The 72089-nt window shown below is 39.5% G+C and overlaps 2 protein-coding genes across 3 annotated transcripts; both read right to left on the reverse strand.

Moving 5' to 3' along the window:
• Positions 1 to 798: 798 nt before the first annotated feature.
• Positions 799 to 14690, reverse strand: tbx5a (T-box transcription factor 5a). Its single transcript, XM_079480514.1, has 9 exons — positions 14432 to 14690; positions 13511 to 13665; positions 12975 to 13069; positions 11726 to 11845; positions 10277 to 10424; positions 8090 to 8242; positions 5493 to 5584; positions 4282 to 4511; positions 799 to 3175 (listed from the first exon to the last, which is right to left on the reverse strand). The coding sequence occupies exons 2-9, from the start codon at positions 13652 to 13654 to the stop codon at positions 2589 to 2591; spliced, it is 1569 nt and encodes a 522-aa protein (XP_079336640.1). The 5' UTR covers positions 13655 to 13665; positions 14432 to 14690; the 3' UTR covers positions 799 to 2588.
• Positions 14691 to 26031: 11341 nt separating this feature from the next.
• Positions 26032 to 32935, reverse strand: tbx3a (T-box transcription factor 3a). Of its 2 annotated transcripts, none has more exons than XM_079448561.1 (7): positions 31947 to 32935; positions 30881 to 31148; positions 30415 to 30561; positions 29786 to 29862; positions 29437 to 29594; positions 28465 to 29087; positions 26032 to 27813 (listed from the first exon to the last, which is right to left on the reverse strand). In XM_079448561.1, the coding sequence occupies exons 1-7, from the start codon at positions 32357 to 32359 to the stop codon at positions 27394 to 27396; spliced, it is 2106 nt and encodes a 701-aa protein (XP_079304687.1). In that variant the 5' UTR covers positions 32360 to 32935; the 3' UTR covers positions 26032 to 27393. The 2 variants fall into 2 exon arrangements, with proteins under 2 accessions (XP_079304687.1, XP_079304686.1); XM_079448560.1 differs by having other exon boundaries at positions 29437 to 29597.
• Between the last annotated feature and the right edge of the window lie 39154 nt (positions 32936 to 72089).

Genomic DNA, 72089 nt, shown 5'->3' on the forward strand with positions numbered 1-72089 from the left:
AGCAGCGGGGACGAGGCAGGAGGCTACAGGGTTAATGAAGTCCTGAGTCCCAGCCAGAGATTGTACTGGATGTGGAGGAGCAGGTTCTCCAGAGGCCCCATCAGTCAGATCAAAGGTGTCTGCTGGGAAGGTCACTGGATTTACCCAAAGACCTGTCCTGAGACTCAGACACAGACAGAGAGAGAGTGTGTGTGTGTGTGTGTGTGTGTGTGTGTGTGTGTGTGTGTGTGTTAGATAAAGAACAAACTGAACAACACTTGAATAAACGTGTGTTTTCACTGCATTATTACAGACTTGATGCATGTTTCAGGGATTTGAATGTTAATCTTAAGAGAATCATTTCAGATGATGCTTGTGAAGAACACAGAAACTATAGACACGTCTGAGAAATGAATGTTGTTTAACCCACTGCATGAATCTGCCTGTTGTGTGATGGTCATCTGATATAATTTCCATTTCTGCCCTCCTCATGACTAACTTAAAAAATATTTGCTGACCTTTTTATCCTTTAGTTTAGTAAAGTCAACACACAAGTTTACTGGAGTGATAGATGTGTTTGTAAGCAGCGGTTAAAGTGTGTGTGTGTGTCCCGTTTCCTCACATGATTTACAGCCACTCCACAGAAATCATCATCATCATCATCATCTGGATCTGCACATGAACTGCATTCAACATAATTCACTCCTCACGTATATAAAGAGACTAATGTTGAACTTTAAGATAAAGTTTGTTTCGTTCTGATGACGTTCATTCTCTTCAGTTGGTGACGTGTTGAGAGAAATCTGAAGAGTCAAAGTTCATCTCCATCAGACTTCGACTTTATTACGGTCAGGAACATTTCTTTAAATAAACTCACAATTCAAGGAAGGATGTTTTACATTTATTCTGTTTTCTATGTACATTTCTTTTATGCACAAGTATCTCACGCTCATAGTTTTTGACAGAAAAATCAAGAATCTCAAACCAGATCAATTTACTTTTTAGTTAAAAATGCATTTTAACCTAAAATGCAGCTAAATGACAAAAATGCTAAACTAAAAAATGACAAAATAAGGCAGAATAAAAGAAGATATTTTATAATACAAGGAAAATAAATACTATTAACATAAGAAATCTGGTGACTGTGAGTGTTGAAAAAGAAACATTTCCATAAGAACGTCATGTTTTAAGAGGTTTAGCGTCAGGGACCTGATGTATAAACGTTGCGTAAATAACCACACACACACACGCGCACGCGCACGCACGCACACACGCACACACATGTATATTGGGATTTATAAAAATAAACTCTGTGTAAATATGCACACACTGTACGCACACTCTTGACTGTCTGAACGCACGTTTTAATGATGAAATCTACACAATGACTTATACACGACGCCTCTGTCAACTGTGAGAACTGACAAAGATGGTTTTCCTGTTAGCAGAAATGAAACTCAGGTGTGTGTGTTTGTGTTCTGAGACAGACGCTGCGTCCCAATTCACCTACTTCTACTATGCACTTAAAGTATGTAGTGTATATAAATATACGTTTATACATTTTAGTGTGTAGCAAAACAATATGCACGCACTGGGACAGCCTAACAGGAAGTGGCCGTTGTTGCCAGGACAACATTGTGGCCATTAACTGTCACTCACATCAAAACACAGCTCTTCTTTCCATTTAAGTGTTTATTCATTCATTGTTTCATATGTAATGTTCACTCTATAGTTATATTTATTTAGTGACACATCAGTTATGTTATTTTATCAATGTAAACTCGCAGTGAGTTGTGGGTAATATCAGCCGTTAGTCTGCATCATTCTGAATTTAGCTTTTCCACCGGAAGTAATAAACCATCCAGGAATCTTTGAAATACTCTTTTCAACATACTAGGGTTTGGGACGTACTAATTCATCGAATACTATTTAGGACGGATAGTGTGTGAATTGGGACGCAGCAAAAGACTCTCGAGGACTGTGGATGTATTAGATGATGTGACATTGCGTTCTCGAGATCTAGCTTATAGAGTGACACTATCACATGAGCAGTCTGGATGAATGTGTCGTCTATTTGCTGTTTATGTTGATTTTCTTTGACTGATATTTCAGTGTCATGAATCCACTGGTCATACAGATACATAAAGAGATTGAGTACAAAAATAAACTTGTTGCGTTTCCCTGAACATAAACTAGTAAGTGCATGAATGAGAGTCACCAGATAAATTTCTCTCCTGTGGTTTGTAAAAGTTTCATTGACTCTTATAGAAAGCAGAACAATCAGTCAGAAGATCCAAAAACGTCATCACCTCATACCTACAAATCATCAATCACACATGAGAAAAGTCTCTCGAAAGTCTTTCTTTCCCTTGATTACATCTTCCTCTTCTGTTAGAAGTCAGTAAGTGTTTGCATCTCTATGCATTGATGTACAGTTTCATACAAGAGGAGAGTGTGTGTGTGTGTGTGTGTGTGTGTGTGTGTGTGTGTGTGTTTCTCTCTCTCTCGCCTCAGTCGCTCTCATACAGAGAAGAGCTGAGAGTGTTCCGTCACGCTGATGTTCAGACACATAAACACACAGGACAGATGCTGGAGTGATCCAGATGCAGTTAGCTTCCCTCGTTCCATTCGGGCATGATGCTGACGCTGTGGACGGCGTGATACTGATGCGGCGAGAGGGTGCGAGGGATGCTGTGAGCGTACAGATACTCGTTCCCCTGCAGGCCGGCGCTCGGAGACTGAATCCCGGCGCTCGGGCTGCACTGACGCCCCAGAGGCTGATGGGGGACGGGGCCCTGGTACATAGCGTGAGTGTCGGTCAGCTGCGGAGAGGCGTGACCTGCCACGCCGCTTAATCTGGACACCAGGGGTCCCGAGTTAAAATGAGCCGAGAAGTGCTGGTAGGGCAGCCGCTCCATCTGCTGGATGGCCGACACTGAGCAGCTGCCATACGGTGATACTCCCGCCCAGGTGTTACAGCTGATGTCTTCCAGGCTCGGCGGCGGCTCGGTAGCTTGAGAAGCGCTGGCGTACATGCAGGCCTGCCGCTGACCGGACTCTGTCCTGTAGGGGGCGCTGGAGAGACCCAGAGGCTGAGGGTAACTCACTGGCCGATAGTAGTGGTCGTCCTCGCTGGATGAACTTTCCACATAGGTTTTCTTGTACGAGTGATCTCCTGCGTGACTGTTGTCCTCAACTGCACATACACACAGTGATATATAGAAATGAATGAAATGGCAACTCACAGATGGTCATCATCAACACATTTCCTGTTGCTCAACCGGCAGAGAGATGCTTTAGCAGTGTATTGGGACGCCCTCTTCTAATGAACACATTTGAGTACTTGAGTCATTTCAGTGAGCACAAATCTTAATGCTACGGTTTAAGATGATATTCTAGAGAATTATGTGTTTGTAATTTTACTGCAGCATTTTGGACAGAGCCCTTTCCTATTCCAATATGACAATGCACAAATCAAGATTGAAAAAGAAATGATTGATTCAGTTTAGTGTTGAAGAACATGCAGCTCAGATCTCAAAGACAGAAACCCATCAATGACTTGGAAGGGTATTTTGCTGTTGTACAAGAATCAAACATGGTGTAGCATTCATATTTGTTTTGAGTGGAATGACTGGAATAGATAAACATGTTTTTTAAGCAACACAATTGGCGTTTTTCCACAAAATACTGCTCAAATAGCATAGAGTTTGGGATATTTTACAGCAAAGAGCAGACAACATGGTTTGCTCGGCGGTTCACGATGGTATGTTAATGTAGCATTGCGTTAAGTGTCTCAATAGCTATATTACCGTACCATGCAGTCATATTCAGTGGAAAAGTGCCATATGTAGTTTTTCGACCTCAACATAATGTCTCTAAAAAGGATTTCAGTTGTAGACCTGGATGAATTCTATACGAGGAATCTTATAGCGGCTACAAGCACACTGTTGGGGTCCGTACACATAGCACTGCCCATCCCCTGCCTGTGGAAGAGTGCCAAATGGTTTCCAAACAATTGTTCTGCATTCGCCGGTTCCATCACCTTAGTAAACAAATTCAAGGTGTTGCGGTGCCCACGGGAAAGCTTATACAGCGACAGTATATAAGACACTAGTAACAGGCAATTGCGCATATCAACCACATGGGGAACCCGTGAGCTAAAGTTCTAAAGTGTTGCTTTAATAGAGGGGGGCTTCCCAATACATTTGTCTACATATGGTGCATTCAAGCTTTTTATTAGTACACTAAGTCACTTTGGATAAAATCATCTGCAGACTGTGTAAATATAGTAACGGCACAGACCTTTTCTCTTGACGCAGTGATAATCTTGTCCATGTTCGTGAGGCAGTGGATAAGAGCTGGACTGAGGCAGCAGGTCTTGAGATGTACTTGTGACTCCGTTCTCACAGCTGTACTGCGAGCTCATGGCACTCGGGGCTGAAAGACTCTGAACATCTCCACTGAAGGGACTCTGACTGCTGCCCACCCGCTGACGGACGGTACTGCGAGGGACCACCGGATATTCCTTAGTGCTTAAGAGAAGAAGAAATAGGGATTTACTTGACATTAATTTGCACGGCGTCTCTCACTCAGAGATCTGGCAACTAACCGCTCTCGGTTAGAATGAACTCATTAAACAATGGAAAAGCGCTTCACATGGACTTGAGCATACTTCAGTCACTAGTTCAGTCCAAACTTAACTCAAACCAGAGCTCATTCATCGCCACTCTTCAAAATAAAAGTGCTCTCAACAATGCCATAGGAGAACCATTTCTTTCTTACCTTAGCTTTAAAAGAATCTCAAATCTAAACTCAAGAACATTTGTGGATCTTCTAAGGCATTGTGAAGCATCTTTATTAATTTACAGTACATTTCTGAAGCGATTCTAATAAATCTGTACAAAAGCTTTTAACGATCCGTGTCTTGAGTTACTTGAGACAAACATGTCTGCTACATGAATAACTGCGAGTACAGTCTGCTGAATAAAGAAATGAAGAAAAGAGCTTCCAAAATATCCCACTGGCTTAAAAAGTCTTCAGGTCATTATATCTGGAAAGTCGATTGAACGTTGATCCCGAGAGGCTCTTACGAGAGACATTAGTCAATTCCTTCTCTGCTCATTTAAAAGTAACAACAGACGGAGTCGAGCGGCGGCATGGAAAATGCCTTGCCATTTTTTCCTCATCTATCACAAGTTCTGTCATTTCAGAGTGGACAACGCCTGCGCTGGCTGCCGCGAGCCCTAAAACCAGATTTTCTGCTTTGAAAATGTGTTTTTCCACACATTACATGGCAGTCATCTGGAGAAAATAAGAACATGTCTGATGGTATAGGGTCACAGCAGTTCTTCTGTTTTCTATCTGTGTTTAGTGATAGTCGGAGAGCTAATCTGAGCGCTGACCCCTCCGGCTGACCCCGGCTCCTGTCAGTCATGTGATCACATTTACAGCGCCGTTATCTTGAAGATACAAACATCAGCTGTTAAGATTTTTCCTCACAGGTTCATATTTACCTTTGCATTCTTGACATGCGATGTAGCTCCATGTCGTCACTTCCCCGGAAGCCCTTAGCAAACGGATTGTTCTCAATCTTCAGCTGCGTGATCTGTGAAACGCACACAAACATGTTTAAATACTGCAGCAGTAGATTTGGCTTTAGCAGTAAAGTGTTCATGGATTGTGTGGTATTAACTGTAACCCACTTCAGATGAGTTGTTTTATCAATGAATGTTAGATAAATGTGATCTGCTGTGTGTGAATATTGACAGATAATCAGCAGCTGATGGAGAGATGATGCGTCTGTCCTGAAGCTGAAGGTCTGATCTTCATCATCAGTTCACAACTGTCAGTGTTAACACAAGCCCGCCTTCTGGATTTAGGCTATAGACGCACTCTTTTCTATTTTGTTTTAATGTTTTACTTGCATCACAAAATCTTTCGAATAAAGAAATAAGGTTTATGGCCTGTGGGAGAACCATGAATAAGAAATCGTGTCAGTGTCTTTACACATGCAACTGCGTGTTTGTAGACTCTTAAAGGTTTATTCTTGAACTCCGTCTGGCAGATTTTGGCTGTTGTGGTGAACCTGGTCTTCCAGCTGTCTTAAACGCAAATTGACTCGATTTGTTCATGTCAATTTAATGTCATTTTAAAAAATAATTTCACAAAGTAATGTCTTATTTGAAAAGCTCTTTCAGTATCTGGAGCAGCGACTTGTGTTTTTATGTTAATGAATGTAAGTCAATCATTTACACCCACAACATGCACAGAATTAATCTGCTCTCATTTAACTTTCTTTATCAAGCAGGTTTTCGTGGTTCTTGTCCAATAATGTAATTGATTTCAGGCAGGTTTCAGCATTCGGTCTTTTGTAAACTGTGCCACGATCGCTATTAAAGAATCTTGACTGTTTTACGGCGCATCAATAAACACAAGAGCCAAAAACATAAAAACAGACCCGTCAGACGTTCTTTCGTTATGAATTATCCTTTTGTTATTTTTTATAACAGTTCATTGTTGTTTATCTCTCAAACGTGTATTTTCTATCGTAGTATGAGGTTTTATCATGAATATATTCAAGCATAAATGAGTAAATGACGGCAACCCGTGGCTTTTTAACGTTAGTTAAAGTTGGTGAAAATTCTTTTGTTGAATTTAAAGGTAAATAAATGTGCACGTGATTATTTTCCTGCTTTTAGCAGCAGACGAAAGAGCACAAACAGTTTCTTCTCATGCTATTTTTTTTAATTCAATTCATGTGCACGTGTTTCAGCATTTAGCCTAATAAAAATAATGATTTAAAAAATGTGTTTGCTTAAATCAGTTTATAGAAACGAGAAATCAAACAGAGAATTTAAAACAATCTAATGTTGACTTCAATTGAAACAGTGAAGAGAAAGTAAACGATTCCGCCTCAACTCTCATCGTCGATACGATACAACACAAAACCCTCCAAATAAACTAAAAAAAACATCTGTTACATGTATATTCAAATCTCTTATCAAACAGATATGCAGAAGATCCAAACACGAGTCTGAGATGAACAACACTACACCCGACAGTCATGTCGTTGTGTTCTCTTTAGTCTCGTCTGTACCTGGTTGTACAATTTGTATTATTTGGTTTTAATAGTTACGTGTGTCATTTTCAGTACTTTGGTAAGTCACACTAACTAACTAACAACAAACAAAATAAATCCGATATAAGCTATTACTATGTAATATAGTATGATATTATTTATTAAAGAAAAGTTGTCAAATGTGTAGCCACATAGGCTGTATTTATTTTGCACATGTTCTGCCCTTTGCGGGTTTATGTCGAAACCGTTTAGGTGCCTAAAATTATGCGTATAAATGAATAAGTATTTGTGTCAGTATTTTTTGGAAGAGATCTTTTCCGTTCCCCCTTTTTGTCATAACTGTCGTCATGTGCGCAAAAATGTGATATTAAATGACTTTGTATATTAGTTAAATATTATACTTATTAAGCGGGCTGCACACACTAATAATAATAAATCAAAGTTTTTGTCCTTATTTGCTAGTGTTGAACTTTTGAGTTTATAACTTGCAGTTTGACCAAAAAAGCTCTCGAAAGTTATTCAGACTGGAGATAATGTGCATCAAAGTTTGATTTAATCCACTATGATTTTAATCTTTGACATGAACTTACTTTTATCATTCTATTTTCACATAATGTTTTTACATTGCAGGATGATTTCATGTGAGGGTTTTCACAGGCAGAGTCACGAATATTCACTGTGTGTTTAACTTTTCTACCCGTACATACAGAACACTGAAAATAATCATTCTCTAGAATTGTAAAAATAACATGTAGGCTACTGTCCTTCTGTGGCTGTCCTTATTAAAAATAAGAAATTGATAACAGTCTAATAATAATAAACTGTTACCATAAACAACATTTTGGATGTCCTGGTGAAATAATTGTTCATTTTTCATCGAGTAAATCTTTTATTGATCTCATGTGTTTAGAGTTTAACCTAAATGTTTTAATCGTCCTGTCACACACCTCCAATACTCGGTTTAGTTTACTTTTATGTTAATGTAATTGAAATAAACACATCAGCAATAATATGAAATACAATCAAACTTACCTTATGATTTTGGTAAGACGTGACGGCAATAAACGCAGTTTCTGGGAACACGTGTGTGCAGAAAGCCGTGTTTTTAGACCCAAAGCCGTTATTTTCATCCGCCTTCACGATGTGAATCCTCGGCTGATATTTATGCATTGAATTCAGAATAATCTGCAAGACATATAAGCATGTAAACTAAAATCCTTATTTCATGCAAGTAAAAAAAATCGAGGCATTTTTACGTGGCTATAAAATGTCATCTTTTTATAAAGGTTAGTCAAGATTTTAAAATGAGTTATTTTAAGTGACTTACAATGTGCCTATTACTTTATTTTACAGAATATATGAACAAATAAATAAAGTTTGACATAAAGTGCTGTCAGTGATGTATAAATGATAAAGAGTTTTTATGTGATGATCTATGTGTTTGCTCTCCTATGCCATGTTTGTATTATTTATATCTCTTTAAACTGGCACAGTTGAAGCACGTTTAATGGACTTTTTAATGAATCCAAACTGGTTGTGTCCCTCTAAAACTGGCAAGTTCTTTTCTCTCTGTATGCAGTAGTCTAAATAAATAAATAAACTTGTAATTTTGTCCCACACAGCTTTTCAAGTCAAAGGTGCTGTAATGGACTTTGCTCTTGCCAGGTGTGTTCATCCACACAATCTCATTTTGGTCTCACATGTGTCTCCAAACAGCAGCAGAGTTTCTGCTTTGATCAGTGACTTGACTTCAGTTCCTCTCAACTGTTCATGGTTTAACAAAAACACTGAGACATGAAAGCAGCACACCAGTTTTTCCTGCCCGCTGCTTTAAACACAGAACAGTGCTTATACAATACACATAAACATGATTCATTATTAATGGTTCGGGGTCAAATTCATTTTTAATATGTATGATTTCATAATTCTGTGATGTGTATGGCTTTATCAGATCAAACGTAATGTGAATATTTCTGTGAGGAGACACGGGTGTTTTTCAGTGGGTTTGTGTTGGGACCACCCAGCAGGAGTTCAGTATTCGTGGGTGCCCGTTGCTCCATTTTCCCCGGGCGTGCTACGATAGTGTTTAATGATAGTGAGAGATCACCGAATGCTGCCCCCCGTCTCTTTCATGTTCCTGACATCACAGAGATTGTGAAACGCTGCAGATGAACAGCCTTTGTATACCTCTGTCCATCACTCATCTCACACGGCCGTTCAATATAAACAGTGTGAACGCAGTTATCCAAACTCTGCCGCTTTCACTCACATATTTCTACGTGGCTGAAAGAAGCACAGAATGAGAGTGTGTGCGTGTGTCTATTGAGTAATGACACGAAAAATGATCAAAGCAGCCAAAGTCTTTGTTTGCTCTTACTCTACGTGCACGCTTTGCAAAGCGGAGGAAAGTTCTGTTGGGACATCGTCTTCATCTCGTGACTCGAGGCCGATTCTAGAATTCTGAAGTATGGTCAGGTTTTATTATAGCTTCTAGCATTGCATGTTCAGTTCTCTTTCTGAGACCAGTAATTATAAATAAGTCTGAATTTATTTCAAGCACCTGGAACAACAAGGCAGTGGATTGTTATTTTGGTGGAGAAGCTGTGCTTCATTTATAAATCCCAGGGTGCTCTTTCAGCACAAAAGGGGGGCACGCCAAGAACCACTGCAACCAATCAAAAATGCATTCTGGCCAGAAATTTACAACACGGCTCACATTCCAGCTGGGCTCCAGTTTCATTCTACCAGCAGAGGTTTGGCAGAGAAACTTCACATCCAAACACTGACAGAGCGTTTGCCGAGCGTGTTTCAAAGCATCAAAATATGAATACGAGAGGAATCTGCTGTGGCCTTCGCTTTATACAAACAGTCGCTCATAGACCGAGCGAGATCCTTGACATTGACCCGCTGCATGCGTATCATCCAGTAAGACTTTATTATAATGAAACATCACCGTGCTCACTGAGTGTTAACAAACACAGTTTATGATGTGAATTAAGTGTGTTCACTGAGGTTGTCTACTGTTGGTTTGATGTCATTAGAGGTGTTTCCTTATTACGCTCTTCTGCTGTTTGTCAGTAACACCTCACAGACTTCTGTTCATTCAAAGCAATTCACAGAAATCAAATCTAGACAAAGATTTTTTTCTTATTTGTTAAAGTTATTTGTTTTCAGGAGAAAGAATGAAAGGGAATAAGTGAAAATAGGTTCTTCACTCACATGGCCGAATGGATCGAGGTGGTTATTAGTCAGTTTGAGCTTCTGGAAAGACACCAGTTGTCTCATCCAGTGAGCGCCGGTGGCCGGAGAGTCCGGATGGACGTACAGTCGTCCAGGCATCGCTGGTTCTGCTTTACCTGTTACAGACCTGAAGGCAAAATACAACACACGCACGTTTATCTTTTGTGTCATAAACATAAACACAGAAACAAACACATTCAGTTTGGTTGAATATTATACATCTCTGTTCTCTGCTTGATCTATAGTTAAGTACTTCTTTATATTTATTAAGACAATTAAGATATTTTGTACCCTGAACATACGTTAAACAAACAAAGTGTTCTCTTGCTTTGCTGCAGTGTTTCTTTCAAAAGAAATCAATCAATAGAGTCATTAGTTTCACATCATCTGTGATCTCGTCTCTCAATAGCCTTCTACATCCAAATAATGCACATCAGAATTCAACATGTTTGACCTTAAGCTTTTTAAAGTATAAGAAGTATGTGACCAGCATCTCAAATGTTTCACACATCATTTCTGATGGATGTTGTAGATTTTCCAGAGCCAAAAATTAAGAGTTCAAAATAAAAAAGGATTAACAAGGTATAATAGGATTGGAAAATTGTATAACAAAAGTTTATTCAATTATTTAGAATTTTCATCATTTATTTGGACAGAATATGACTAACTGTAAATCTTTAGCAAAATGTTACCTAATAATAAGTACATTTATTGTTTTGTTTTGGCAAGTAAAATGTTGAAATTGTCCAGCCGGTCTAGCTGCAGAACAGTGGAAGATAAAAATGTGAATATTAAATTTTCTACTAAACTAATATTGAAATTGTTCGATTGTCTATGAATTTACATTTTTCCTTAAAAATAAAAGTTATATAATGAATTACTGTGTTTTGTAGACTGACTGTTCCTGAAATTGTTTCTCATTAGGACCCCAGAAGAAGGTAAAAACATCTTGAAACTGAAGAGTTTACATTTGAACTCTTAATGTTCATCTGGATCTGATAGAATATTTATTTGCTTTATTCCGTGCAGCTGGCTGAGAACTCTACATGAAATATGTATAGACATTTTAAGGTGAGTTATATATTTACTTATTACACTATATGTGAGAGAACTTTTTAGAAACAATGCGTTAAAACAGCTTAAACCCTTAAACTGTCCTACAATGTGATGAACTAAAGGACTGGACTGTTTTAACCCATTTGTGATGCTGTGAAAGTCGTAATATTCAGATACGGGTAATGCGGGAGTTTAATTTAATAAGGCAACCAAAAGTAAAAAAACACACCGGTTTTGATTTTGGTTTTCTTTAAGGGCGATATATTCTTCTTGTGGAACTAAAAGTTTTAGTTAAATTAATTTCAAAGTCTCCCAAAGTCCATCAGTGTCAATAAATTTCCCCATTAATGACGTTTTTGTCGTCTTACGAACCATTTGTTATCGGCGAATTTGTAGCGATGGTCGTCCGCTGGCACGACATCCATCAGCAGAATGTATTTAGTTTTCGGGTTCAACCCGGTGACCTTCACTTTAAAGCTCGGGAACATTCTCCTGTAGAGAGAAGTGCCAAACAATTACTGCACCAGAAATGCGTATAAAGACTAAACGTGTGTACGGCAAACATTCATATCATTCATCTGTGTGTTATGATCGATACTGTACTCATGAGACATGACTGGTCTTAACGTAATCTTTCATTGTAAACATTATAATACCACAAGTAAAGCACATAATTAATAAAGAATGGCAAAATACATAGATGTAATGGATTAAAACTCCTGTGAATGAATCGTTTTTATGAAGAGCCACGTGCAGGCCTGTATTAAACTACAAACGCGATTCATATTCAAATTAAAGTGAAACGACATTTAAACACAACGAGCAGTCGAGAATAAAATAGGTTAAACAGCGCGTTTCTCGTAGAGTCGATGGACAAAACGTCACTGTTATAAATAATAAAATCCAAGAAGTCAGCAGAGTCACTGAGACATCAATACAGCTGAAATAAACGGCGTTTCGCTTATTTGACGTCCTTTCAGCTCCTACAGAACCGCATTGATTTCTATAAGAGTTCTTTCAACAGTAAACAATCGTTTTAACAGAAGAATAAAAACCTACAGCAGCACCATGTTAAAACACGACACTGTTAGACTGTAATATGATTAAAAAGAAGGGTGTTAGATGACAGCATTCAACATATTGTAAAATACATAAATGAAATATGAATGTCCAGTAGTTCATTGCAACTTGAGCTAAAACGACCGAGTATACTAAATAAGAATTTATCCATCGATAATAAAAGCATCAGAAATTGCTCATAACTAAAATAATTGTTTAATCAAATGTATTGCAATAGAAACACAATTCTGGTGACAAACGCTAAAAAGGTTCAGTATTAGCAGATTTATCTTCTCAACAATTACAATCGTGCGTGTAAAACGAATTAAATCACTCAATTTGCAAAACGATTATTTTAAATGATTAAGTGCATGAAATAATAATATTACGAGAGGGAGAATTTAATATGTAATTTAAATGAAAATGGGAAGAATGTTTAAAGCATTGAAATTGCTTCACACTGTGTGTGTGTGTGTGTGTGTGTGTGTGTGTGTGTGTGTGTAGCATTCATCACGTAAGTGTAGCTTGTAGATGAAGTGAAAATAAAAGTGTTGTTTCTTACCTTCCTGCTTTAGTTATGATCATTTCTGTCCCAACTTCATGAAACTTTGCCCACAACTCTCGCTCGTGCAGGTAAACTTTGATTCCCTCCATTCCCTTTCAAAAACACACGCAGAGGAAAATGAAGGAAACGAAACATGTGTTTAAAGCATTAACCATCACACACTGAAAGTTACTTCTGAACAAAAACAATATCACAAACTTGATCAATCCTGAGCGATAATACCTGCACTACACGATCTTTTTTAACATAAAATGTGTCTAAATGAGCTGAAATACATCAAATTGAACAGGAACTAAAATAGTTTTGTTATAAAACAGTGTATTTGTTGCGCTAAAAAGATTTTGTGAAATTCTTTTTTTTCTTTGCATTAGTCAAAGAACACATGAACACGTGTAATTTATGAATATTAAAGCTAATATAAAAAATCTTCTCTTCTTGGATTGTCATTGTTTTTTCTGGCGGGTCTCAGAATGGTAATAAATGAAGTGTCGTGTAGAATAACTGGACACGCACGAGTTTATAGTGGATGTTACCTGTTGAATGTATGTTGTCTGTGATGACGGAGATTTGCTGGAGGCTGCATTCTGTTTCTCTGATTTTCCGTCGTTTTGTTGATCTTTTGGATCGGTGTCAGTGGGAGAATTTTGGAGCCGAAACGAGTCTTCACTGTCCGCCATGTCAGAAGATCCTAAGAAACATTCAACCGTGACACAAAAAAAATCATAATTCTTCAGCATTCACACACAAACATTTCTGTTTCATTTCCATGTTTTCTCTGTTTATGTGCAGAATAGTTTTTAAACAAGCAATGACGCACTCATACGGGCCTGTACCAAACAGGCTTACATTTATTATTTTTATTTGGTAAAATATATTTTCACATAACTTGCCATTTTCTGAAACTCACGCGCTTGCTCTCTCTCTCTCCCTCTCTCTCTCTCTCTCTCACACACACACACAACACATGTACAGATTCATATGTACACAAGCACGTATTCTAGAAAATAATGGTTTGGTTCGTCCCAATCATGGACAAACCCAAGAGAAAGTTAAAGTGAACATAGAAAATGTCTGTTTGACCCAATCATGAAAACGCCCTAAAACACAAGAGCAATGTGCGTGTAATACAAATTCATATTTAACACAAATCACAATTTCATTTCGTATTGTTGCTTATTGTATTATACTGTTTTCCGAGTCTTTATGGGAAGTTTATGGAGATCAGAATAATATTCTTCTGTAGCGAGCTAACATAACATAACACATTATTGTTCATCTCATGTGAAAACACACATGTCTAGTTTTATCAGTGTTTTAGTAACACACGTGTGTATAGACACATATGTGTATTTTACACGTGTGTGTGTCGGTGCTGTAGTGAATGAAACACGCGTGGCCTAAATTCACCGGATTAACAGGAATAGCATGAATCAGACTGACGAGAACAACTTTACCTTTATTTCTGAAGAAGAGAGGACGAGTTTGAACCGGTCCGAGAGCTCGTTATCTTTTCCCAATATTGAGCTTTAATGGCGATGTGAAATATATTCCCAGCATGTAGCTCTCGGAGTGCAGCTTTGTGAATCCATGAGTTTATCCTGAAATCTTCATCCACAGAAACCACTAAACACGAGATTCTGCACGAATGTCACGTCACGCTCAGATTCAGAGTCCAGCAGCCCTTATTCTCTTTTTACTAGTCTAAAATTCCTCGAAGAAAACGGAACGATTACCCCCACCCTCCTTTCTCTCTCTCTCTCTCTCTCTCTCTCTCTCTCTCTCTCTCTCTCTCTCTGTTACTATAATGGTAAAACTCTACGTTAGTCTAGAAAACGGAAGCACGTCTGTAGTTTGTGGACAAGCGGTACCGTGATAATTTCGGTCCACCCACAGCATAGCAACCCACCCGCCCGCCCGCCCCGTATCCCCCCCACCCCCACAGCATCCCCCAGCCACACATCCTTATTAAGATGCGCATTCAAAACATTTTAAACGCATCCAAATTCACTTAGAAATTCGTCTTGTGTTAAATAATTTATTGGAAATATATTCTAACAGATTTGTGCATGTTGAGTTTTGCTCAGTCCTCAGATTATTTGTGTTTGTGAATGACAATAAAGTTTTCAGTATATTCTTCAATGAACGGGGACACACAACACATTTGTCATTTTCTTGTCAATTAATTTTCTAGAATTGAGATATGTAAGAGTGGTTTTATTGTGACTCACATCTCATGTTTGTCTTATGATTTAGTAATGCGAAGACACACGTGTGAGGTTTATAGTTGTTGTGACCGTGATGAAAAATGTCATTTCGCAGGTGCTGTTGACCTCGACACACTTTATTGAATATCATCTGAATGCAAATATTGATGGATACAAAGTGCAGTTATTACGGGTTAAACAAACAAATGAATTAGACATCGCTTACCTGAACTGCTGTTGTTTTGCATATATGGGCCTGAAACAATCCCACGAACGAAGAATCTCGCGTAACTGAAGTGATGTTCGTTTTTGAACCAAACCCAGATATAAATTGTGTTAAAGGTTATGAAGAGTCATCTAGTAAAACAGCACAGATAAATAATGTCGTGTGTGCGTGTTTGAACTTTAATCGTGTTATTTAGCGCAATGTAGATTTGAATAATTCTTAGAGATCAAATCCCTCTTGAGGACAGTAATCCAGTCAGATGTTCATGACACTCTTACATTAGTACGTTTGCTGAACTCGGAATCTAAATATAGAACCTGTCGAGGTTATCAGAGTCCTTCCATATCGCCATTCTCAAGGATTACGAACACAGCTCTTGTAATAAACGTATATTACTATTTGTAAATTCAATAAATAATAAGCACAACATTGATCTGTGTTGAAGAGAAGCCTGAGAAGTCACCACCGTAAAACAACTGCGATCCATGATCACATCACATAGACTAATAGTTTGCAACATGACTTTATTCACAAAGAAGAGCCAGAATACGTTTTCTTTACAAACACTCAGATCTCAGTGTGATGAATAAATAAATAAATCTGCACAATGAGACTAAAAACCTTTGGCGCACTTTCCCCCAAAACGTGCAGTTAACCTTTACACAACATACAATAATACTAAAAACAAAACCATATTTTTAATCTGCATTAGTGGTGAAAATGATATCACCGTAATGATGCCATGATGTGGATGTAAGTGTTTCGGAGATCATCGATAATAGATCCAATATTTATATTTATAGTTTGAAAGAAATAAAGTTTTGAACATTCCTTGCACGTCGCAAGCTCTTTTTTTTTGAGTATATGTATAAGATGAATATAGCTTTAAAGACCATTTTACAATACAAGCTTGCTTAATTCTATAATTGTACAATAAAACTCGCTTAAAACTACAATAGTAATAATAATGTGAATATAAACTTACTTGCTTATGTGTCATTAATGCAGGTGAGTCTGAATAAATCAATTTTACTCGATGTTTTTCCAGCGAATGCAATAAATAAAAGTCTTTTTTGGAGGAGTTAGTAACACACACAGTTATTTAAAAAGTTAGGTTATAAAGTTTATAAGATACATTTTAAATGTATGTTTTTATTGTTGTGTTTGTTGTTATTGAATATGCGGTAATTTATTACTATTACTATTCATAAAGATACAAGTATTTGTATTATTTTGAAAGATTATGCAATAAATCTTTACTATCAAGAGTATTGTAATAGTTTCGACGTATAGTTTTATTGATGATATATTTTCTTGTGATTCTTCAGTCACTGTGACATTTTTGCGCGTGCAGAGTTTCATCCATATGACGAAATAAAATGTGCTGTTATGTGACTTCATAAAGTAAAACATATGAAACACTAGTCATATGTTTAACTAAATGTTTTTTTCAATTAAAAATAAACTGATTTCGGCCCTTATCAATTAAACAGTAGCCTATGTTGTGTATATATAATGGCGCGTTGAAATCTTTTGCCTGTATTTTAATCATATGCTTCATAAATATAAATGTAATATTATCATTGTAGAATCATAACCAGAAACATAGAGTTTAGATGTGAATGAAACAAAACTAGTCAGTGCGGATTTAATGTCGGTCAGCGGTCTACTATATGAGCAGCTGATAACTGTAGTTTCATTATATAAATGTTTTCTGTTTGTGTCGATATAAAGCCTGTGATGGTTTCACGTCAGATACAACACATATAGTCTTTAATACACACACGACTTCATTAAGCTCAGATATATACAAATGTAAAAAAGAGTGAGACGGAATACAATCCCAGAGAATGTGTGTGAGTGCAGAAACTCCCAATACACACGCATGACAAACTTGAATATGTGAGAGGTCAGAACACAAACTGTTTAATGCTCGCGCACACGAAGCATCAGATCAATGTGTCAGATGAACAGATGTTTCATTCTTTTAAATGACTTTATAGAGAGAGATGCTCAGAGGTCGGTGATGATTTCACATGTTCTTCACTATAACATCAGAATAACAGACCGTTCATGCGCCTCTCGCTGTTGCCACAGAGATTATTCGTTTTTTGCTGTTACACAAATCTGAACACGTTTGTTGTTCTGCAGTTTAAAGAGCAACAGGACACGGTTGTTCACGTTGAGTTGCTTTCAACTTTCAACGTCTTTGAATTTGACACGGCCACACATGTCAGCATGCCGGCTCAGCCCACCTCCTCTGACTGGATGATGCTTTCTCTATAGAGCGATAAGATATCTGGTCTCTTCAGAAAAGAGCTGAACGGCGTCGTCCCCCAACACCTCTCGCCTCCCTCACAACTCTCCAGGCCGCCGGGACTCTGGGTGCTGGGCTGGAGCTGACACATTTCTGCTAACAATCACATCACACACTGGACACACATTCCGCTTTCCTGGTCCCCTCGGCTTTTTTTCCATTCACATCCACAACAACCTCCAAGCCGTGGTCCCAGAACCACCCCCACCTCACCACGTACATGTGTTCAGAGGTCACAGTCATTAAAAACTCTGTTTGCTCTTACAGTCTTAAAGAAAGACTCAAGTTCAGTGATTAAAACAACACGCTTGCTTGTCTCAAAGTTCTCTAAAGTCAACCTGTGGGGGAAATGAATGCTTTGAGTGTGCGTTCTCCCAGTGATTCGCTTTTATCTGCAATAGACAAAAACACTTTTGTTCAAATGAGGAATATCATCACAAAACTGACCTCGATTATCTTGAAACTGTTAATAGGTGAATACAGTTCTCATAATGGATAATGCATTGCCATTATTATTATTATTATTATCATCATTGATGAATGTTGAGTTGATTACGTCAGAGATGTGTGTGAATGTTGTAATGTTCTGCCCTCTGTTGGTTTTTGACGGATATTTCCTCAAATCAGACACACGTGTTCAAGCCGTCTCTGAATGAAAGGTTGTGATTTGAGAGTTGAGCTCATCTTAAAATCATTTTATAAGCGTTATTTATAGACTGTCAATCTCGAGACGGAACAATGGCACTGTTATATTCTGACATCTGCAGGAAAGACAGTCTGGGGTTTGTCTTGATCCCTGTTTGTCTTTTTTGGGTTCTTCACAGGTCTGTTATTTTTAGATCCGGTTGAGGTTTTGTTCGTCATGCCTCACTGTATTTAGTGCTAAACTCTGGTGTTTTGAAACCAGTTCTTCTGATTGTTAATCAGTCAACAATAATGTTGTGTGATGCTTGTGTTGGTTTCCAGCCACGAAACTGTTCTCAAAACAAGAAACATAAGATTGTTCTTATGTTCCTAAGAATATTCCTTCATTTCTTAAGATCATCTACATTTTTTCCTAAGAATAAAATGAAATCAATTTATCTTGAGAAACAAAACGGTGTCTACGACGTTTGTTTCGGAAACACAGAAATATTTTCTTAAATTCGAATAAAAATGTTTTGTGAATCCGTCCTTTTAATGAATGATATAAAGAGTCTCAGTGGCGCCTCCTGCTGGTGTCATCATATAAAAGCCTATTCTGTATATACAGTATCAGAGTTTATAATCTTTATTTTTCAGTTTGCACTGGAACGTTGTTGTAGAGTAAATATTTACAGGAAACACATTTCTGCAGTCATCTGATTAATTAAAGAAAGCATCATCATATTAGCTTTTGTTGAAACTAGTAACTTTGTATTGGGGTCAGCTGTGGCCTAATGGTTAGAGCGTTGGGTTTGTGATCAGAAGGTTCTAATCTCAGTACCAGCAGGTCATGACTGAAGTGTCCTTGAGCAAGACACCTTACCCCTGATTGCTCTGCAGTAATGTGACACTGTAAAAAAAACTACTTGTAAGTCGCTTTGGATAAAAGCGTCTGCCAAATGAATAAATGTAAATGTAATCATATTAAAGATTTTTTAATCATTTACACAATGTATTTATTTAAACCATCAACAATTACTGAAAAATACTTTTGTAGGCTGATTCAAGGTTTTAGAGAAGGTTTATTTAATGAAGTTGTGACTTCTTAGTTAAACTCAATCTTCTGACGGAGCTCAAATATCATGAAAGCATGTATTCAAATTCAGTGTGTTTCTCTGTGATTGTCTACACACAGCTGGAGGAGAACCATCAGCTGATCATGAAGTTGAATTTAAGTTCACTTATCCTCTTTGTTTATCATGAGTGAATGAAGTGATCCAGTCTATAAATGAGTGGATGTATTGCAGGTTCTGTGATGACAGCTGTATTCAGGGCTGTAGGTTTGAGAGATTTGTGCGAGGTGAGGTGCATCAAACATCATTTAAAAAGAGCAGCAGGTTAGACAAATACAGACACGACACATCTTCATGTTCCAGACCGCTTGAAAAAGGTGCTGCAAGGTGCTTAATTTTTGGTTCCTAAAAAAACATTTACAAAAAGGTTTTATAAGATCAACATCTTTCTTACTTTTTTATAGTCTAAAAAGACCCTTGTTGTGGATGGCTGTGTGATTGCATTTTGCCGTTCTTTTCCATACATTATTAATTATTCATGCAAAGTACTTAAAACTTAAACTGAAAATGAATAACATGAAATCAAGTAACTGCACAAGCGTTCTTATTCTCATCCAGATTACAACATGATGTATTTGAAAGGTCCAGTGTTATTTTTTTGCATGATCTATTGACAGAAATGCAATATAATACACATAACTATGTATTCAGAGGTGTGTCTTACAGAATGAAACGTTATGTTTTTGTGATCTTAGAATGAGCTATTGCCATCTACATACACCATAGAATCTTCATGTTGTTTCTACAGAAGCCTTGAGTGGACAAACTGCTCTTCAGAACACGTTATATAAATATGTTTTCTCCTTTTGAAAGAAGTGAAAACATGACGACATCTTAGCACCGTACTGCTTTGAAAGGGAGAGGTGAAGTGAGCCATTGGTTGCAATTTGCAACTTTACCACTAGATGCTGCTAAATTGCTTACACTGGATCTTTAAAGCAATAGTAAGTGTTTGTTTTAGTTTTTCTGTAATATCCTGCCGTTTTCATGTTACTGGACACCGGGACATGTTGGGTTTGTTTTTTATTCCTTCTGTATGGGTGTTCAGTTAAGAGTACATTTGAATATCAATATATGTATTTTCTTACATTTACATTTAGCAGACAAAAAGCGACTTACATTGCATTATCCTATACATTCTACATTTGGATCCTATACATTTATACATGGGTACACATGTGCAATCCCTTGAGATCAAACCCACAACCTTGCGTTGTTAATGCAATGCCCTTACCACTGAGCTACAGGAAAACTTCTTATCTAAACGATGGCTGTTGTGCTGCTCCTGTGTGTCAACTTTCTTTGAGCTGAGAGGAATCAAGTAAGCTAATTGTGTTTAATGTAAATGAAGAGATCAACATAAATCACTGATGGCTTTAACACTAGTGCCATCTAGTGACTGGAAACATTTATAACACAAACACCACATTTCCCCTGAAATTTCACCTCCTTCTCCATCTGTCTACAAAACATCATGAGCTACAAAATCCAAAGCTATGTTATCTGAATGCTTCCATCAAGAATCACAAGGTTCCTCAGATTAGGAAAAGGTAGAAATAGTTCTTTAACAAGTCTTGACTGTAAATGTTTTTTAAATTCCTAACACGATTCTTCTATGCATCACTGTGAAGAACGTTTTGTAGCACCTTTATTTGATTCATTATATTATTAACTATCATTTAGAAATGAACTTTTAAACAATCATTAAAGTTCACTGTCAATTTAAACTAAAACACAATCATGAGCTGTGGAAATATTCCCAACTATGAAAAGTGCTAGTCCGATTTTTCAAGAAATATAAGCCTTTTGTATTTCTTCGTATATTTCGTGTGATGTATATGCACTTTATTTTCCCACAGATTATTATCTCCATGTTTATGCATTCCGACATTGGTCTATATGTGCTTCCCAAATTATGTCAGTATGAATTTGAATGGTTAAATACATACAGCTATGGACAAAATGAAGAGATCATTTCAAATGTTCATTTAATCATCATTTCTAGATGTATTGTGGTCAGTCCAGTCCAGTGTGTGTTGATCGGAGTGACCTCAGGAGTGACATAAAGTCCTCCAACAGCAATGTGAAAGACTGACAGCATGACAAGACACAAAAAAACTGTGAGAAGAATCCAGAATATCACTTTCAAAATCATTTTGAACTTTTCCTAAATGCACAAATATGACTGTTGTGTTTCTTATAGGTGAATCTGAACTTGTTTTCTTTGCAGTATTTGAGCTCTGAAACATGACATATCATTCTTTCCGTTATTTTCACATGTTTCTCCAGTTTCATTTTCTGCAAATAAATGAAAAATGATTTTTATTTGAAATTTGCCATAAATGTTGTTAGTAGTTCACAGAATGAACCAAAAATGTTCATTTTACCTAAACACATACTTCTGAATAGTACATTTTAAAATCAGAAAAACTCATATTGAAAGGGTCTCTTTATTTGGTCCACAGCTGAGTATACTGGAGGATGAGTGACAGCTGCTGTAGAAACTGGCCCTGTGTCTGGCGGCTACTCGATGGTCACTCACTCGGCTGGGTTGAACTTTAAGGTCAGTGGTGTCCAAAGCCGTCATTCTTCAGAGTTCATCTCAAGTCTCTAGTCAGCCTAGTAAGACCTTGATTAACTGGTTCAGATGTGTTTGATTGATCTGAAGAGTCTGAAAGGCTTCAAGAAACCAGAAGAGGGAGCTAGTTCACCAATGATGTCTGAATGCAACTGAACTGAGCTGACTGTAGATCACTAGCAGGACACATATCTGAGTCTCTTTGCCTGTTGTGTTGGAATAGTTGGTAGTTTTGTATGCATAGCAAAGAGTATGCACACACTGGGACAACTGAGGCGTGACGGAGGTGGTGGCGGTTTTTGCCCGTCCTTAACAAACTCATACAAACTCCTTTTTGCATTTAAATATTTATTTATTTATTATTTGTCATGTAATGTTTAATTTATTGATTCAGTTACGCATCATGCATCTCATTTTCAACAATAAACCCTCAGGGAACTTTATGGATACACATTTCAACATACTATGATTTGTGAGATACTAATAGAATTTTCCAATACTAGTACAGATAGTAAGTAGCCTATGCATATTGGGACGCAGGATATAGCCTACTAACTACCAGACCGCTGTCAACTCCCTTCACCTCAGTGCATCAATGAGCACTTTTCCAGCAACGCACCGAACCGTTCTAAGTCTGGAACGGTTTCCACGTGAGTCTGGTTCGACACGGCATGATAAGAAACGGTTCTTGGCTCTGAATTCTCTGCACGGTTGTCTAACTGTTCTGAATCGTGCTGATGAATGCGCACAGAGGTGTCATAGCTCAGTCTCTTGTGTTACCAAGGCAGCGCGTGACGCGTTTGTGTTAACATAGTAAAAAATCTGTTATCAACCCTGCGGTGGAAAATGAAACAGACATATATCCCGGCTGGCACGGATCGGCACGGAGTGGAACGATTAAGCAACGAGAAGGATTCGGTGCGATTGTGGAAAAGTTCTAAGCCGTAGTAAAATACCCTGACATTACACAGCCTAAATATAATCCTTTATTTAATGAAAGCTTGATATGCGTATGGTAAATAAAAGTTACCCATTCTGTTGTTGTGTCTTTTTGTGTATTTATTTCTTAATTTTTAGCTAATTTGTATAAAACCAAACGTATCATGTTTTAAAACGTTACATTAAGTATTATCTTTCACTAGCACAGTTTTAATTCTGTTTAAGAGTCTGAGGTATAAGAGGTTCGTAGAGGAGATCTGGAGAAGTGTATGGCAAGCTGAATTAGCTTTTAACCATTTTCAGGATATACATTTTTGATTTCAACAATTCAATTTTTACTAGTTAAAAGGATAATTCTTGATATCAATAATATAATTTCTACTCGTAACAATTGTTATTTTTGATATCAGTAATTACATTTTCATGTCATCATTCACAAAAACGTTTATTATTGATATCAAATATTTTGTAAAAAAGATCATTCTTGATATCTGTGATAACACAATAGGCTGCCATTCAAATTCAATTTCAGTTAAAAATCTTATTTCAGATATCAGAAATGCAAGTCTTACTAGTAAAAAACATGTTTTTTATGTCAACAATTAACTTTTTTGATATCAGGAATTAACAACAATTCCATGCTGCATTTGGTTTTACTAGTAACTATCAAATTATTGATATCAAGAATGAACATTTTCACTAGTAAAAATGTAATTATTGAAATCAGAAATTGGCATTTTTACTTGTAGTAATTAAATTGTTCATATTAAGAATAGACATTATCACAAGTAACCACACAATTATTGATTGATTATTATTATTATTGATATTCTACTTGTAAGAATTGCATTTCTGATATCTGAAATAAGATTTTTAACTATTAAAAATTATTGACATTTAATTTGAATTGCAGCCTATTGCGTTATTTAACCAGTAAAAATGCAATTAGAGATATCAAGGATTATGTTTTTTTCTAGTTCAATTCAATTTTTGATATAAAAAATACACATTTCTGCGTTTGATGACGTGATTGGTGATATCAAGAATTCACATTTTTACTATTGAAAATGTAATTACTGATATCAAAAATAGCAATTGTTACTTGTAGAAATTCCATTCTTGATATCAAGTATTATAAATGTTTCTAGTATCAATTCATTTCCTGAGAATGATTAAAAGCAAATTTGGCTTGCCATAGAAGTTGTAGTTGAACTGCATATTTTTGTGTGTCTTTGATCAGCTGCCAGATGATTTCTGTGAGCGTGTTAAGTCTTAAAGCTACATGAAAGACTCAGAGACATACGTTTGTTTAGCCGTGAGCAGGGGCGGAGATCACTCGCCATCACATGCTCTGGTGTTTTTGAGTGACTGGTCGGGTTGGGTGATATGCAGATGAGTCGGTGAGTCTGTGAGCTTCTCATGTTGATCACAATCTCTGGCCATTAAGCTCAAAGTGTGTTCCTGTGGTTTAACAGAGCAGCTAGCTGTTCCCACGTGTGGGTGGGGTGGAAATAACAGATGTACACTATCAGAAAATAACTTCAAACTTAAGGATGTTGCATAATATGAGACACATTGGAGTCGTTAGATTGTAGAAAGGGTAACATTTGACAAGTGTGTCACGAGCTGTGTTTTTATAAACATCATTTAATAAATGTTTTCATAGTCACCCTGTGTTCATAGAAGGATTTAAACATATCTAGAAAGCTGTTATCAGATAACACACCAGTTTGTTTCATTTAAAATAAATGTTGGTGGAAAGTGGATTAATCAAGAAGCTGACTTTTGTTGAAAATGAGGAAAGACGTCGACTTGTTTTATTTTGAACCTCCTCTGTGTGGCTTGGACTTACACTGTTTTCTGCTAAATGTGTAACGCATGTAATATTTCAGAATGACATGTTTTGAGATTTACCGCTGGGTGGCGCTGTAATACCGTTGATCTGCTCAGTCGAACATGTAGCTCTTACTGTAGTTCGCACTGAACCTCGTGTGGAACTATTTGGGTTATTATCTATTCTTTAGTATTATAACATTTTAGCTAGTATCCTAGTAAACTATTATTTGTGTTTATTTGATCATCTTTACATTGTCATCGTGGTCTTCCTCTGCATAGAATCTGCTAAACGTTCTGTTCGCATTTGATAAACCAAATCTCCTGAGATGCTTTTCAGTCTCGCGTCTATGAGCTCTCATTGGCTGTCCAGTCCAAGTCATCCATTTCAGAACCTCCTGTTAAATACAGTTTATGTTTTGAAGAGATTAATAGGTACACTTATATGAAATATTTACACATATTTACTGCAAGTGTTTCGGTTACGTCACCCTAAACTTTTGTGAACGTGTAGGCGCAACAGATTGTCAATATTGTTTGCTGTCAATTGATTGGGTAAATACCCACAAACAGACACAAAATCTGGCATTTTTCTATTTTCTTGCAAATAGCGTTACATAAAGCAAAATGTTGTTTCACGTCATGTCACGTTGGTTAAACGTCATTGGTTCGTATTAGGGTTCAAAATGACACTTTGCACTTGGACATTTACTTTGGCCGGTGACCGCTGGGTGGCGACAGGTTTGACTTTATCACAGAACTCGTGACGCCCCGTCGCCGCCGGGTAATAAACTCGGGTCTGATAAAGAAGGCGCCAGGTGAGCAATAGAAAGACCAATTGTGATAGTTTGCGTGTTGTTTACCACTGTTCTCCAGCGCCAATGCCGTTACTCATTAACAGCCCTTTACACAAATAAAGATATAGTCCTGATAAACTCTGACTCCAGGCGCAATAGAGCTGCAATCAAGTTCTTTTACATTCTTTCAGGTTCACATCGGTCCACACAAACATGCGTGACGCTTCTCGAGGCGCATAATGTCCACGAGTGTTTTCCTGATGACAAGTCTTGATGTGCTAAAATACTTTCACTTTTCCTAAAGAGCATTCAACAAGTTCTTTATCACGAGAACGGAGAATAGATTGACATAGTACGCAACAGGGAAAAGCAATATAAAAAAAGCCTTTACTGCACCGAAATTCAGTATTTAGGTTGTGAATTATTTTATTGACACGTTGCTTAAATCACATTTGGGAAAATATTTGTATTCTTTACTGCATGTTACATAGGGCCCTTATTTTGAGGTCTCCGCGTTTTAAGAACGATTTGTTTTCACATTGTAAATAATCCCAAATGAGGCGTGACAACACAAAAGGAACATCTTTATTTTCTGACACTTTTCTGCAGTTTCTTTTATTTTTGGCAGAAAGAAAACCAATCACGCACGTTGACTCAAGCATTTAAATTACTGTGAAAGAAAAGTGTCATTACTTTCAAGTCATTGGTGCATTGTGTTATCGCCTTTAATTTGTTGGATGAAAACACACATCAGTGGATGACAGATGGCACATGAGTTTTTCCGCTGGAGAATCCAGCGCTGTGGGTGTTACGGGTTCAGACACAGAAGGGCATCGATGAGAATGTTTTAAACAAGGAAAAACAGCTCATTTTCATAACTTTTACACACGTATATCCACAATAAATTAAATTAATCTCCCTCAAACAAACAAACAGACAACCAACCAACCAACCAAAGAAATTTACATTTATATTTACAAGCAATATTCATATGAAATGTGTACATAAATATGTTATATATTTATCACTATTTACATTTGTGTTAATTATAACCATATGATCCGTCATTGATGCATATGATTCCTTTCCCCGATTAATCTGAAAAATTGATTTAACAAGCAATTTTAGTACCGCGACTGCAAGACAATCAGTTGATTGATAGTTCGGGCCGAAATGAAGATGCTCGCCTTCTGCAGATAATATAGACTCTTGTCGACTAGCATTTGAGGTAAAAGAATCACGTAGGCTACTCAAGGTTCTCTGGTAAAACTGCGCCATGTTTACTGTTGCTTACACTACTAGATTATTTTGCGGGTTTGAGTAATTCAGTGGAACAGTAAACCAACAGTATATAACCTAATGATCGGGTCTGGTCTTTGACATGCAATACGCCTCCACTTCCACTAACTTTAATTTCTTAATATATTTAGGTCTTCAAACGATAAAGAGAGATCAAGTAACCGAAGAAGCTATTCGGAGTGCATATTAAATTAAATCGCCGTTACCCTGGAGCATAACATGAGGGAGCGCTGCAGCTTCATTCACGAATTCTCGCCGAACTCTTCTGTGTTCAATACTTCTGTGGTATTCAAAGAGTTGAAAAATATTCAAAGTTAGCTACTCTTTCATTTAGCAAAAGAGAAACAAACATACATTACGCATTTGTTTTTGTACTACCAAAGTGCATTTAAGTCTCAACTTTCCGTATTGTTAACGGTGAATCGTCGTACGCATTCTGTATCAATGTCCATCATTCGCGATCCGGTCACGGGGACACGCTGCGTGGCCGGTCTTGCGTGGCCTCGAGTCCACTGACCAGACGCTGGATGCTCTGTAACTCGCTGCTGGAATCTTTCTCCGCGCAGTTTTTTGGTGACAGTGATACTGAACCCGACGAGCGGCTGGTGACGTCACAGTCAAGGGCAACCGAACCGGGACTCGGGGCCGTTCTGTCTCCCTTCAGGTCCACGGCGCCGCTCGTCATGGGCGGAATCGCCATTGTTAGCAAAGTGCTGTCCGGGACGCTCGGTAAGGAGTAGGGGCTGTACCTTAACCGAGGCCGCACCGCGTTTAGAAAAGGATGACGATGGACCGACGACGATGCGGCGGATGTTGCGGCTGCCGCTGCGGCCATATACGTGTAAGGATACGAGAAGAGACCTCCGAACGGAGAAACAGCCAAACCCTAGAGAGAAAGAGAAACACGTTATCCATCCATCTATCCTTACTGTGGTAACATAAATTCAATAATCTTATGAAAAGAAATTAAACGTGGGCCAATCACGAAACATATTCCGCTGTATTCTGTATCTGTATTCGTATTAACTAGTTAACTAACAAACGCAATCAACATTTTACTTCATGTCAATGGAGAAAAAAGAAAATTATATGCTTAAAAACTACACAGTAATTTTGTACACAGCTAATATATAATGAAAGTTTCACAAGTCAACTTATATTCACAGCCGAATACGTACATTTGTAGATCCGTTTTTTTTACTTTTGGAAGTTTTTGTTAAAGTCATTTTTATGACATTTTTTTGTAATCGACAACAAACCATCAAATGATATAATATCTCTCACTACGTCACTGATCCCCCCCCCCCACATATTAATTGATGACGTGTAGACACTCATCAATCACGTTTTATTGCGAGAGTTTTATATTTGCTGACATTTTACAGAGTGCACCAGAAAGACCTTTAAAACACGCCTTGATTTCCCCCACAAGTCTACATTTTAACTGGAACATTACACTGTCCAAAAAATCGCGTAGGACAGTGCAGGGTTAAATCAAGTCTCTGTCACTCGTAATAATGATCAACAAGAGCTTTACCTGTGACGCCAGGACGTGTTGCTGCAGATGAAACGGCAGCGGCGCACCGCTCAGGTTTTGCGCGGGTGATGACACGCTGCTCGTGTCCATTGGACAGACCCCTGCGGAGGAAACGGCTGCTAGGATGGGGCCCATCCCTGCGGCCATGTTTGAGAAAGCGCCTCCCATATTGAACTGACTGGGGTGTAAGAGGAAAGGATGGGCACCACCCAAGTGATTGAAAAACTGTTGCCCGGCCAAACCCGGAGGAAATCCGAAATTGTGCAAGTGGCTGTGATTTAAGTGCGAGGTGCCATCTGTTTGGACAGTCAATGGCATGTAATTTTCTTTGCTCACTGTCCGGCAGTCATCTGTTTTGGCCTGATCCCGGCCTGGACTCTTGAGCTCCTCACCGGACCGGGTGGTGCTGGATATCATCGTTATCGGACTCTGCCGCGAGTCTACCCGGGGTTTCTCAGTCCTTCGAGCGCCAGTGTCACTTTCCACAGAGAGACTTTTGCTTAAACTCGCATCGGGATCCTTCGAGTCGTCAGTCGTGGTGGAGATTTTGCAGGAGTCTGGTCCGTCTTTCAAATGGTCGTCTTTTTCTTCTTCGTCACTTTCTTCATCACTGTCACAAAAGTCTGCGACAAGAAAGACAACAGAACCTTTATTTTGTCGCAAAACTGTATTTGGTTATTTATTATGTGAATGTACTTGTATGTTTAGAATAACGCTGTACAGATTAAAATGTCTTGCAATATGTGGAACATATATATTAGGCTAAATAAATAAGTTTCAGCAAATCATGTGACTTATTAAAATCCTGCAGGAGTCGTTCAGTTTGTACTAAATGGAAATGTATGCCTGCTTCCAAAAATATCATTGCAATAATATCATACAAATAACTGGATAATTCCACCGCTTTTTATATATGTATTGATAAATGTAAACTTGTTGATATAGTGTTTCTCAAAGACGGGTGGCTTGTACCTTTTAGGTTGTTGTGGTCAGCATGAGAGACGGCCGGAGATAAGGCCTGGCGAAAACATTTAAACGACGCTTGTTCGCCTGAAGAATCGTCTGACGTCCCGTGATCTTTCTTCTGCTGCTCCTCGTATGAACGCATGGACTGCAGAGCCAGTTGTTTCCTGCTTAAAACACGAAAATAAATCACTGAGACATTCGAGGATAAATTACGTCTGCTGACTGGCCATGATCTCTTGGGTTTTTAATCTTTATTTATTCGATGATTTCCATTTCTAATTAAATGAGATATATTCATTGGAATTAATGTGCATTTAAATAGAACTGTAATAGAAGCAGTTGTCTTTGGTTTTACCTTTTTTCACGTCTCCCATTTCCAGTATCACGAAATCCCTTTGCAAATGGATTGTGATCTATTTTGAGTTGTGTTATCTGAAATGAAATGACATATTTGAATATGATATTAATTTAAACAGTTGATAAACAACCTAAAACGTTTAACCTGTTGAACCCTTGTTTTGTGGGAGACAATAGTTTACTAACCTATTAAAACCTATTCCGCACGCACGCACGCACGCACGCACACACACATAATTCTAACACCTCCTTTTTCCTCTTCAGTAACTCCTCTAAAGCTTTCCGCCCTCCCACTTACGTTCTTTTATAAACACAAAATATCATGCAGATATTGTTTCAACATAGATGTTACGTCAACGTTTTTGTGAATGTAAGGAAGAACTGTGTTTATGTGAAAGAGAGAGAAACTAAATGAAAAGCACCGTTTATTTTCCTTCACATAATTCTACTGTGCATTATTTATTCATGGAAACAATTCTAAATGTATGCTGATATCGAGATGCTTAACATCACAAGACGATTAACGCTCAGTGACATTATCATTACGTAAAGTTAAAATTCAAAGTGTTTCTGTTCTATCTTAAACGGTTCACTCGTATTCAAAAGACAAAACTGGTTTCGACCTACCTTATCGTTCTGATAGGCAGTGACAGCTATAAAATCAGTTTCAGGGAACACGTAAGTTCTGAACGTGCTGTAAGGGAGTTTCAGAATGTCGTTGGCTCTCACGATGTGAAATCTCGGCTGGTATTTGTGCATGGAGTTTAGGATGGTCTAAAAATACAAATAAGACATTCTTGACAAATTATCTGTATTTATGCGACACACGTTTTGCACGTTTTTCTCCACTAAATTCTGGCCCTGTAACTTTGTCCATGTAGCTACTATACCGAAAAACGTCAAGTTCGACCGGGCATCTGGCCCATTTTCAGCATAGAAACAAACCTGTTGCCAGGGCCTAGTGTCCAATTTTTCTGTAGCCAAAAAAATCAGGCTACCACGACCACCATTAAAAAATTATAATAACGAATACTTCTAATACAACTGCTATAATCATAATAATTTAAAGGATAAAATCACAATTGACACTTACAAAGCCATGCTTATCGGAGATGTTGTTTGTCAGCTTAAGTTTGTGAAAGTTGACGACTTTAGACATCCATTGCTCGCCAGTGGCCGGACTGTCGGGGTGAATGTACATCCGTTTTGGCATTTCGGGGTCAGCCTTCCCTGCCACCACCCAGCGCGAGTTGTGAAATTTATACCTGCAGTCATCAGCAGCAACTATATCCATCAACAGAATATATTTGGCTTTCTTGTCCAAGCCCGTGCATCTCACTTTAAACGGAGGGAACATTCGCCTGCAGAATTCAGCAGAGAGAAATCTTTCGATTAGGACAGAATGTTTTCAGCAGAGCACAAGGAGAAAATAAACGTGTTCTAGATTGTTTTTATAGTTTACGTGTTAACTTTGTTTTTCAGGGAAATATCAATTGTAGAATGTAAAATATCATTGCACGCGGTAGGCCCAGCTTCAGCCTTAACTAGTGAAATATCTGTAAATCTACATGCAGCAAATAAATCAAAACAATCATTTGCTAAATTGTTCAATTCAACAACATCATTTGTTCTTAATTAAAGCGTTCTAGTTTTACCAAATGAAATGTGTTTTCCCAAAATAATCATGACCGGGTGAACTTTATAAATGATCCTTTATGAGAGAAAATCAATCTTGCCGCCAATTATTTAAGAAAAAGTATTTATGTCGCTAATTATAATACTCGTACGTAATAATATAATAAACTGATATTGTGATGTATTAAACAATATTAAGACGTTTGCATGTGCAGTCACATGAAATGTGATTCAATTTACTAACGGTGGCTTTTTTTACAGTTGGGTTACATTATACTATATAGGCCTACGTTGTAAAAAATACATCAACGTGCCAAGTGCCCAAATAAAGATAAAAATGGCAATAAAAAGGCCGAATATCTGATAATTCCCACATAAGATCGTCTAAAGAAAACCGTGAGTAACTCAAATCAATCAATAAATCAATCAATCGGTTATGAAGTCCCCGTTTTTGATCACGAAACTAAAATGTCGGTTTTCGTTGAACTCTGACAGTTTAGAATTGTGCAATAATTTCAGTTTACCTTCCGGATTTTGTGATGACCATTTCTGTGCCACGCTTGTGGAAAAGCTCCCACAGTTCCTTTGCTTCCAGGTGAACTTTCGGGTCGTCTTCAACCTCCTCCTCGGGCTCAAGTGTCTTGAGAGGCCGGAGATGCGCGGCGGCTGCGGCGGCGGCGGCGGCCGCTGCTTGGTGTCCCAGTGAAGAGAAGTGAAGGCCGGTCTCTGCTGCGCCCATAAGTTGCTCCATTATCGGTTTGCCCAGCGCCCCGGGCAGAGACAGGGAGCCGTTAGGTGGCAGTGCCAGGGCCGGGAAAAAGGGCGGCTGGTGACCCAGCATTGCACTCATTGCATATTCTGGACCCCGGTGAGGTAAAAACGGGTGGTATGCCATACTGGATCCTTGAATGACTGGATCTCTCATCGGGAAGCTCATTCAAGTCCAGACAGCAGATGTGGTGTGGCTGAAGACGAGCGCCTGAATATGCAATCGACTAAATATTTGCACGGGAGAGGTCCTTCACCAAATCCAGCTTTGCTTTCGCAAGTGTGAAAGCATCCGACGCATTGACGTGTGAGTGAGTCTCTTGCTTCTTCTCTAACTGTATTCCAACAAATTACCTACAAGACAAAGTGAGAAACGGCTATCCGTTTATCTTCGCCGGTGCAGATGTGCGATGTTTGCCTTTTGTCACAGCGTGCGTCAGGAAATTGCGAAAAATAACGAAATCAGAGGCGACGAGAGCTGTTGAGTGTCCGCTTGCGGCGTCGTTCGTTTGTTTTTCTTCTCTCTTTTTAAACAGACATTCCGAAAATGCGATCGCCCCGAGTCCAGCGAAATAAGATGTGTTGAAATATTTCTTTGGCTCAGAATAATTCCTCTGTCTTTACTTGTTGGAGGTATACACCTTCACGCGCTCGCTCGCACGCACACTTTCTCTCTTTCACGCGCGCACACACATTTCAGCGGAGCGCAGGGTCCAGCACAGAGATATTCCCAGTGCTTCTGAACACCATCGGATTCAGCCGTGTGGATGTGTTACATGTTTCGAGCAGCGGGTCTCTGTTGATTGGCTCTTTGACGCTTTTGGACCAATTGTGTTGCTCTGTAGGCGTGGTTTTAACAGGTCGGGTGGAGGGAAAGACTTCAGACTTATAAGAAGGTGTTTGAGGGCTCGATTGCCGCCGCGAATCGGCGCTACGTATCTCGCTGTTGTGTGAACACCAAATGTGCAGATCATCAGGACGCGCATCCGTCGGTCTGCGGGACCCAGAGAAGATGAAGCTCCACGTCTCGTGCGCACAGCGTCACTGTGCTCGGCCTCTTTTCATACAGATCGTATACAGTAGCCTAGTATATTTACCTGAGATATACGCGGATTTTCACAGTCAGGTCCGTTTGGAAACTTGAAATTAGCAAATCTCGCAGTTCATCAAGCCTATTTTATAAAACAAATGTTTGTTTTTTTGTTTGGTCTGCCACGTGTCGTTCCTTTGATTTTTAACATTAAACACTTTACACGGGTGGATCATTTTATGCTAAATTGTCGTGTCACAACAATGCGTATAAAACGACATTTAGTCATTTAAAGTGAAAGAATTGTCACAGTGAAACAATATCCTCAACCTATTTCTCTCTTTATATATATATATATATATTATTGCATTTGAATGAGACTATGCTAATTCTTCACCGACGTCTGCCTGCAAATAATATCTAGTTATTGTTCAATAAGAACACGAAGAACAAGTAAAGCGTAAAGAAACGAAAGTTGTCATTTTTAAACATGGCCCAGTTCACTCGATTAAACCCGTCTTTGCACACGACATATGATTGAAGAAAACATCTGGATATTACAGATTTGGTTTTCGTTATTTGTTTATGTCTTAAATGGTCTATTTTGAATGGCCTCGCATGTTGCGGAGATGATCCGTCGTGTTTGTTAGAGTCTGTGCAGTCGACACACAACACTGAACTCATTCACACGTAAACAACAGCGAGTCGTTATACTGTGCCTAAATAATGACTGAATTATCTACCCTAAATCTGGTCGACAGAAAGAGAACCCGTCTGTACATGTATCGCCCCTCACCCATCTCTCAGGTTTTTTCAAGTCTATCCAACAATAACGCAATATTTATTTCTGTATAGTGACAACAGTTCCTAGAAGCTATTTCACTTTGCTATAAGCAACTAGAATTAACAAACGCAAATACATGTATTGTAATATTGGACCTCTTAATAATGTATATGTTTTTAGTTAGGGTTAGTTTTTATTTGTATCAGACGAAATCCATATGCATTTAATGCAAATAACACGTGTGCAATGTATTCTGATTTTGTTCAGTCAAATGTATTTGTACGCTTATAAATATGAATGGAATTTTGAAACACCGTTATATTGAGAGCAGTTTGACATGTGACCTACAGGCGAAATTTGGATATGAAGTGGTCACAACATTCACTGAACTGTAAAAGTAACTTCGTATATCGTTTTTGTCTAATTCATTCCAGTTGTTTTTTAAAGCGCCTCCGCAAACATCGCTGCTCGTTGTGTAGCAGTAGACATGGTTTGTCAGGCAACCTAAACTGTTTTTAATGCAGTTACGTGTGAATTAATTGTTTTATTCACGGTCAATCATTTTTGAACGAATAAGCACGATAATAGTCAACCCAGAATTATTGATTTACTGGTGAAATCGGGTAGAAATCCACAGAGTCAACATCTGCGCTGATTTCTGTGTTTTGAGCATTTTGTAAATATTTCTTTTTTTGCTGCCCGTGTCATGACAGGAGGCAGTAATATATGAATACGTGTCCTTTTCAGTGGCTGCCTGTGCATTACTTTATTTACTGTTAAAAGTATTCAATGTCATTCATAACAAACCCAACAAAGTCTTTATTTTTCTGCTGAGACATTTAATGTGGGAAGAATCACAGTGCACAGTGAAGTGCAGTGAATGTGTTAAAATCTCTCGAGGTTTATGTTCGTTGTCAGGAGCTGCTGAGAGTGTTTCATTGAGTGAAATCTTGCTATTTTTAAGAGAATAAATTGTCACTTTAACTGCGATGTAGTCCTTTTGGGCACATTTAGCAGGTGAACATGTTACAGGTATTGACAAAAACGGTTTTAGAAAGCGGACGGGTTCATTGATTGGTCTGTGAGAAGATTCCTTAAAACCGGAAAGAAAGTTTCCATGATCAACAGTTGATTAATTCATCTGGATTCATAAAATATTTAATATGTCATGGATCAATCCGGCAGGTTCTGTCGCATGGCACCTCAATTGTATACCAGGCGGCAAACGCTTTACAATCTTTCGTTTTCTCATTGACAGAAGCTTTTGTTTTTGATGTAATGGAACAAAGAAGCATTTGTTGAGACCTGGATAATGACATCAGACAGTTGTCTCATTGACCTTATGGAGACCTTATGGAATCATTCAAATAATTCTAATGTGTCCATCATACACCCTACACAACTCACTAAAGTTACAAAATAAATATTAGAACATTTATGTGTGTAGTTTTGTTGTGAATTTTGGCACCACCTTTTGTAATCCTATACACTAACAATATACAGTAGCCCATATTCTAAATACATTTACACAAAGTATGTTCATTTAATGTGTAGTAACCTTGTATGTTAGATAAGGGGATTCTCTGCTCTATAGGTTTAGGTCACCGAACAGAGAAGAGTCAATGGGAGGCCTCTCCCTTCTTCTTCTGCAGATATGTTCTCCGAGCTTAAATTACAGTGATTTGCTATTTACACAGTGGCAAAACTTGACAGGGAATGAGATGACGCCCAGTACTGCAGGGCTGACAAGTTTGAATTTCTTCCCACCAATAACAGTCTTTTATTTGATGTGTGCTATACTGCCTCACTGCAGCTCTCCTCGTGTCTAATGGAGGATATTCACTCATGATTGTCACCTGTTATTTTCACTTTAGGACAAAATTGCTTATGGTAACCAGGATTTTGATAAAAAAAGGAAACATTGAGTGCCACTATTTGAGAGGAGTTGATCACAGCAAAACAAATGCCGAAGTAAATGCACAATCCATACAGATGTGCTGAAATACAGATCTTGAGTTCAGATCGGTGTGCCTGTGCGATTCAATTATAGAGTAAATATTTAACATTGTCTATGAATGTAAAATGAAATGTTCTTCTCTGTAATGCAGTGACACGTGATTAGGTTGACAGGAACTATGAGCAGGATCATTAAAACACATCACTGTGTCCTGCAGACGGGTGTCTGGTTCTTCATCATCGTTCTGTATAATGTTCCCTTCGGTCAGTCTGATAGTAAGTACAAATCCATCCGTACTCCATGTTATTATTGATCGTCATATAGAACAAGCACGTCCAGCACATAACTAAACTAGCGTTTATCTGCTGTGTTTAAAATCAAATGATCTCCCACCATAAACATTTAATGCGTATAGAATTCATTTAGGTTGACATCACTAAAGGCAGAGAAACGATCTGAATCTATATCGACTGGCTGCCATCAGTGATTTTGTGTATTAAAAGTCGTGACTATATATATATAAATATTCTTATTTTTTGGTAAAATAATATTAATAATTTGTATTCAGTATTTTTATTTAGTAGTTCACACTTACTTCACATAGAAAAGAACCTTCTGAGATAAATGATCATTCAAAAACATGTTTTTAGCATTTTGAGCTTAAGTAAAATGATTTCTAATTTTATTAGTATTACTGTCAACGCCATTTATCTGTTACACATTTTGACCAACGTGTAGGCCCACCCGGATCATTTTCAGTTTGATCTCCTCTGCATCGCTTTATAAGTGTGTTATATTTAAGACCAAAGTCTTGATGCCGACAGCTGAACTCTGAACATCGACTGTTATATTGGAGAACAGGTTTAATATCAAATACTCATTCAGTTTGACGTTATTTTTAGATATTTTCAATGTGTATGTAATTATGTATCAGCAACGGACTGACGTAAACGGATTTCTTCAAAACAAAAGGAAGTCGAATGCGGTTTTGAGCTTTCATGTATTCCAGTTCCCACAGATGTTTTGGATGAAGGGGTGGGGGTGTTCAGCGGCCGAGAACGCTGATTGGAGCAGAAGCAAGATGGACGTGAACTAGTCCGCGAGAGAGAGTTTCGCTCACCTAAACGTTTAACATAAACTGTTGAGTCGGTGCGATGAAGACTTCTCGTTTTTCACCGACTCGCTAAGGGGGCTGCTGAGTATCATTTACCGAGTTTTGTGTGCCAAACACACGAGAGCCTTTTACCCTGCAAGGATTTATATTCCAGAGTCCAAAACACGCAAATGTCCATCTCATTGTTTCCAAGCAGTTTATTTATATTTTTACGGCTTTGTAATTTCAACGCGACGGCACAGATCATTCAATACCCATAGGCCTTCAGTCGGCACAATTGTAAACAATCACTTTCGACAAAAGTCTTCATTAAATTGACCTCAACAGACTAAATAGTAAAATGTAGATGTAGCAGTCACTGGAACATTTTGAGTTGAGTTTTTACAGTAGGCCTAATTGTGTTTGACTTTCCAAAGACGCCAATCAAAATAAATTCTGCCTTTCTCTGATTTCCTCATACACCCCCAAACCACCATTAAACAAACCGATTACAATCCGATTATAAAACCTTTCGGCTTTCAGACTGAGGCAACGAAGAGCCCGTAACCTCTTAGCGCCGGGGTCAGATACTAATAAGATCCATGGGCCCTGAAGAGCTTCACCGATGCCCTTTGCGACCGACAGCGACCTTTGCACCTTTGACATACATACACAATGAATTGGTCACTACATTAAAGAGGAAGGTGGGATTAGTTAATGAGTCGCGATCGAATATGAGTGAACATTATATGATTTGTCTCGAGCTCTCAGTTTGTTATTGCGGATCAGCTTTGTGTGTGTTAAATGAGAAGTGATTCTGATGGTGCCTGTACAGTGTGGTTTTGTGAACTAACGACAGCTTCAGTCTCTGGGAAAACTTCATCACAGGACCTCATTATCTCATTTCTCTCGCCGTGTTTAGGCAGCGAGTCTTAATCAAGCATGGCACAAAATTCCCCCTCTGCCCCGTCTCGCGCTCCCCCTGCTCTACGTCCCTTTACACGAACATTAAGCTATCAGGGAACAGTGAAAAGAAGCTAAACTTGTTTAAAAGAAAGCTTTGTACTATTCAATCAAACGTAACAAAGACAAATTGTTTGCTGTATAATAATTAAATGAGAAATAAAACGCACAATCTGATGTTAAAACTATTGAACAAAGTCAAAAAGTCAAATCATGGATATTTTTGTGTGCTTATAATATTAGCGGTTACCTGACACTGAAAAAATAAAATCGTTGAGATTTATTTAAGTAATGAACAAGTTTGCAAAGAATCCAACATTTCGTTTTTAATATTAAGTAACCCATCCATTTTAAGATAATAAAGGCAACTTTTGTAAATAGAAATGCACGTCTCTTTCTTCAGAACTTCTAACTTTATGATTTACTTGAAAACAAGAGTTTTCATTTAAGAATATTATTTAATGCGCGTGCATAAACGAGCAAACGGATTAGAAATGTGAGGAACATTTTTTATGATCTGTAGTTTTATTCCCTACCCCGCAGATATGACTCCTGGAATCAAACAGTAAAGATTGTCAAAGAGATTTACACCTGTCTCGTTGCCCAAACAGACAGCCTCTCAGCCCATAGATTAGACTACTGGAGCCAGGTTGTCTGGAACCCGTGAGCAGCTACTTCACTTTAAATCCGGATTAAACATGATAAAATGACCAGCAAAGCGCGGCTCTTAAATGCACGACGAAGCCGAACGCAAACCAAACAACTGCAGTCAAATGAAGTGATATCGCGCATCCATGTTCCGTTTAGTTGCCGCGTGTGCAGTGCGCCTGACGCGCAGGAAAGTGTTTTATGTCATGAGATTATGAGTCTCCAGCCCGATGCGGGTCACTGGACTCAAGACACTCCCGGTTACAGCGAGTCATTTCTCAACAAGCCTTTTAAGTTGGAGAGCAAGGGTGTATTATGACAGACTTCTCCGTGTTCCACTCCGAGTAACCGGACTACTAATGCTGAAACATCTGTGAATTCAGACAGACATACGTACATCAAAAATTTTAAACCGGTTTAAACTGATTTACCACGAATATCTATAAACTTATTTGATAACAATGTAAATTATAATGCAGGGTAGTTTTCATTATTTTAAACCCAGCTTAAAGGATTTGGTTGAACAAAGCTGTTGTCAGATAAGACTCGGGGAACGATGAGATTTTGCACGAGGTGAATATGATATATTTATTTCTGGATTATGTGTAAATGTATTTAAGCAGTTATTGACTTTAGCTCTTATCAATGCATACCCGTGCTTTTGTTCAAATGTTTTATATTTATTTCTGTTTGACTACGTTGAGTCATTTTACATTGACAACATTACAATTAAACATTCCGTTTAAGCTGATGGAATTGATCAGTGCGATATGTTTAATGTTGTATTTGCAGTCATGCAGAGTGTTGCTTGATGTAAAGAACAAAGAAGGTCAAACACAAATCTTTCAGTTCACTGAAAACAATTAACGGGATTCAAATGGACTCATCACTGACCAAATAACTTTTGACAGGTTATACACAGGCGTGTAACACAACAACATTTATAATACTAACACTGAACACTTTTATAAGGGATCTTTCAGAAATACATATATCTTCACATATCTCCTTTAAAATTATAAAGGAATTACCAACATTCCCCGTTCTTTCCTGCCTGGACGTTGAAATCCAAATGCTCTGTCGCTGAAATCTTATTAAACACAACAATTCATTAAAAACATTTCAAAAAATTATTTAGGAAATATTAGGGCAAATAACCACGTCCTAATCCAGTCGTCCAACCCCTGAAGTTTAGTTTATTAAAATATACTTTACATAAAGATGATGTTTAATGTTACAAAATAAGTACAAAACGACAAAACTTAATTTGAGCACTTCCCCTCACCAAAGCTCAATTAAGCAATAACAACAGGTTGTTAAAGTCTCAGGTGTTAAACGAGTTTTATGAACGCATAAAGTGTATGATAGTAATGTTCTTGGCTTGCGTTTTTGAATCAGGTTTTTACAGTGGTTAACATGAAAATATGATTTATTCACTTGATTACAAAGAAATATTTTATTCGTTTTTTTGTTGAAATTGTGATATCCAAGATATTACAAAAATACATGTGAAGAATTCAAACTGCAATGGCTTTATTCAATCAACCCTTCATTAATGGATTTATAATTCCATTCACTCAGTGTAAACACAGACATATGGGTGCAACAATAATGTTTTTTTACAATTCATTGTAGATGAAGTTTTTTGGTAAGAATAAAACGCAATAACAGCGCAGCCGCGGAGGAACTCGAGAAGGTTTTCAGATGTGACGAAAGCCGTACAAATGACGGACATTCTGTAGCCAACATAAATAAAGTACAGGCCTACTTATCAGGTGGGAATAAGTTTAGACAGCATTGTATTTTTGTATCAATAATAACGTTAATGTATTATTATGATATCAATAGTAGTTTCTAATCCTTCAAATATTAACTTGACTTCCTTTATTTTGTTACAAAAAAATGTTTCTAATACGGGTTAACATGGTGAAATAAAAGGGCAGACTAAAGGCCTAAAGCAGGATTTTTCTTGACATTGTTTAGAGGAATGGGTGGGCTGTGCATAAAAATATCAAAGCAGGCTTTGATCATCACTCGATCTTATATTTGATCAAATAAATTACACGTCACCAAAGGTAAAGATATTTCACCTGAACACGAACGATTCGTTTATGGTTCTCTATTTGTATAGTGTCGTCTGTTTATGGTATAAAAACAGTATTTGCAAGTTGATTTTGAGATTCTTTTAGAATGTTTGTGTCTTTTAACCCTCATCTAACCCCTCAGTGTTAAATACAGAGTTTTGTCGAAGTGAATTCATCTTGTGCGCGTGCAGTGACGTAGCAGTGGCAAACATGAATTTACGATTTCTGTACGCAACGCTTCTCTGCGCTCTCGCACGAGGTTACATAAACCACATGGTCGGTGTGACCAGAAACATGAGCCAGACATCATTCTTGAAGCTTGTCCCTTTGGGTGAAGGGAGGGGTGTGAGTTATGGACATGTAGCTTTTCCATTTCAATAGCCCATCTGGGTTTCTACTGTAAGACTTGCTGCATGAAATATTCAGAGTTCAGTGAAAGCTGATCTGGTGATCTGGAGTTGAGGCTTCTTTCCCGTCCCTGGATCTCAAACCCCTGAGACTGCAGAGCAGTCACTGTGTGTCCACCTCACAGCCCAGCGTTTGGCTTTCTTTCCACGCACAATACAGATGACTTTCTGCACGTTGCACAAACAGTTATTTTAAACTAACTTTTGAGGAAACGTGTCATGCTTTTCCCAGATGAAAATGGCGAAGATATTTATTTCATTTCATACATGCCACTTAAGAGAATCAATCATCCATCGGAGAGTGAAATATCAAGAAAAAACCCACACTGTTTCACTGCAGATTCTTTGGCATGAGTTGTGCTGGAACCAAACCTATTTCACCCACATTTTAGACACACAACACACACCCCTTCAGCAGCGTGTTGCCAAATCCTCCACAGCGTCAAACAGTTACGTGTTCCCTGAAATGTCAGCAGTCTTCTGTCTTCCCTTCAGAGCGCACAGAGGAGCACTGCACCTTTACCAAAGGCTGAACAATCTGAGGAAACTGGGAACAATCACAGACAGGCTCCAGCAGGCTCCTCACCTCCATTCCCTTCTATGACCCGATGAAAGATCAATGAGCAGACTGGGCCGCTGCTGCAGCAGGAAACACAGCAATAAAAGACACGTCAGAGCCTCTTACTCTCCACCGACCTGATATCATGCAATGTGGCACGTGTGTTCTGTTGCATTGACGGTTGCTAGAACGTTCGAGTCCACAGTTGAGTAACTCGTGTGGCACATTAAATCAGATCGAAAGACGCTGAACGTCGTGTGTCTGTGGCATGCGTCAGATGGGCTAACATGGCCTGCTCCAGAGGTCTCCAGAGAGGAGGGCTGAATGAGATCTCAGGGAGGAGCGGCTCTCAACCTCAGCTATGCTCCTGCTGGAGGGAATGCGGAAACAACCCTTGGCTGAAGGTCATGATTCATCAAAAACCCTTTTACCCTTTTACATCATTCTGTCTCAGCGGACTATATATATTTGGAATATTTGCACTTTAAAAAATACAATTATTACAATCGGATTACAGAATCGTTTCTTTTTTTATTTGCTTTCCCCTAAACAATTGTTGACAAAATCTTGTTTTGGATAATAAAAAGTATACGAAGATGCTATTCTTCAACAAGTATTCACTGACTGATTTGACTGAATTCAAATAAACTTTAGTTGGTTGTAAAATATTTAATCTTCTGCAGTTTGATGTGATATTTTGAAGATCGTATGAAATATCACTTATTGCTCCCTGAACTCTTTGTAAATCGCTTTGGATTTAGCGTCTGCTAAATGACTAAATGTAAATGTAACTATAAATCCATCTACATGACATACTGATGAATGTTCCGAATCCAGCGACTGACATTCACATGTGATTCATATGATGGGATATTTCTAGCATTCAGATGACCCGTTCATTCTCAGGTTTATATGATAATTTAACGGGGGTGAAGGGGGGGTGAGGTTCATAAGTTCATGGCAGATTTAACTGGAGCATTCCACACAGTCTTTACATTTCCTTTTCAATCCGGATTTTCCTCTCTCTCTCTCTCTCTCTCTCTCTCTCTCTCTCTCTCTCTCTCTCTCTCTCTCTCTCTCTCTCTCTCTCTCTCTCTCTCTCTCTCTCTCTCCCAGTCTCCCCCTCTCTCTCTCTCCCCCTCTCTCTCTCTCTCTCTCGCTCTCTCTCTGTATTTCTCTCTCTCTGTATTTCTCTCTCTCTCTGTGCTATGATTTGACCAATGACATAACTAGTCATTGTTACTGTAACTTCTGTCATCTGAAAAACAAGATTTTTTTCTTGTAATGTAAATGGGCGGAATCAAGTACATGATTCATTAAAGGAGAGAGAGAGAGAGAGAGAGAGAGAGAGAGAGAGAGAGAGAAAGCTCAGTATTGTTAAAGGTTAATTGCAGGTGTGCTGAACATTAAGTGTCCATGAAGTTCTTTTTTTTGTGATCAACATTTTTATTGTTTTCCAAATGAAGGGAGGGAGAGGGAGAGGGAGGGGGAGGGGGGGGGGTTACAGACATAACCAAAATCATGTGACTATATGCAGAGAGTAAAAAATAATAACAAATAATAAAAAATAATAATAGATAAAAGAAACATCACAATGGTAAGAAAACACATAAAACAATAGAAACATGTTCGGCAGTGTTTTGCAACAATAATTGCCTAGCTGTTGTCCCTGGTCCAAGAGCTTATCTTAGATGAGAAAGAGTTCCAAGCTTGTACCGTCGCTGGTCGCGCCTTGTTGAGACGCGCAGTTGTATGTTCAAGGTTGACAATGTTGACAAGGCTATGGATCCAGAATGATTTCATACACATATCGGGAAAGAACCAGTTTTTCAAAATTGTTTTCTTTGCAGACGTAAACCCTGCAAATACCATTTTGAGCTGAATTTGCTTTAGATTTATATCACAATTATCATTTAGGAGACAAAAAAACAGGATCTCCATGAAGTTCTTGAAGCTGATGGGTTTAGAATGATTATAATTATTATTAGTCATCTGGTTATTTTCAGCACTTGAATACTAACACTTATACTAATAGACATTAATATAACACTTTTTTTCATAGTTTAATTTGACTATAAATTAAACCTATTACGTACACATGCATTGACTTCAAGAAGATTGACTTCTAACCCTGTTGAGAGGAGGATGATTTTCAGCAGAGAGACGCTGGAAATGTTGGGACCCAGATTTAAACCGGTGAGCACCTTGACTCAATGTCAGAAAAGCCTCCCAATTCGCGGAAGCAAAACAAGAAACATAGAGGTTTCTTATCAATTGACGTCGTCCTCGGCGGTCCGAAAGCAATACTTCTAAGAGTCACGTGGTCCTCTGATTCAGCAAACTGAGTACTAACAAGATAAATGTGTCAACAACAAAGAAGAAATGTGCCTGTCTACAGTAAATCAGTCGGCCACGACATCTTTACTAGTCCATATACTCAAGCTGAATGGCAATGATGTGCACCAGCGGGTTCTGCTTTGGTCTTTTCTGACTTTAAAGATTATTGAATGAATGATTCATTTGTCAAGTCTTAAGCAAAGAGAAAGTGGCAGCGCAGTTTAACTGAAGGCTTTTTATAATGATTGAATTAGTTCTGATTGCTGCTCTTAAATGATCAGGCAGAAAACATTGACCTTGTCTTTCTCGCAGGATTTCCACATTCATTCAAGGTGAGTAAAGCACTTTAAATATTCACAGTTGACATCCATCTAATTGCTGAGTTGAGATCAATGTAATAACGTTATTCACAGACAGACGGTGAGAGTTGTTGTTCTTGGCCGAGCACCAGGGCCGCGTGGCAGATGCTCACCGCTCTCGCTTTCTCCTGTGCAAATGATTGTGCTCTTATTTCTGTGCGTCTGACAAGTGCATGTGACTTCAAGTGTCCTGGATGTGATGTACATCCAAATGCCTGAAACATTTGACCAACAATCGATGGAAAGCTTTCTGCTGATGCTCAAATGACAATCAGTGAATTGTTTATGTGATTTAATAGTAAAATTAAAGATAATAACCAATCACCTGCTTGCGTCTTCATCAGGGCTAGTCTTTTTATAGTGCATATAGTGGTTAGAGCGGCGATAGCACCGCCAAGGTCATGAGTTCGATCCCAGGGATTGCACATACTCCGCTACAATGTATAGTGTAATGCAATTTATGTTGCTTTGGATAAATGCGTCAGCCAAATGCATAAATGTAAATGTCTAACCTGTGAATTAATTTGTCATGTTATCAGGAGAAGAACAACGGCTGCCGGCTGGAGAGACTATCAGCTTCTTAAATACGTTTGTTCATTAATTCATTTTCTGCTCACTTCAGCGAGCTTTGACCTTTCAACAGATGCCAGGAGACTGAGTACAGTGTTCTCCATGCGCTCGTCGAGAGGCCCCTCCTCCACCCGAGGTAATAGAGTTAATGTCGGCCCGTTGGCCATCAGAAAACTGAATTGGGAGTTTTTTTTGAAAGCCCTACCAAGAGCAAACATAAAGAACAAGCCGCTTACCGAATCGCCGCAGCTACCGCAGACAATCTAATTGGTATTGACATCCTTGTCTCGCAGGAAATTTGACATCTAAGGGCAAACAATTCTATTTAGTTGCCTGAATACTTTCAATGGAGGACTGGTGCGATTCGACAGCGTGCCGGTCGGCTACCCACATGCTCTTGTGCGGCAATCGATCCTAATCTGATTCTGAACAAGGAGCAGAAAAATGAAAATAAAATCAAAAGCACCGTTACGGCAAAATAGTAACAAGGGAGAACAATCGTGGTGGTGGACACAGCAGTAATGTGCTTCTCTCTCTCTCAGACCTCCGTGAAGGTGCTCGTGTCTGAAAGAAATGTGCTGCTCCAGCTAAAAGCAGAAGAGACTCATTCTGTGAGAGCGACTCGCCTGATTTCATTACGCTCACTCCCTGGAGAACACATGTCGTTTTTTCTGAGAGCGTACCATCCAAGAGAGGCTCACAATGAAGGTCCGTCATAGAAGAGAGTGCATGTGTGATAGATCAGAAAAATTGAAGTGGCCCTCGCAAATCTACTGTCAGCTGTGTGTGTTTTTAATGTCGGTCGGAGGGTGTTACGTTTGTGTGGGTTTTGGGAATTGAGGCGATAGCATAGTTACATTTATTTTCATGTTAAAATAGTTTCCTTCCTTTCACCCTACAATCTAAAAAATACTGCCGGTAGGTCAAAAGGGACAAACCCAGAAAATGTCCCAACAATGGTTTATAACAACCAAACATTTACATTTAGCAGACACTTTTATCCAAAGTGACTTACAGAGTGTTCGGGGAGCAATAAGTAATATGTCATACAAGTGCAATAATACAATAGGTGCTAATACAAAGTTACTAGTTTCAACAAAATCCAAAACAACACCTCATTTGTCAAATATTTACATTTACATTTAGCAGACGCTTTAATCCAAAGCGACTTACAAATGAGGTAAACAATGAAAGCAAGTGGCAAAACATCAGGACCACAAAAAGCATACAGTAAGTGCAATAGAACTGGTCTTGTATAGCCCACCACAGAATACAGAGATAAGTTTCTTTGTTTTTTGGATAGAAAGAGTAGAAAAGAGATGGGTCAGGTGCTGATGGAAGAGATGTGTTTTTTCAGACGATTCTTAAAGATGGCTACAGAATCTGCTGATCTTGTACCAGAGGCTAGATCATTCCACAGAGATTGTTTCCCTTTTTGGGATGGCACCACAAGACATTGTTCGTTTGCAGAACATAGAGATCTGGCGGGTACATAAGTCGATAAGATAAGTCGAAGAAAAGGGGGTGCTGAACCAGTGGCGGTCTTGTAGGCCAGGAGCAGAGCTTTGGGTTAAAGGCACAGTTTTTGATTTACAGCGGCCACTAGCTTTTGTATTATAGATTTGCAGCAAATCTCTCAGTCCAAACACGACGGGGGCCACCACAGTACAAAAATTCATCATGTGGGCATTAGAAAGACTATAGAAAGAGCGAGGTCTTATTTATTACATAAAATAAAAGGTCTGTGGATTTTAAGTATTAAAAAAAGATTAAAAGTGAGGCAGGAGCTAGGACATGCATTAAGCTTATACTTTCCAACAGACGCTTTGGTGAGAAAGATTGTCTAAAAATGTAGATATAAATAGCTTATTCTAAGGCCTTACAAACATAACGGTTCATTACGTAAGGTCTTTAAACACCTCTGAAGACATAGTTTTGTATATTACATTGCATTTCTGTCAAAAGATCTTCCTAAAAAACCCACATTGTTCCTTTAAAACAACCCAGTTTAGGTCAATTTACAAACCAAAGGCTATGTTTGAGCTAAGCTTTAATAACTAAAGCATTTTTTGAGCGTATGCTACACACTGCAGCCTGGGAAGTCTTTGAACTTTCAGTTGTCAAGGCTTTTATATGCCTCCGTTTGTTATTTCTGGTCACTCTCTCAAGTCAGCATCCGACCACTGTAACATAGAAGAAATAACCTTTCATGTTATCCTTTCCACAGGCAAAGTTTACTGATCCATTAGCCCTGTTTTGTAGCGCTGTTTGAGGCGGATGTTGAAACACAATGGTAGAAGTGGGCGTGGCTACATAATGTATATCAGCCATTTGTAGGAAAAGGAAAACGCTGTGTTACTTTCAAAACATTGCCCTGTTTCCCGACGGTTCAGACACAACCAGTGCCTCTCAAACGGAAGACAAGGGAGTTTTTTTTTTTAAATGATTTATTTTGTAACAGTGTTTGCTGGTCCTACTGGATCTGACATGTTTAACACAAGGATTTGTACATACATCAGGATCCATAGGATCATTTAGGTTTTTATTTCATAACAACTTAAGAGGCTGATATGATTCCACGTTCAAGCGAGCCGCTGCATGAGAAGCAGAATGACATTTCAAGCCATTACCAAAACCATCATGAAACAACAGGAAGACTTAAAAAGCATTTCTGACTTTCCTGCGCTGAGATCTTGATCGCTTTACCTGATAGAGGCCTTTCTCCAACTACCTGAGGTAAGGTTGTGTGCCGCTGATACAAGCTGATTTACACCGCTTGAAATGCAGGCCTAGTGTCTCTCGGACCGGGGTATAAACAGGTCGGCTGGTCTCGTGTTGATCATTCGTGCAGATAGACGTCCATAAACGTCTGTCTCGTGGCCCGTGGCTGTGTCTGCTTGGAGACTGATGTTATCACAGTCCAGAGATGAGGAGACATTCCTCCTGTTGGCTATTGACTGAATGAGAGGCCTGTTCCTCATTCTCACTGTTTAGCATGTTAATGAGACGTCTGGTCAGTGCACGGAGGCACCAGCACAAAATTGGAGAAACATAATGAATTTAAGCACAGTGGACAAGACGGTTTAATAGAAACCAGTTTATGAGCCGAAGGTTTTTTAGACTGAATACGAGTTTGTGCCTCTGCTAAAAAACATAAATAGCAGCGATCTATCAGTTACTTTTCTGAACATGAGAGGTTTTTGCAAAGGTCATGTGATGCATGTGTGTAAGAAATGGACAGCCTCTTACCATCACTCAGACATCAGAGAATAAAATGTGTCCAGTGTAAAACATTTTTTTCAAATAACTGGTGACATCTAATCTGATATTTATATCAACAGTATTCTGATTTTGTCAATACATTTGAAGCTTAAAGTGATGCGTTGGTGACTGCTAATTTTAGGAAACAAGATATATTGAACTGTATGGAGAGAACTACTGGTCATGAGGTCACTAATTTTTGAGTCTTTAATAAATAAACACATTAAAAGGAATACAAAATTATTCTTATGGGCAGTTTTCCCCAAGAGGACAAAAAGAGACTGTGATGTTTGGTCACTCATCTACTGACGGCTGAAGAAATTATTTCCTCGAAATCAGAGTCAGTGTTTCAGACTTGACTTTTGTTACATGATCTTTCATGCTATAGGCACGATCCAAAAGTCACGTGATGTGCCCTTTTTGAAATATGATGTCTTAAAAATGAATCAAATATGCTGAATGCTTAACACAGCTGCCTTGAGCTCATGGAGCCATCTGGATGGTGTGTCCATAGAGAAGATGATAATGCACTTCATGACGAGAAGAGGATGAAACCTTTGACCTTCACGGCCCTTTGACCTCTCGAGCCAATATTCACTGGTGTTCCTATAACTAGCATATGCCTGCTAGTCCCATACGTTAAGAGAAAATTATAACAGGAGCTCTGTCGATAAGGCCTTAAGCATCTTTATTTTTGTCCCAGAAGACTAAGAAAGCTTGGGTTACTTTTCTCACAGATTGTGAAGATATATTTGATCCTTTAACCCTAATAAACAGCACGTTTTCAGTGAGCTGAAGGTATTTTTGCGCAGGATTATGTCGTGCTTTTGTCTGCCGTTGTAAAGCATGTCATTTAACAAAGAGAAATTGTCAGCCGTGTAACTCTGTAAAATCCGTTAGCATAGAGCAGATATGAAGCGGCGTACAGAAATGAAACTTGTGACATCCACAGATTTGGTTACACACTGCAGGTTTAGAAGTGTAAGGTGAGTGGACGTTTTGTTCCCTCCGTGTGTTCTCATCACATCTCTGCTTCTGTGGAGTAACATTGATTGTGTGGAGGAAATGATACTGATGCATTGTTATTCATTCCTTCGTAAAGAATACGTCTGGAAAATATTTGTACTAATTTGTTTTTAAATGGTACAATTTTCCATTAACAATCTACATGATAGTTCATTTGATTGACCAATTAAATATGTGACTCTGGACAACAAAACTAGTCTTTTTGAGATTTATACATCATCCAACATGATGTTGTGGAGAGTAGATGAACCCGAAAGCTGTAATTCTAAACTTTACGAAGATACCAAACTTGAGTGGGTGATTCCCATAGATCCGGCAGTAGCTAGTGATGTTTTTAGATGTGTTTCTGGACTCACGAAAAGTCCAGAATTTCTGGATTTTACCGAAGGAAATTTACTAAATATCTTCATGCAGCATTATCCTTAATATCATAATGATTTGTTTTTATTCCTACAATGTGCTGTTGGCTTTTGCCACAAATATTCCTGTGCTACTGAATGGTTTCATGCTCCAGGGTCACATATGGTGTTATGTACTGTTATGTACTGGCCTTTCTGATTTTATCATGTGAGGTCAACATTACAATCAACCAATCAGACTTGAGGCCAGAGTTTACAGTTAACGTGGCAGGGTTATGTGTTCCAAAGGTTTATTATCCACTCAGATTTTAGGGATACAAACTACATTGACCCAACTTGGCAAAATCAGTTTGTAAAAGAATGTACAATATATGCACAATTCTTAATGATTTTTATACAGTAACCTTCAGCCTACCCATAAACCAAACCATCACACAAGGCTTTCTGCATTTAGTACGATTCAAATGTTGTTTGCATTAAAATACGTCCCCACAAGGCCAACAATGACATAACACACAGGACACACACACACACACATAATTTGCCGGGCAGTTTTCATTGGTCAATCAAACAGATAGTCCATCTCCAAACTAACCACCATTAGTTGATATAGGAGGTAACTCGGACTGTAGGAATCTGACAGTGGACAGAATCTCCTGCTGTAAAAGTTCTTACCACACAACCAAGTTTTAAGACTTTGGCCATTGACCTTCTGACCATAGATTCCTGACCTTTGTCCTCTGATACTGACCTTTTCGTTTGGCCTCTTCATTCTAGATCCTGCATCACCAGCGACTACCTGTCATGCACCTGCTGGGAGAAATGAAAAAGTAGGGAATGTGTCTCGGGAGACCTCTTGAGAGCCACAGACAACGGCCTGGCGTAGTCCCTGCATGTGAATGACTCTTGAGTGGGTCTGGTAAACCAATCTCCCTAATTATCTATTGAAAGAACATTCTTTTTCCTTTCAGAATCATTACCCCCAGTTCAATTGCCGAAAAGTAACATACAGGAGCAAAATAGCAGCCAGGGAAAAACACTCCAAAGGTAGTGTTCTGGTTTCAACCAAGGTTAATTGCTTGGGAGAGACCAGATGTGAAATATAGATCGGAATAAAGGTGAAGGGGACAGGCATTGAGAACAAATTACAAATAAATGCAAGATCTTACGTGCCACTTGTTTTGAAAGGAACGGACGAGGCATCTGTCCAGCTTCTCTAATGAAAGCGATGGCACAAGAGCGCCTCAGATCTTCTCAGACATTCACTGACATTGTGCTTCACAGAACATTAAGAAGAACTCAAATTCTGATGCTTTCAAATCACGTGTCCCGTGACTTTGCTTCGGTCTTGTGTCGTCGTTGTTGTTCTTCTTCAGAACTGTGCCGATATCAAGCGTGATGAGCAGGGCGTCAAGTGAGACTGATAACAGGACTTCACACGTTTCCATCAGAGAGGTGCGTGTCAGGCCAATATCTGTGATCACATAATCTGTGAAGTGTGTCTGAGAGCCGTTTGGACTCTTGCTGTCCCCCAGTGTTTGCTGAGGTTTGACTCTCCTTTAGATCCTCCACAATCTCTCTGAAAGACATCCAGCTGTTTGTGAAGACTGATGTCCAGGATCTCTGCATGAAAAAACATTCTCTAGCTATAGGTTATAAGTCTGACAAGGGCCCACTAATGGTCTTGTGGCCTTAGGTTGAACATGCACACGTCTTCAAGACACTGCTTCTGTTTTATAGAGAAATGACTGATACATATACACCCAACCTCTTTCCAGCATGATGACCTTAAGTCTGCCCTTGTGGATGGGTAGTTCCCACATACAGAAGAAGTGTAGACTTGGAGACCGGAGGGTGTCACATGCGGCAGGGTTTGGCAAACATGATCAATTAAAACAATTCAGGAATTAATTCTTCCTTTATATTTCACTGAAGAATATCAACACGCAGGTTTGAAACAACATGATGGTGTGTAAATAATAGATGGACTTTCACACATCTTACTGAACTGTTTGTCAGCAAACAGTAGCAAACCAACAACACCAATGTGTCTGGTTGTTATTCAAGCGCAGTGTGAATCTGTCACTAGTAATCAACTTTCACTGCGGGACAAAGGCCGTGTTTTCACGATTACCGATGGCCAGAGTCTCGGAATGCTCGTCCCTGGAGGCTTGGATGGATCTGGAATACTTTGTGTCAACTCTGAGACCTCCCGTTTCCTCGTATGCCTGGTACTCGCCTGTGCATGAGCCACATGTAGATTACTGACATATCATTTGACACAAGGTCACAGCGCTCTCTATTTGTGAAGAGTCTCCTAACTGCTTATATACAATATGAAGTGTGTTATTAACTGTTAATGACACGGTCATTGATAAACATCACGTAGAGACAAACTCAAGCGATTTCTCAGTCATCACAGTCTGAAATGATGCTCTATTGTTCACTGTACTAAGGTTTGCATGAAGTGATCTGAACTGATGTGTTACTATGAGACTCTTGATTGCACAAGTACCTTCGTATTAGGTTATCTTGATACATGGTCTTCTCATAAGACATTTATATGCATACAAGCGGCCCTTTCTGAAAATTATTTACATTTCATTCAATTAATTTGTGACCTTTCTTAACTGAATATACCCTCCCCAGAAATCTCTTAAAATACAGCATATCAGCGCCATTGTTTTATCTCGAGATGCACACCGGTAATGTTTTCTTCTAAGGTAGAAGATATTATCTTAATTCAACTAAGGCCTAGTTGTGGCTTAAGCTGAGGCCGTGTCTGTGAAACCGAGAAATACAGTCGCTGAAATTTTGACACTTTTTCCTGTTTTTCATGACTTGTTTTTCTCTGACTTCTATACAGTCTCCACTGTTGGTTCCTAAACGTGTGCTCTTTTAAGCTAATTTGCAAAGTGCTATAGAAATAAAGTGAGTTAATTTATGTTAATGTTTGGAAATGATTCCTGTATTGTAAAACAATGTAATCGATTTTTCTCTTAAGCCCCTCTGGCTTATATAATAATTGTATCCAGTTTGTGCTGCTTACATGAGAATAAATCCTTCATTCTGTACCAATATTAACAAGAATCATGAGGATAATAATACAAAGAGAAGGGATTTTTCTCTTTTGTCACCTGAACAGAGAGTTGAGCTTTCATTGCACAGAGAACCTCATGTTCAGATGATGGTATTTATTCTGGAGTAATTCAGATCATAACATTGTAGCAGAACGAGGGCCGTGAACCTGAAGTGTCGTTTGATTTCACTGGCTGTGGAGTCACACCGTCTGTAATCTTTTCTTGGCTCTCAGGCTTCTTACGGTTTGCACGTCTCCTGGTTGCTTCTGGATAAAGTACTGTAGCTGTGGGTCTATCTTTATGACTTCTGCATCATGACCCCGATCCTGTTCTGAATCTTCCTCCACACGGCCAGACGAGATAGACACGTTACAGAGAGAGCCCCTCACATCCTCCCGTCTTTGAACAATAATGTATTGGACCCGCGGGTCATGACACCGTAACTATGGTGATACTGTGGTGGTGCGAAGCCTGTTGTGCTTGGGTCAAGTGTTTGTGTGACGGGTGAGCGAACGCCCGGCCCTTAAAGATAGTCCGATCCGTTATCTAATGCAGGTCAATAAAGCTTCTGTCTCACACGGCCGTCTCAAAAAACATCCATGCATCAGAAGAGAAGGAGGATAGTCATGGATGCAGGCAGCAGATTTCTCGTTTGACACCTTGGGTTCAGGGCCGCGATCTGGACTCTCCCTGCGGGGCTTGAACTTAAAAGCTCTGGTGAAGTAACGTGTTTGCTGAGAGCTCTGAGTTAAAGCTACATTAGAGACACGCGCACACACACATGCACACACTGGGGGAGACAGTGTTAATGCTGCTGGCTTTAAAGAAACACAAGATGTCTTTACTTACCTCTAACAGGCACCCGGGGGTTAAACTCTCTCTCTCTCTGTGACTCTTAAACATTCCTCTGTTCCTCTGCTGACAGTCTCTGTTTGTTGTCTTAATAATGATGTTTGCTCTGAGATTCATGATAATGAACGTGAAGAGAACGTTCAGTGTAAATGTGGTAGAAATGAACGTAATGTAACCGTGTCAGGAAAAGCAGCATCAGCACAATCTTTTGAAAATCTCACATTAGCTTTATGACACAATTACTTTATGTGAGAGGTCAGAGGTCACACTTTCAAAAAACTCTCTTGTGTATTGAGCAGTTACCTGTAAGACGTTAATGAAGTTACTGCAGGTCTTATGAATTACTTTATGATGGATGTTAGTGCTTTTAGTAGCTTTAAACATCAAACCCCATTCAATGCCATTATGAAGCTAGGAAAGTCCAAATGTTATTTCTGATGAATCTGATCAGCTGAAGAACAAGTCCTTCACACCTGGAACGGCATGAGGCTGAGGAAATAATGAGAAAATGTTTTGAACATTTGGGTGCTAGTGTCTTTTATTTACTGTAACAGAATATAGATTTTTTTTATCATGGCTTTTTAAAACGAGGCAAAACTCTTATTATTCGAGCCCAAGAACACCAGGGAATTACGAAGGTACTGAATGATGCTAAACATGCAGAGTTTGGTTGTGAATTGAATGACAGTCTCAGAAGCAGACGACATACAAAGGCAAGTAATGAAAACTAATGAAGGGTCTTATTCCCCACAGAATGGGGAAGGAACTTGTCATCAAGCTAATTTTATTCTAGTCTCCATTTCCTTTGACTGTTTGTACAGACGCCGTTGCCAAATGATGAATCTGGTGCCTGATGTCCGGATGGCCGATGCTGGACATGAAACTCAAGCCCAAATTCACACTGCTGGTCTTCACTTCTGTTAAAGACTGTAACTGCACATCATCAGAAGAACAGTGTTACATATTTATACGTCACGGTCTTGTCAAAGCAATCAGTTAAAAAAATATTTGGGATTTAAAACCTTTGGCCTAATTGGAACAAAGCTCATGATGGCAACCAATGATACTGAACCACTTAAGATGAACTTAAAAGAACTTGAATTTAAAATTGATTCATCTGAAGCTTTTCGTGAGATTTTGTTTTAGATTATGCTTTTCTTTCAAATTCAATGCATAATGTTTTCACCCATAATTCCTCACAATTATGGCTCAACAATTTGCACTTTTGAAACGGTTTGAATGTAACGCGATGAGATCTTCCATTAGATAAAAGACACAGCCAATGAAACATTTATCTGAATCCCATAAAATTCTCATTTCGTGCAGAGTTGGTCCAGATGGAAAAGTAAGAAGAGATGTTGAAATGTCGTCCTTGACATGTCACATGCTTTCCAAATGTTCCCGAAAGGTTCACCCAGCACTGGTTTTCACGTACTTTCGTCCGCTCTGTGGCAGTTGGCGTCTGAAATGAGTCCACATGGGACGCAAAGCTTGTGGCTCCATCCTAATGTGCAACTTCGCCTCATTCCAGCCTCACAATCGCAGTGATGGTTTATTCAGTGCAACCCTTTTTACTTTGCTCTTGACCCAATCACAAGACTGCTTAAGCCAACAGTACAGTTGAGTTGTTTGTACACAGTTGCATTTGAAACAAGAGAAAAACATTAAAAAGCAATTAATACTCCCAGTCACTGCCGGAGATGGGGTCTCTTTGGGGAACGCCGTCAGTCTCAGATCCTCTTCAAACGACCACAAACACATGGGAGCGGTCTCGCACCCGTCCCAGCAGACACTTTGAGGGACAGGAAGACGACGCCAAACAAAGACAGTTTACCATCAGCATAATCAATGTGACATTAGGGCACGTAATGGACGAGAGGGGAAGCGGGCGGCCGCGAGGACGCTTAATAAAATTCCAACTTGTTCCACAACGATTACTGTTTCCAGAGCTTTCAGAAAGCTTTCATCCGCACCTTGTTTTCCCTGGAAAAGGACTTAACATGATCACAGGACCGCTGTTTAAGAGCCAACTGTAAATTCTCAGCTGACATCCTCACACGTCTCTGCTCTCATTAACAATTCATACGATGAACCTGAAGTCCAGACGCATTTGAAAATAAGAGAAATAAAGTAAACTTCAGATAGCATATGTTTCAAAACTGTTTACTTCTCCAAGGTTCTTTCACATCTACCAGTTGTAACAAACCGTGAGCTGAGACCGTGACCACAGTGACAGTTCAGCACTCTTCTTTCACAACATATGAATGCATCCAAATTATTATCTCCAACTAATCTCATCAAGTCTTTTCTTCTGTGGCTCACACGCCGTGAAAATGGATCTCATTGGTGTCCATAGATGAAGGATGATTTGTTTGTAAGAATGAATAATAATGGAATCGTTCTTATTTTTCGTGAAGACTTGGGTAGAGACGAAGAAATTGTCCTTCGAAATTCTCCCCTCTTTGTGGATTGTGTGAGTGTTTGAAGGAGTCGGGCTCTTTCACAACAGCCCAAGGTAAATCACAAATTGTACTTTCATTCCGCTCAACAATGAGAGTTTACTGTGGTGTTCACAAAGGCCCGTGCCGACCTTGGGATGAAATCCTCAGAATGATTTGCTCAGCTTCACAGCCTTTCAAGAGGAAGAGCTTTGAATGCGTTTCATTCCTCATTATTTCAGGTGTGTCACTGAAACCCAGCTGCAAAACATGCAGATTTGATGTCCCTCTCACAGCCTCAATATCTCTTATTTGTCACATTTGAAGTTGTTCTTTTAAAAATCCACAATACAAGAATTATGTTTCCAGATCTTCCTAAAATGATATAGTTTGCTTTAACATTCCCTCTGGAGTAAAAATCCATTTGAATGTGTTGTGCTGTGACAGTCAGTCAGGGATTTGTGGGCAGAGCTCTCTTACCTTGAGCCAGTCAGGGACCAATCAAAGCAGGCGCACAGCGGGGTGCTTAGGTTTGCATTCAGGTTGAAATCTCATACTCCCTCTGTCTATCGGGCAGATGTTTGTGTTCTTCTGTGAACGTTTGATGAATGTTAGCAGCATGTCTGTTGGTGAAATGATCCAGAAACAGACTGTGTTTTCCTGATATCAGATCACATGATAGTGCTGTGTCATATTAGAGGTCAGCGAGAGGTCACAGCGGGGTCCTGGACCGCCAGCGCTGAGCAGACCATGAATCAATGAAGACCCATCAGATCAAGAATTCATGCACTCTGAAATGACAACTATTGGCTGGGACTGTCAAATTGTCTCTCTCTCTGCTGCATTGCCTGCTGGTTGAAGATCTGCCTTGAGATTGTTGGGTTTCTCTTGGATATTTCTGAAAACATGGAGCTTTTGTGACCTGAGAATCTTTCCTTTCACTGTTTACTGATGTTTGATTGTGATAGGAATATGAATGTTCATTGAGTGACACAACAAGGACTTAATGTCCATTACGTGTCACCTCAGAACCTTTTCTGCACCATCTGGAGCATCTAAACGCAGCGCTTCTGTTGAAAATTTTTCCCATCGTCGCTCTGTCATTTCACTAAGTCTCGCCACAAACACATCGCAGCCACTTGATATGTTTGCATGGGGATTTAGGGATGAACATTATCGTGTTTTCAGAGAACATCTGGTGGGGGTAAAAGGTTACAGTAGAGATCTCAGCCCTTCACTGAATTCTTTCCATCAGATAAATCACCAACAAGTCGCTGTGAATGGGGGCTGATGTTAACTCAGTCCTGTCTGAGGCCTGTGAACCCACGTCCTCCTCTTCAAACAGCACCGGCCATTAAACCCAGACCTGTAACCTCAGTTCATTTAAAACCAAGTCTGTGTGTTTTTTTTGTTTGATTTTGTGTAGCCGGAGGCTGAAGGATGGACTTTTGTTACTTTCAGAGGTCAGTAGAAGAGATCCGTGCTTCCACAACACTAATGTATATGAACACATGCCATCAGCACAAGGAACTGAGAGAAGACGTTCATCAAGCAGAGACGGCGGGGTGAAGCACGGCTGACTCAGACAGATGTCAGGCGCTGTCAGCTGTACACATCCACGCTGCTGTTGTCTTCTGTCACCGGCCCGAAGCTCTTCTCTCGAACGACGTGGCTTCAGCTGTTTACTCTAGAAACTGTGTTCAGATACGCTGGACTCCAGCACGCTGAGTGAAGTTGGCATCGCATCACTGAGCCGGAAGTCTTTGAGAGCTCTCGTGCTCTGGCTGGTGTGAAGTTCTTTTCCTTCCGTTTGTGTGGGATTTTCATCAATCAGCTCTTTGAAGAACATTTCCTCTCGTGCAGATTACAACTTGTGTCTCCGACACTTCCTTCATTTTCTATTGGTGGTGTTTTTTCAGTGGCTGTTGATTGGTTGTGAGGTGAAGTTCTCTGCCATCATTGGTTCTTTCTCAGAACTCTTCTCAGAGCTTTACATGAAGGTCTCAGAAATGCTCTGCGTTTTTTGTGTGTGTTGTATGTCAAGTTTGCTTTGTTTAACAGCCTGAGTTGCAGTCACAGCTGTTTCAGTCTAAAAACCGAACGTTGTTGAAATGTCGGCTGTATGTTGATGATGGCGGCGACAGGCGGAGACATGTGACAGCTCCAGATTCAAACAACTTTGTGTTAAATCTTTATTACAGTTTCAACACACCAAAGTTGGAAAAAGATTTTGAAATGACCTCCGTTTTACAGCACGTTTACTCTCTTCTGTTTTTCTTTTAAAGACATTCTTCTGTTGAGGTGAAGATGAAGCAGAGATCTGTCATGTGCGTGCAAGCTTCAACCAGTCAAAAGTTAAGTGGGACTCGTTCTTTATTCATATAATTATCATATTTTAGATTAACACTTAACTCATGAACATGGGAATTGTTAGATATAAAATAAGTCTTAATCGTCTTGGACCAACTTTTCTTGTCATTGTATGAAGCAGTTTCTTGATGTCTCAGCCTGAGAGGAGTTTTAAACTGTATTAAAGGAGTCTCTTATTCATTGTTTCTTTATTCAGACCTACTCATACATGTTGTCACAGATCTATTTTTGTGAGTGCAAACTAAGTTCAAACATTTAAAGGACCAATGTGTTTTTTTTAGGAAGATCTATTGACAAAAAAGAAACTTAATATACAAAACTATGTCTTCAGAGGTGTATAAAGACCTTACGTAATGAACCATTATGTTTGTAATATTGTCTCGCGTGCAGTGACGTCATCGTCGATAGTCTGTTTAGTGCAGCGGGAAAACTGTCAAAAGGAAAATCGGTAAAGGCGGTTTACATACAGCGCAAAATCAGAGTAATGGGCAAAAAAACTACCTCTGCCGATTGGTTTATGCTTAAGCCGTTTATGACCTTTCCCCAATAAAAGAAAACCGTTGTACATGATCACACATATATCAGCTTATGAAGCGTAATCGGCATAAAACCTGCTCACTGATGCTCAAAACTGCTCCGTTACACAGCTAGATATAACTCTTTATACAACATGATATTTTCCCTGCGTCAACATGAGAAAACACGCTGTCTCAGCCCATGAAATCTTTTTGTACTGTGGCCACCGTTGTGATTCCAAATGGAGGGGTGAGCGGAGGACTGAAAGACTGGTAGCAACTCATCACTGGTGGCCGTTTCAAATCCCATTCTAGACCTTTAAACAAACTCCTTCAGATCAAAAGTAGCATTTTAGCCAAGTGACCCTAAATGTTTTTGTAAATGTGATAAAATCTCTGATCCTTTCACAGCAGCTATCTCTGAGAGGTGACGTAAAGAGCAGATGAATGAGTGCGTTCACCGCAGGGGTTCTGATAGATGAATGAGACCCCTGTCAGGAGTTTGTGTTTGACCTGCTGTGATGACAACATTCAGCACATGTGATACTCTGTAGGACTGAAATCTTAAACCCGTCACGCTCGTGGATCTTCTGAATCGATGTTGACTAATGCTGTCTGTATCTTGAGCTCACAGTCCCGTCTAGAGACGATCATTGGCAGAGCTAAACGTGCGGCGTCCCTGAAGCATGATGGGAAGGGTATTTTTTTGCATGCCGTGCGTGTCGCTGGCTGACGGATGGCGTTCCGTAATCTGCTCGAGACAGAGGGGGACGGAATGCCCTAACAGATGGAAATGGTCTGACAAATTACCCCCATTCCCCTCTATCCGCCGGGACCTCAGGGCTTAATCCACGGACTTTCTTCATGCTGGCTCGTTCATTTGGGCCGTCACTGGCCAATCAGTCAGCAGATTTCTGTCGAGCTCCGAACATTGCTGCGCAAAACATGCGAGGGTGCAAAGTTTCAGACTGTGGAGGGGATTATCAGCCTGGAAGAGAAGACGCTCTGTGACCTCCACTTGACCCACTGGAGATGGGCTCTGTTTGACTGGCTGGATGTTTGGCATTTCAATTTACAAGATGGTGCCGACCTCATCCCACGGCACAGCCGAAGCCACTTTACCTCCGTGTCTGTTGAGAGCAAAGAAAAGCAGATTCATGCGGTGAATAGATTCCATCTGCAGCTGCTGAATGACATTAATGAGCAGTTGGTTACTTACTGACTGAAATGAAGTTTCACTGTCGAACTCAAACACTGAATAACACCAGCAGGATTTCTGTGAGTGACCAGCAGAATTTAAAAGAATCTTTTGTGCATTTATATTCTCCTGTCTGCTTGAAAGGGTCAGAGAGAGAGATCTGATGTGATGAATGTGTCAGATGATGACAGTTAGTTCAGAATGCAGCTGCCAGAGTTCTAACCAGATCCAGAAAATACCATCACACAACCCCAATGTTATCAACCCTTCACTGGCTACCCATTAAGTATCGTATTGACTTTAAAGTTCTTTTAATCACTTATAAAGCCTTAAAGGGTTTAGCCCCTACCTACCTAACAGAGCTTCTATCACACTACAACCCATCACGCACTCTAAGATCTCAAAACTCTTTTGATAACACCTAGAATAAGTAAATCCACCAAAGGGGGTCGAGCTTTCTCATACGTAGCACCTAAACTCTGGAATAACCTTCCAGATATTATTCCAGGATCAAACACACTCGCCCAATTTAAATCTAGATTAAAGACACATCTTTACAGACAAACATTCACTTCATGCAGAATATGATAAATAAACCACCAGGAGATGCTGACATTAGATATTATTTACTAGAATCATTTAACTTGTTCTATAAACATCATGTTTACAGTATATATAATATATATATTATATATTATATAATTATTTACTATACTATATTATATATAATATAAAGTCATTATATATGTTTTGTGTTTTTCAGTTTTTCTTATTTTCTCCTGTAAAGCTGCTTTGGAACACTGCACATTGTGAAAAACACTTTATAAATAATGTTGAATTGAATTGAACATGACGACGAGGGTTAGAAACTTAACTGAAGTTAAAACTAGACAATTTCCCTCCAGATTAAAAGTGCATGTGATGCTCGCGCGTGTGCATGTGTGTGTGTGTGTACTGGAGGGGGGGAGCTGGCGTGTGTGTGTGTGTGTAGTCAATGGTGCAGTCAATCATTTTTCACTGCAGTTGGGCATCTAATACATGCTAAAAGGCCACAGTGAAAATGAAACACAGATGAGAGCAGAATGTGCAAGCAGAGGAGACGCTCATATCTGTTCCAGGAGCTCCAAACATTAAACATCAAAGAACAAAAACACTACTGAAGCCATGACAGCTCTACTCTGTGTGTGTGTGTGTCTGTCTGTTCGTCAGTGTCTGTGCGCGTGCCAGGCTTCACATATGTGTCCTGACAGGTTGAGTCCTCACCTGTGTCACGCGTGTCCAGCGGTGTCATCAAACACCAGCTGTGTGTGACAGTGGCATCTCTTCACCTGTGGATGTGTTTGTGAGGACAGCTGTCACTCACCTGTCACCTCTCTCATCAGCTGCACGTCTCTGCCCCCACAGACGCTCCGGAGCATCCGAGCGCATCCGTCGCCGCCGCTCTGCATGTGTGATGATGTCTGATGAGGGTTTACTAACACACTTCAACATGTCAATAACAACAGCTGTCGTGTATTTATCCATTCACATTCATCACAGCATTCTAGTTTTCTCATTACGGTTGTTGTAGCTAAAACACAGTAACAGGCACTGTACATTAAATCTGATCAAACTTCATCACAGATTCCCAGATGAGAGTAAGTCTCCATTTAATTTCATTTGCGGTAACGTTAAAGATTACGGCCAGCAATGTACCGCATGATAAAACAGAATTTACAGTGTAAAATTATAATGAAGTCAGGAAATACTGTAAAAAAAGAAATACTGTTTATACTGTTAGTTTTTCAAAACAACAAAACGGCACGAATGAATCACCAGATTGTCTGTCAACTGTAAATTTGACGTTAGGATGAATTTTATTTGATTGATTTTAGGATTATTGGTCACAAATAATTTATTTTAATTATGAGTTATTTTGATGAGTTTTAATGTGCAAAATCCATGTTAATCTTTTGAGACTATAATCAAGTAGTTCAAGAGCGGTTTGATTTGGATGTTTATATGGCTTGCAGTTTCCTCATGAATATTTTTTTAATTTTCCCAACTCTTACCCCCTTTATTCCCCAAACTTTTCATATTGTTCCTCTTTATATACATATGTGTACTGTAGAGGAACAATATTATTACATTTAGTTACTCTGCAAATCCTGTTGAATTATGCGGAACGTTGGGGGACGTAATCTAAAGCGTTCAGTTTGTTGGTTCTTAATCTCATTGGTTATTTACTTGTAGCCTATTTGAATGTAACTTTGAGTATAAGAAGTCGTCTGAAATACTGGCTGAATAAAGATGAGCAGGCAGGACCTGCCCGATGACTGCGGATAAACCCCGACTATATCACATAACTGTGGAAGATGTAAGGAGACAAAGGGAGAAGCCGAAATGCTCATGAAGGCCTGCGGGCACAGCCGGCCCCTGCACAGATCAGCTTAACTTTATTGCCATCCGGCATATGTTCAGAGACAAACTGTCAGCCGAGGTCCGGTCGTGCCAGCACATGACAGAGCAGAGGCGTGTTTGCGTGCTGATTCGGGGGGCAGAAGATTGTCCGTGGCGGGCGGGGGGGCATCGCTGCGGGGGACAGCACAGCACACAGCAGCTCGATGTGGCAAATTGATCAAATTGTAGAACGCAAGACTTCTTGCCAATTATGTGGGTCATGTCAGTGTCTCTCTGGTCTTTGTTGGTCAGTGAACACACAGGTCTCGTGTGCATGTGTATTCGTGAGTGAGTGTGTGTGTGTATGTGTGTGTGTTTAATGGATTGTGTGTTGAGCAAACATGCACTCACAGAACACTGACGCATGTCTGCTAAATAACACATCACACACCACAATCACACCCTTCATATAGTTTTTATTTCAATGAAATCCAGAAAATGAGAAATTCTTGAATTCAGCTGTTTCATATGTTTCACGGTCAGTTAGAACACAAAGCTTCAGTATCAGTTGTTCATTGAGAAAAGCCTGCACACACTATATTAGCTTAGGGTTTGCTTTGGTTGACCTGATGTAAATGGGGCCTTTATGGTTCTCATATAAACGCGTTGTGTGTGGCCCGTGTCAGTGACGGGTCAGACAGATCAAACAACAGCAGCACTTTAGCTGTATAAAACACGAGACTGTGTCTGCAGATGTATCACGTGTGTGTGTGTGTGTTCATACACATTGGCCTTCGTCTGTCTGTTTACTGAGACGCTACAGGAGAATATTTAGTTCGTTTAGATTTACAAGCGTCCTGAACACAGATGTTCATCCCAAACCTCTTCCAGTGCATTTCTTCATCAGTGTGTGTCGACGGGGATTTAAAGCCACAACCTTTAGCTGATGGTACGGTTGAGCTGTCTGGATGAAACACATTCTACTGATGTACTAATGAATGACTGCAGGTGTGTCTCACGAGTGTCTCGGGGGTCTTCTCGTCGGATGCATTACAGTAATGTGATTGTCCACTGCATTATCATGGATCTGTTGTATGGGCTCACTGTAGGAGAAACAGCATTGATTTAATAAAAGTGCAGTAAATGAATTCCAGTCCTCAGGCTGCTCAGACTTCAGTCTGGACACTTTATGAAGCCTCAATATGGACTGAACACAAACGTATTCCCAAATAATTCATCCTCGGATGTTTTGTTACACTGCACAACTCTGCATTTTCTGTGTGACATCGACATTTACCACATGAGACTCTATGAGTCCAGTTCACTTCAATGAAGACAGATGGATTTCTAAAACACTTTTGTGGAGACTCAGATTTACATTGAATGAACATTTTCAGTTATTTTGAATTATTATTCAAACATAATGTGAATTTGATTTTGCATTGATGTTAAACTCTGAATAATCTGATCTTTAGTTTTTCATCTATCGGGTCGCCTACCAAACTACATCATCTTCATAATCTGTGATGTCATCTGCTTCAGGTCTGACATCACTGATCCCTCGGTGGCCTCACAGATCACTTGACATTATGAATATTATTTATTAATATTCCTTCGTTTCATATTCTCAAATTAATAGTATTCTCAGGATAATCCCCAAAAAGCTATTAGTGCATGGTTATGAAAAAACAAGAAATATATAATTTGTGAAGTTCCAACAGTAAGCGAAGGACCTCATGTTGAGTTTGAACCGTTCCAGAGTTTCACGTTAAAGTCAGATTACAGCGGGTCTCGTGCACACACAGCAGCATTCAGACCAAAACTTGACCCACTTCCCCCCGCAGTGCCTGTGTGGCCTCTGGAGTCGTGAACTGCACACTGTTACCTGCACCGACACCTCATCAACCTCCTGAGAGACGTCTGGATAAAGAAAACTCACAGTCCACCACCTGACAGACTAACCACGTAAAGCCCTTTATGTTCGGCTGATTTATTCCCCCAAAACAACCCAAAGCGGCGTCTGAGGGGGTACGACGTGGGGACATTGGTGATGAGCTGACCTGCGTCCCAGTCCCGCAGCTCTCCTCCTGAAAGTCTTTAAAAGCACAATTATCTTTTATGATCTGACGGAGAGCTGTGAGGCCTCACAGAAGCGCGCAGCGTCTTGTGCGATGACGTTTCTTTTAGGCACTCCGAATCGGACTGAATGTGGGAGGTCTTGCAGGTCGGTGGTCAGATGTTGACTAGTAAATCTGCAGTGTCAATAAAAGGGAAAAATGTCTGCTAACGGTTGTGTCGGGGCAGGAACGGGAGGGTCTGAACAGAAATCAATGCTTCAGGACAGATTGCTCGATTCATTCCATTAGAATAGATTCATCGGTTACAGCAAAGCAAAGCTGAGAGCCATCAGGAAGATTAGACAAGAGTGTCGTAAACAAACGTTACTGTGATTCTGACTTGAGATGGATTTACGGTGTCTGTAAATAAACTCATTGAAATGACAGTGTTCTTTCATCACGCTTGTGTCGAAGGTTTAATGTGTAATTTCTGTACAATAATAAAGCACCGACTTTTGTGAATAGCGTTTCTCCGCTGTTCTCCTCGTGTACATGCCCACAGCTCATTATCACAGAGAAATACAATACAGGCTGTATTGAGACGCTGTATGTCCAGACCACGTCCCGCAGCGAACCCGTCAGAAACCGGTTCCTGTTCCTTTAGCCTGTGGCTTTCTGACTTCATCTGCGCGCTGCACACAAGACGTCCACCGAGAAAACCCAAACACCATTTGAGTCCAAGAATATGGAAAGTGACAGAAATAAATGTGAGCTTGAGGAAATAACAGCAGGAATGGGTCTGAACGAAGTGGTGGCCAGAGGCCGTTCGGCTGAGTTCTGTGACATACGGAGAGGAGACGAAAGGCTCCTCGTGCGCCCGCTTGCCACAACTGCTTACACTGAACACGGCAGCGACAGGGAGCACGGGATTGGGTAGAAAGACCTGTCAATCATCAGGATAGATGACCATCTCTCATGTGACCTCAACATGTCTGATGGGCTCAGTTAATGGATGCCGGGTTCATTACAGATTTCTCAATTAGAATTTTGGCTAGATAATCTGTTTTATAAAACAAGATTTTATTTAATATAGAAAATAATGGTTTAATTCATTCATTTATTCCTCGTCATGTATGTGAGAGAAATTTTGACAAATGTCTCAGTGGTTTTGTGTTCAAGCAAGTCAATGGAGTTCAGTGTTGTTTGGTCAACAAAGTCATCTCTTTCATTTTGACCACACACATGCAATATTCGGGCTGAAACAGCATCTCCTGCTCACTATGTGACAGAATTCAGGTTTTCAGTAACAGAAGCGAGGGACAAGGGGTTCGGGGCTCAGCTCACTTCTCTTCACAGAGGAATCAGCTCCTCTGATATGTGCCTCCAGCCATCAGCATCAGCGAGCTCAGTCTGTCAGAGCAAGAGAGCATCAAAGCCTGCGCTAAGGAAGGCCTGTCACAAACGGTAATGGATATCATTTCAAATGCGTAGTTCCTCATGTGTGTCAGTAGCCACCCCTGATCGCTCGGCTCTATCACGCTGTTCAGATTGGAAATACAATGCAAATACAATCTTCTTTTGTGTTCCCCTGAAGAAACTCTCACATACAGATTTAATGTTACAGACCTTTGGTGTTAACTACATGAGTGAATGAATGAATGACTGAATGAGAAGGTGATTTTGTCTGCTTCAGATAAGTCACGCACATGGTGAGATCTAATGGACATTTTGCTCTGTTTGTTTTTTCGAGGCTTCAGTTTTTAATGGCCGTTGAAAGGCCACAGGCCGATGATGTGATAATTCTGACATCCACAATGTCAGCTCACATTAGCCACGAGTGTTTCTCCCTCTTCGCGTGAGCTGTCACGTCAGTGTGATTTTTACAAAGCTAATTTTTCCTCAGGGTATTTCATTCTGGGCCAAAATCAAAGCTCATAACCTCGAACTAATTATAGAGTCAGAACCTTCAAGCAAACTGTGAAATTTGATTGAATGTTTTTTACACGGCAACCTAGAAGAATGTGTTCGCATTCAAACGTGTCAGTAATATCGGTTGTGGCGTTTTCAGTTTTCAGTTCACCTGTGCTGTAGAGAATGTCTTCTGAACGTCTTCTGATGAAACAGACACCAGCACATGGTGATAATGACCTGCTACATGCCTCGACTCTGTGATTTACACCTGTCACATCACTGCATCACACATCAGCACCAAACCATCTCCATGACGACGCTCAGAACACATTTACCACCCGATGGAAAGGTTCTTCCAAAATCAGTTCTTCTGTTTCTGTGATGGTTGTGTGTAAATGCTTAAATATCAAGTGTGAATGTGCCGGCTACAAAAATGTGAATAAAGATTATTTAGTTGGTTCAGTTATTTGGCTAATAAAGTTGCAAACATGTTTTTGGCATATCTCTAAAATGTTTCTGTTTTATCTTCATCATCTCATACATTTGTTAGACACTGTACATTTACATCATCGCTGACTGTCATCCTTTGACAACTTGAACTGTAAACACGACTCTCAGAACAAGCTGAATAGAGATGTTTTCATCTCACACAGAAAGACTTTAGAAGAAGCGTCTGCCCGCACAGGTCACAACAGGTTCATTTCTTTTTTATTTTGTTATTTTTTAATACAGTCCAGTGGTAGAGAGGAAGGAAGTGCAGTTGTAAAGGGAAGGGGGTGGAAATGTATATTCAGATGGAAATATTAATTGATTCACCTTGACAAGCACTATTCTATCTCTTGCTTTAGTGCATATGCATTCGGGTAATGGTCAATTACATTTCTGTTGTTTCCGTAAACACAAGATCAATCCTTCATTAAGACGTCTTGTGCTTTGATAACAAGAGATTTGCTAAAAATATCTTCGACCTCTATTAGCGCTGCTTTAATAAAGAAAGAAAGCGTCATGACCTCAGGCTTCAGTCTAAGCTCAATGAAACCCGGTCACCAAAGGATTCAGAGACAAAGACGACTCGAAAGAGGTCAGAGGGACAGAGAAACGCTTACGTCGCACAGCCGCGTTTCTCCTCCCGGCCTCCATCATTTCTCGCTCATGCTCTTGTCAGCTAATTATCCAGAATTAGTATCTTCTTTCACACCAGCGGTGTCATTGTGTCTTAGCATGATGCGTCCGCTCTCATGACTGGGTGCTAAACTCAAGACAGATGACGAGCTTGAAGCCGGCAGATATTAATCGCAAATGAAAAGCTGACAGGTCTGACGTCGCAAAAAAACAAAACTGAGTCCAGCGTGATACTGAAGCGTCAGGGGCTATGGATGAGACTGCGGCTTCAACTAGTGAAAACTAGTCAACTAGTGAAATTTACTGTAGAAACATAGAAAGGCCTGATCAAATGGTTTCAAAGTCGTTCACTTTAATCTGCTAAATCAGTGTGGAAATGTGACTTGATACAGGTACGGAACATACACAAAATAGTTGATTGTGCGTCAGCGTGCACGTGTCTCTTTGTGAATTCATTCTTCATGAATAGAATAAATGAGGCTGTATAACTGTGAAGTTCACTGTCTTCCGTCTTTAATACTCATTCCCCTGTTGACATTTGAGGGTGGACTGCAAATGAATGACAAGTCCAACGGCCAGGCTTCCTCTATTCTTCTTTTCAACAAGACCGGGATGAAAACAAGAGAGCTTTAGACAGCGTGTCCTTCACATCCCTTCCGCCCTCCAGCCACTTGTCTGTGGAAAGACAATTTTTGAAAAACTGGCTAGAGTGCTTGTTTTATCAACAAGCGGCCCATTGCCTTCAGCCCTCCTCCTGATTGGCTCGGGGAGGAGAGAACAGGAAAACAAAACAAGAAGGGGGAAACGCTAAGAAAGGAAGGAATGATGAGGAGAAAGAGAAAGAGGCTGAAGAGACAGCTGTTGGGGAGGTTAGTTGGAGATTTCCAGCCATTAACTTCAGACTAAGCTGCCTCTCCCACTTGAGGCGAACAAGAGCAAGAGAAGGAACAGCCCCCAACATGAAAAGAAGCTGGGCCAGCTTGATCCAGTGTGCCAAATGGTCACGAGAAGTGGGCCGACAATGATATAGAAAAGAGTGGCGGGCGGGTGTGTGTGCCGAGTGAAGGGCCGGTGGGGCAATAGGTGTGGGGCTCTCTCGCTCGCTCTCTCTCTCTCTCTCTCTCTTTTTCAAAGGCAGGATAAACAAGGAAATGAGTCCGTAATCATTTCCAGAAATTGCCTTCCGTCTTCCTCCGGTCCTCTGCAGACTCTCAGCCTCCATTCATTAGGGATTCTGGCCTGATTAAAGCCTTTCGCCATCAGAGGTTTCTGGACCGACCCAGACGCCACCTCGGGGGTTGTGAGACGCACAAGGGCAGTGAAGGGCGCTTGGAAATCTCGTCCCACCTCCCACTTTACCCACGAAAGCCTCTTCACTTGAGACCGCTCCTTCAGAAGGAACCCATCAGACAGGCTGTCATGCATCTCCGTCACCCATCGTGAGCTTAAAACGAATAACAAAATTTGACGGGATCTGTGTTTTCCTAGCCACAGTCTAAGTGCTTTCAAACTGCTGTTCAAACGTGTTTTTATCGCTGTTTTAACTTCCAGATCTAGATTGTTGTGTGGATGGCAGCTCTTTGTGTTGATGTCTTTATTAAAGTGAAATGTCATTCATCACTCTGATTATCTGGTTGTTCGGCTGAAACTGAGGAAATGTTCAGTGGCTCTGTAATGTAGAGACCCTCATTTCCGTCTGATGAGGTCATCGGGGGTTCTGCCGGTTAACCTGATGTCATCCTTCCTGTTTAACAGAGCTGTTCAATCTCAATCATGTGCTGATAGAGCCAAGACAGAGCTCGCCGCTCTGGAAAAACAATCCTACTCAACAAATCATTCTTCAAATTCAAATCTGGAGGTTCAAAGATATAACGTTTTTTCTTTATTCACAAATAGTATTATAGATTGTTGGATGTGTGTTGTGTTTGGAATGTAAACTGAAGCTTGGCATTGGGAATTTAAGAGTCTGATTAATATAGTTTGTTGTTAAAATATTAACAACAAACTCTCTACTCTGTGTATTGTTTTGTATAAGACCATATTCCCTCATACACTGGACTTAGATATTTTGCTAAATAATTTTATTATTTTATCAACAAATTTAGTAAAAATATTCCCTGCGGACATTACATCTAGCCACTACTGCATTTATTTCAGGATATAATGTAATACAATTTGTTCTAAAGATGAAAGACCATACAGAGCATAAAGGTTTTCATTTGTGCAGTCGTACAGTATCAAAGCTCATGTCATCATGTTATTGGTGATGTGTTTAACATTGATCAATGATTTGACTTAAAAGTTCAATAATGACTCTGTCCAGGAGTTCTGTGTTATCAAAGCGAGGAAACATTTGTATTTTATTGGTTTCATCATATTACACGTCAGGCACCTTTTAAGATGTTGTAGTTGAGATGGTAAAAGAGACGCCTGCCCTCTCCGACATTAAGTGGCTCTGTGATCTTGTGTGTATTTATGGGGCCTGTCTTGTGTCACATGGCTTCCATTTCTTCACTTGTCCGTGCCCCCCGTAGCTGTTTTTACAAGCAGGCGAGCGGTGGGGTCACAGGGTCTCAGCCCCCCTTCACACCCCTCACACACATGCATTCATCTTCACTTTACTCCTCGAAAAAAAGGACAGATGACGACTTTAAAGGAAATTCAAGATGAATATAAAGCTCTGTGGCTTGTGTTCTGTTTAACTGCTGTAACACGTTCAACACAGAGAGACTGGACAACATTTAAGCATTGCAAAAGAAAAAACGTCTCTTATTTCTTTCACGTCACTGAGGCCAAAACACTATTATTGAACATCACCATCTCATCAGTATTTTTTATACAGTTTGATTCTGACAAGTTCAACTGTGAAGCAGCATACTTCAGTCAAAAAGAGTCTCTCATCGCTGTCTTGGTGGGTCTGAAGTGTGACTATAAAGACTGTGTTAAACACCATTTTAAAAGTTCCTGAAAGCATTTTTGTGCGCTCAGGTTTCATGTGTAACGTAATTTTGCTGGTTCAGGAGAAGACAGCGCTGGAGACGATCGCGCACACGCCGCTTGTAAAAGTGGAGAAGGGAAACCAATCATATTTACAGCTTTCATGAGGTGTCTGTTTGACCCGAAGAGCACGCAGGTCAAGTTTTACAATCTCCTCACATTTTCACACAGTTACACACAGTGTGTCTCTTGTGTTGTACAAGTGTTTTCTTGCAGCTGAAGGTGAAATGGATCATTGTGTGGTAAGCAATCGTTCATCATCGTTTCAATAATTATAATGTATGTATAAATATATGAAATATCTGGTTTTCATGTCTTTGGCCTGTGTCAGGCACGCAGAATATCCCGAAGATGATTTCTAATAGCCCTAATAGACTTTAGAGAATATTTGAAAGCATTGAGAAGAATGTCTTCCGTGGAAACACTTTCCTGGGGGAGATGAACGCCACCGTTTCTGACCGTGAGGTTTGTGTTTTCAAAAACTCCATTAATCTTCTGTTTTATCTTGAAGGATGTCACCTAAACTCTCCATCAAAGCAGAAAGGGTGTTCACGTCAGTGTCACTACTGCACTTAACCATCACATATACAGTACACTTGATACTAAACTGAAGGAGTTTTCATGGAAACCTTGAAATAAATAAAGTTTTAAGGCGTTAAAATAAGAAATGTTAAGGCATTTTGTGAAGAATAATCTAATGCAAGCAGATTTCTGGGACGTGAACACAACATGTTCTTGAGGATGTTCTCAGATCCCACAGGAGTCTGTCAATTCTAGAAAACTCATGTTAATATTTCGATTCAACTTTTTATTGGATTGGTATAATGATAAAGCGTGTATCAACTGAGATTACAATGCTTTTGCTATATCAGGGAAAATAAAAATATATATTTCTGAGAGGATTTCGCAAAATAAATTAGAACTAAATAAGAGGACTGATTGAATAAACAAATTTCTTATAAACCCACGCAGCTATTCCTCCAAAAGAGATTATGTTGGATAATGAAACATGACGAATAAATAATACATTCACGTCTACGTCACTCGGTACACGGTTAAACAATTCTTTAACATGACACGACAAATCTGAGATAGAAGCAATGAAAAGAGTCAAATACGCTCCTGCAGTGAAGATGTTTGACTGGATTACATGAACGCTGGCATTGTTTGAGAACGCTGTACAAACAAATCTGTGATCTATGTGATGTAAATCCATCAATTCTTCACTAAATCCATTTATCAGTATGTTTATTTGTTTATGCTCAGTTGAAGATGATCGTTTAAGCCTGTGAAAAAAAGCTGATGCTCTGTAATCTGAAGTGATGAGATCATGTCGTGTCCTTTATCTGCTCATTCCGAATCGTGTTTGCTTCACAGGAACGATATTTCATTAGTTCAAATCCATTCAGGATGTTTCCAATCTCCATTTCAGGGACTGAATGTTGTTTTCTGACAACGTCTTAGGACGTTCAGTTATCAGTTAATACAGTGAAAATACAGTATATACTGTATGAATGTGGATAGTTGAGAAATTAATGTGTTC

This window comes from Barbatula barbatula (assembly GCF_947034865.1).
Source record: "Barbatula barbatula genome assembly, chromosome: 2".
Taxonomy (NCBI): Eukaryota; Metazoa; Chordata; class Actinopteri; order Cypriniformes; family Nemacheilidae; genus Barbatula; species Barbatula barbatula.

Coding starts and splice junctions, on each gene's coding strand:
- tbx5a (XM_079480514.1), bottom strand. CDS start 13,654: ATGGCGGACAGTGAAGACTCGTTTCGGCTCCAAAATTCTCCCACTGAC. Junction 13,070..13,510: donor AGACAACATACATTCAACAG/GTAACATCCACT, acceptor TGTTTTTGAAAG/GGAATGGAGGGAATCAAAGT. Junction 3,176..4,281: donor TCACTGCGTCAAGAGAAAAG/GTCTGTGCCGTT, acceptor GTGTATGTGCAG/TTGAGGACAACAGTCACGCA.
- tbx3a (XM_079448560.1), bottom strand. CDS start 32,359: ATGAGCTTCCCGATGAGAGATCCAGTCATTCAAGGATCCAGTATGGCA. Junction 30,562..30,880: donor TCTCCGATAAGCATGGCTTT/GTAAGTGTCAAT, acceptor TTGTATTTTTAG/ACCATCCTAAACTCCATGCA. Junction 29,088..29,436: donor TGACCACAACAACCTAAAAG/GTACAAGCCACC, acceptor TTCTTGTCGCAG/ACTTTTGTGACAGTGATGAA.